Raw genomic sequence first — 72,089 nt, forward strand, 5'->3', positions numbered from 1 at the left:
AAAGACCAGTTGAAAGCTGACTTTGAAATGAAGGACCTATGAGGTGTCTAAAATATTTTAGATATAGAAATTATTCGTGAGAGGTAGTTTAGGGTCTTGCATTTTTCTCATAAAATTTACATTGAGAAATTCCTAAGACGCTCCAATATGCATAAAGAAAAACTTGTCAACACACCTTTTGCATCTTATTTCAAGTTATCATCCCGTTTGAGTTCTACTATTGAGATTGATATGGCTTACATGACACGCGTTCCAAACTCCAATGATGCTAGATATTTAATGTGTGTTATGATTTTCACGTGCCCTGGTTTAGCTTATGTTGTTATCCTGAGGAAAGAACATTGGAAACCAATGAAATGGATCTTTCGTTATTTGTGGGGTACGTATTCTATGTATCTACATTTGGTAAGTCTACCACTGGGGTGCTTGGATATGTTGATTCAAATCATGCTAAAGATACGGATAAACGAAGATCTATTACATGATATGTGTTTACTTAAAAGTATATGATGATTACAGAAGCAACTAAGGAAGATATCTAGTTGAAAGGTTTATTTAGTGAAGTCGATGATAGATTGAAGATTACCATTGTATTCTGTGACAATCAAAGTGCTATTTTCTTGAGTAAATATCAAATGTTCTATAACTGAACAAAGCACATTGATATCTGTTTCTATTTTGTGCAAGATATCATTCAGAAAGGTGATTGTGTCATGGACAAGATTATACATATTATAATCCTGTTGAGATGTTCACTAATAGTCTTCCTATAGGCAAGTTCGAACTATGTTTGGACTTGATGCGTGCTTCTGATCGCCATTGATCCTGAAGGGCTCGTTCGTGAAGGAAGTATTTTTTTCAGAAACAATTTTTCTCTAAATATTGATTGCAGGTTCTTATGGAGTTTTGGAGTTTGAGGAGCTATTGATGTTTTATGTTGTAGGATGTTTGTTGGGGCAAGTTGTAATTTTCATTGTCTATTTTGAAGTAAAGGCGGAGATTGTGGAAATATGCCTTCCAAAATTGACAAATTTTGCTGAGTTCAATGGCTATATTGTCTTTCCAGCAATGCATGTCTAATTTGATCGCATTGGGTCTAAAAAGGGAACCAGGTCTAAAATAGGTGTTTCAAGTGTAAAAATTGCACCATGTTTAAAATATGTGTTTGGGTCTAAAAATGACTTGTTCCTGAAATGCATTTGCTTTTGTTGAAGGGCTAATTTTGCCAAATTGGCAAAACCTTTACCCTTTTAGCCTCAATTGAATGCAAGATTTTTTTTTATATAAATAGAGTTTTAGACAATTAATCAAAACCTCTTCTTCTTCTTCCCTGTTTTAGGATCGACATTTTCTAGGGTTTAACCCTTTATTACCAAATCACTATAGTTCATTATAATTTTTTTGATCAAGCTCTGTAAACATTACAATATTTTAATGGATTGGTTATTGGCCTCCTCCGCCCATGCTTTTTTTCCCCGATTTGGGTTTTCCACGTAAATCTCTATCTCTTTGATTTACTATTTTGCTTGGTATTTTCATCGCATGTGATTGATTGTTGTTTAATATATTAGTCCTATTCCGCTCGAACTAATAGTGCTCTTGCTATTCAGATTTATGGGTTATTTGATGTATCAGGGCCTTTTCGTTTTATTGCATCCTTACCTTCTTTGTTTACTACAAGACGAAGCACCATTCTCTACGTATGATGATTTCATTAATCTTTTCACTACGTACGAAAAACAAGTTTTGCAAGGAGTGTAAGAGATTTTAGAATGAAATTGTGGGTTTTTGGGAGAGAAGAGAGTTGAAGGAGTGTAAAAGATGAAATTTCAATGAAATTAGTATCTAAAGGGTTGGAATATCCGAGTCAAATTAATTTTGAAATGATGAAAATTGATAAACCCTAAACGGTTGTCACAATGCATTTAATGCATTCTTTTGATTTAGACCGATTACAACAAAAATATGGTCTGTATATTCTGATACATTTCCTTTTCTAAAGAGTGGGATGATGTGACAGTTCCACTTATTTGAAATGCTGGTGCAATGAGATGGTTCCGCACGAAACCACTCATAATGAAAAAGAATATGTGAGATATAATTGGTTTGTTTGTATTTAACAAACACTCATTTGAGTCTAAAAAGAAATAAATGGATCAATTATAAGCACAACATTCAATTGCCATTTATTGGACTTCTATCTGAGAGATCGGTTTGAAAAGAACAAAGTCTTGGGTTAAGAGAAGATGAAAGCTTGGGTTGATACGTAGTGAGGCTTTAGTTTACATATCATCTTCTAAGATAAAAAATAGTTACGATTTCATAAAATATCTGAAAACTTGAACTAAGAAGAAAAAGACATACTACAAAACAAATAAATGATTATCGGTCAAAAAAGCTTTAGAAAAGGTTAACTAACCATTGTGCCATTTGGATGCACTAAGTTATCATTGTAAACTTCCCATTTAGCATAAGTCATGTTACTTGGAAGCAAAAAATACTAACAACACCAAGATTATTAAATACAAATAGACTGAGTTTATTAAATATGAAAGCACTGCGATGTTAAAATGTAAACTTGGATAAAACCAATAACCGGCTTCGGATTACATATCATCTTCTAAGATAAAAAATAGTTACGGTTTCATAAAATATCTGAAAACTTGAACTAAGAAGAAAAATACATACTACAAAACAAATAAGTGATCATCGGTCAAAAAAGCTTTAGAAAAGGTTAACTAACCATTGTGCCCTTTGGATGCACTAAGTTATCATTGTAAACTTCCCATTTAGCATAAGTCATGTTACTTGGAAGCGAAAAATACTAACAACAACAAGATTATTAAATACAAATAGACTTAGTTTGTTAAATATGAAAGCACTGCGATGTTAAAATGTAAACTCGGATAAAACCAATAACCACATTCACACCAACAATAAGCTCATGTTGTTGTTAGGTGGTTATTGAACTTTTTGCCAGTGTAACAACACTACTTCTGGAGCATAGTCACATAGTTTGCGGTACGGTCTAGTACGAGAATGAGGACCGGGAATGAGATTCGATAGTTAGAACGTATCGGATACGGTGGGGGTAGGTTCATTTCGGTACGTCCCAGTACGTTCCGATACGGTGTATCGTATATTTCAGTACGGTGTACCCATGGTTAATACAAAAGTTCCAACCATATTTTACTTCAAAACACATTAACAGAAAAAAAAATCAGAATTTTAATATTTCCCAACAAAATTACTTTAAAAAACAGTTAAGTAATAAACTAACACTTCAATACATCGAAATAGATTTCCAACAACACATCAAAACAGTTTTCCAGCAACGCATCAAAACAGATTCCAAGTTTCCAACACTAAAAAACAAAAAACAAAATTCCCCAAAAAAACAATTTAACAGAAAAGTTTTCTTCAATCCACGCGTTGTCTTTTTCCTTGCCCATTCTTCATGTCTTCATCTAAATTCTCCCAAAGCATTTCTTCTAATCGTGAACTTGAGCCTTCAATGTAAGTGTTTTCGGGATTCATGTCCCACTTTTTGTATGGGCCTGCTCTATATGAATACGAGAAACGAGATAGGAGTCAAATATTAGAGTGAATGAAAACCAATTTGTCGGCCCTTTTGCAATTTAAGCTATTTCTTTTCACATTGTGAATTTAAGAATAGGTACTCCAATTTCTTTCCGCCGAAGAGCTATTAATCGGTTGGGAAAGTACCTTCTTTGCTGTCACAGCTAATTTTGAGGTTTCGGCTCCATATGTGACCACCAATCTATTGTATCCATTGTCACATCATCCGTTTGTGTTGCCTCCATTAAATAGATTCCTTTTTTCATATGGAATGTTACAAATTGTTCTCGTAATGCTCGTTCCTCCGCTTTATTTTCGGACATTCTATGGAATGCTTTCATGACACCAATCACAACCTCTTTATCTAGATTTGGAGCTTTCCTTGGAATACCCCTTGGTGCTAACTTTTGAAGATATTGTCTATCATAAAATCTTGGAGTTAATGCAAACCCCAAACTATGTAATGGGATTGTCGTTTTCTCCTATCTAGCTAACACTATCTTCTCAACTTTTGGGTAATAGCTTGAATACGTATTTTCTTGGATAATGTCTTTAATCTCCCCCAACATGTTATCCATTTTCTCATAAATCTCACCCATTTGAGGACCTTCCCTATCACAAAACTTGATGAGTAGGAAAATTGGTTTTCTAATCGCTAAAACATTGTCTATATCTTCCCAAAACAAATCATCTTTGATTGTATCCACAACTTTTAAACCAAGAACTCTTTTGTTTTAATATCCATTTTTAAGCCACTCCCTCCAAGAATTAAGGGCTATAGTTGTGGCAAGAGCCTCTCTAAAATCCTTGATTCCTTTTAACAAAATATAGTGAGATGCAAACCTTGTTTTAGCCACCCTTAACAACTCTAATGTGGAATTTACTCGAAAAATTGACAAGACATGAGTGTGGTTTAGAAAGTACTTGATAATTGTTTTTCCTCTCTTATAGGTATTATTTAACTAAAAAAATCATTTGATAAATCTTTGAAAATCAAATTTAGAGTATGTACGCCACAAGGTGACCAAAATACATGTTTGTATACCTTCTCGACTTCTCTTCTGGCAGCTTTGCAATTAGCCTCATTATCTGTGACCACTTGCAAAACGTTGCTCAGTACGACCTCATCGATATCTCCAAGAAGATGCTTAGAGATTTCCACTCCTGTTTTTTTGACCCCCGAGAAATCTTCCACGTACATAAACATAGCATCACAGGCATTCACCGCAAGAACATTGATGAGTGGCTTATGTTTGACATTAGACCACCCATCGGAAACAATAGAAACCCCTTGTGTGTACCAAGTATCTTTGACTTGGGTTAGGTATTTCTCAACATCTCTCATGCACTCATATAACAATACGATTCTTGCTTTTTCACTAGACGGAGGTTTGTATCCCTTCGATGCCTTCTTGAGTGCATTGAGCATTTCAATAAATTGTGAATTCCATAAGACATTAAACGGGATACCATTAGCACACAATCCTATAATTATTTTCATGTCAACCACATTTCTCTCCATAAGACCAAAAGATTCCTCAATTCCTTTTCTTGATGTTGCTTTTTTCGAATGTATAGAATTCTTTGAAGATTTTGAAACACCTCCGCTCTCGACTTCTTTAACCTTGCTCAAAAGTCTTTGTAGCTTCTCCCGGTCCTTAATCATAACCGGACATCTTCTTATTTCTGCAGTCTTCCCAGGTTGAGCCCCAAAGAAATGTGTGTGAATTCTTGTATAGGAGCTTGTGTACTGGACTTTTGTAACGCCCGTAGATTCGGGCTAGCCAATTTAGAGACGATAAGCGTCAAAAATGACTTTTTAATAGAATATTATTTAGAATAAATAATCTTAACTAAGTTGTATTATATGTCACAAGGTTTCCGTACATATAAAGAACGCTAAAATTCGAGTTATAACGAAGAAGTTATGACCTATCGAAGTTTCGCGACAAAACCAGCACGACACAGCGCGACGTAAATAGTGAATTTATGATAGATCGATATGTAGCCTTAGCAATCTAAACGAAAGTTTTAGAATACGTTAAACCGAGAGCATGCATAAAAAGAACGTCTAAATCTGACTTCGTATGAGGAAGTTATGATTTTTCGAAGTTTCGACTTAACGGTATGCTGCCCAAAGTTCAAATATAAGATCGAGTGGTTTCTAGCCGAAACAATCTAAACGAGAATCGAAGATCTCGTTGATAGTAGTGCAACGATGAAAAGACAGTCGAAAACGGACGTCATATGAAGGAGTTATGAATTTTTAACGAAGTTTTCCTATCCCGGCCTACTAAAAATAATATATTAAAAATAAAGTCAAAATTAGCCAACGAAGTCTAAACAAGAGTTGTAGAGAAAAATCTCACCTACGCGTGGATATAAAGAACGTTGAAAACAGAGTTTGTATGCGAAATTTATGAATTTCTGAAGTTCAGGGCGCGAAACCCCAAAACTGTCAAAGACCACGACGTGAAAACAGTGTTCACGACGTGAACTCAGTGAACGATGCGTTTCGAGGCTAGAAGACACACGACAAGCCTAGGGGATGATCAGGATCAAAAGTCAAGACGTGAACAAGCGTGGTTCATGATGTGAATGTCGAATTTGCACCCTATAAATAGATGTTGTGGGCTGCTGAGTTTTAGTGCTCAAATTCTTCTCTCTCACTCATTATTGCCTCGTTTTGTGTGCAACTTATACCCCGAAGCCCCGGTATAAATCCCGACACCCGAAGCAAGCCCCGAATCCCCGAAGATCCCGAGAAGTAAAGTTTCTGAGCCGAAACTCTGCACGCGAGAGGCCCAGTTTTCAAGGAAGCATCCCGGTTTCACCGAATAATTATACATTTAGAGCCATAGTGTTGTCCGATCATCGTCTTATCAAGTGAGTGTGTAGTTACTTTCTTCTAGCACATATATATGAAGTATTTTCTATGAAATACGTGCTATGTGTTTATATATTGTTGTTTATTTGAAATGAGTGTGGAATGGATGTTTTATATAGTTTTTAAATGAGTTAAATTGTATATGTATTTTATATCTACAAATATGTTGGGTAGAACATGGGTAGATGGAATAGTTGGTGTGTGATGAGAGATGGTATAAGTAAACTCTAGTGACTATGGAGTTAGCACCTGTTAAGTGAACCTTGGTGACTATGGAGTTAGCGCTTGTGAAGTGAACCTTGGTGACTATGGAGTTAGCACCTGTTAAGTGAACCTTGGTGACTATGGAGTTAGCGCTTGTTAAGTGAACCTTGGTGACTGTGGAGTCAGCGCCTATTAAGTGAACCTTGGTGACTATGGAGTTAGCGCTTGATAGCTATGGATTTAGTACCTGATAGATAAACTTTGGCAGCAATGGACTTCGTGCCAAGTCCTTAGGTAAATCCTTAGGAATGAATGAATGAAGGATAGTTGATTCTTAGGGTAAAACCTTAAGAGTAAAGAAGATAATGTGGATAGGTAATTGGGTTGATTGTTTGATGATTAAATATAATAAATATAATATTGTGGGATGAAAACCCTATATGTTCACTAGGCTCCCAAACCTGACCCGCTCGAACTAATAGTGTTCTTGCTATTCAGATTTATGGGTTATTTGATGCATCAGGGTCTTTTCGTTTTATTGCATCCTTACCTTCTTTGTTTACTACAAGACGAAGCACCATTCTCTACGTATGATGATTTCATTAATCTTATCACTACGTAGGAAAAACAAGTTTTGCAAGGAGTGTAAGAGATTTTAGAATGAAATTGTGGGTTTTTGAGAGAGAAGAGAGTTGAAGGAGTGTAAAAGATGAAATTTCAATGAAATTAGTATCTAAAGGGTTGGAATATCCGAGTCAAATTAATTTTGAAATGATGAAAATTGATAAACCCTAAACGGTTGTCACAATGCATTTAATGCATTCTTTTGATTTAGACCGATTACAACAAAAATATGGTCTGTATATTCTGATACATTTCCTTTTCTAAAGAGTGGGATGATGTGACAGTTCCACTTATTTGAAATGCTGGTGCAATGAGATGGTTCCGCACGAAACCACTCATAATGAAAAAGAATATGTGAGATATAATTGGTTTGTTTGTATTTAACAAACACTCATTTGAGTCTAAAAAGAAATAAATGGATCAATTATAAGCACAACATTCAATTGCCATTTATTGGACTTCTATCTGAGAGATCGGTTTGAAAAGAACAAAGTCTTGGGTTAAGAGAAAATGAAAGCTTGGGTTGATACGTAGTGAGGCTTTAGTTTACATATCATCTTCTAAGATAAAAAATAGTTACGATTTCATAAAATACCTGAAAACTTGAACTTAGAAGAAAAAGACATACTACAAAACAAATAAATGATTATCAGTCAAAAAAGATTTAGAAAAGGTTAACTAACCATTGTGCCCTTTGGATGCACTAAGTTATCATTGTAAACTTCCCATTTAGCATAAGTCATGTTACTTGGAAGCAAAAATTACTAACAACACCAAGATTATTAAATACAAATAGACTGAGTTTATTAAATATGAAAGCACTGCGATGTTAAAATGTAAACTTGGATAAAACCAATAACTGGCTTCGGATTACATATCATCTTCTAAGATAAAAAATAGTTACGGTTTCATAAAATATCTGAAAACTTGAACTAAGAAGAAAAATACATACTACAAAACAAATAAATGATCATCGGTCAAAAAAGCTTTAGAAAAGGTTAACTAACCATTGTGCCCTTTGGATGCACTAAGTTATCATTGTAAACTTCCCATTTAGCATAAGTCATGTTACTTGGAAGCGAAAAATACTAACAACAACAAGATTATTAAATACAAATAGACTTAGTTTGTTAAATATGAAAGCACTGCGATGTTAAAATGTAAACTCGGATAAAACCAATAACCACATTCACACCAACAATAAGCTCATGTTGTTGTTAGGTGGTTATTGAACTTTTTGCCAGTGTAACAACACTACTTCTGGAGCATAGTCACATAGTTTGCGGTACGGTCTAGTACGAGAATGAGGACCGGGAATGAGATTCGACAGTTAGAACGTATCGGATACGGTGGGGGTAGGTTCATTTCGGTACGTCCCAGTACGTTCCGATACGGTGTATCGTATATTTCGGTACGGTGTACCCATGGTTAATAAAAAATTTCCAACCATATTTTACTTCAAAACACATTAACAGAAAAAAAAATCAGAATTTTAATATTTCCCAACAAAATTACTTTAAAAAACAGTTAAGTAATAGACTTACACTTCGATACATTAAAATAGATTTCCAACAACACATCAAAACAGTTTTCCAGCAACGCATCAAAACAGATTCCAAGTTTCCAACACTAGAAAACAAAAAAAAAATTCCCAAAAAAAAAAACAATTTAACAGAAAAGTTTTGTCTTTTTCCTTGCCCATTCTTCATGTCTTCATCTAAATTCTCCTAAAGTATTTCTTCTAATCGTGAACTTGAGCCTTCAATGTATGTGTTTTCGGGATTCATGTCCCATATTTTTGTATGGGCCCACTCTATATGAATACGAGAAACGAGATAGGAGTCAATTCATTTCTCAGTCATCTGAAATGCCGGGTTCCAACCTGACTACGGAGCCAAAGGATTCCCTGTTTAGTCGTCTCGCACGACTTCTGAACAAAATCCTTCTCTGGAACTAGTTTCCACTAGTTATCATGTCATTGAGGCTCTAACAACCTCCTGATCCAACCGATCGGGTCCATGCGTCGAATCCTGACGTCACCAAACCCAAGGCTAAAAGTGATTGCTACATGACCATTGGTAGCCTTATGTCATAAATGACCTTAAGCAATCCACTGCTTCCTTGCTCTCATAGCTGTAGTGGCACTTCTACAGTCTTATCTCTGGCTTCACCAGATCTAACCCGTCTAGGTAATTCCAAAAATCCAATCCGTGGATTTCCATCTCCTCACTGCTACACCCGAACTGGTGGGTACTACTTTCCTTCTCGCGTCCTAACAATGCACTCACGCTATCTATCAACCTAGTGAATGCTACTACTACACCCGAAGACTTACAACACTCTATCACTATCTGGTTACTAGTGAATGCTATGGCTACTCCCGCATACTTACAACACTCTAATGCTATCTGGCTTCTAGTGAATGCTACGGCTACACTCGCAGACTTACAACACTTTAACACTATCTGGCTGCTAGTGAATGCTACGGCTACACCCGCAGACTTACAACACTCTAATACTATCTCATTCGCTGGTTACTGATCCGAACACATCCGACGTCGAGCATGCACACAACCTAACATCCAAAACTGAACCCATGTCCTGACTGGAACCCCAAACTTATTCCATAAGGCTTGCTAGCAAACATTCCGAGAATGCAATCTCCTTATTGGCAAGTTTTTCCGAACTTCTAACTCACATTATTCTCAAACCATACAGCCACTTGGCTATCTTCCTTCAGGACAAGGATGTGAAACTTATCCCAGTTTCAAAACTACTTTTTCTTCTGAATACTTGGGTGATTCTCCCCCACTTTGATTTAACTAACGCCTTACGACATACAATATTGGAAGGATTCTCGATCCTTCTTACCATTCTATGCCCAATCTGCTGAAAGTCACGCTACCATTGCTAGTATTTCAATACGAGCTAGTCCAAAAGATCACACCACCTCCAAGAACCCGAATAAATCTCCGGTAATAACCCGCTAGACCCCCGGAAACTCCGAATCTCAATTGGCGACCTCGGAATCTCCCACTGCATCATGACCTCTATCTTGGCCGGATTGACTAGAATACCCTTCTAATTGACAAGGTGCCCAAGAAATTGCACCTCGCGCAACCAGAACTCACATTTATAGTAGCTTGCAAAAAGTCTCTCCCTCCTCAAAGTCTCTAGCACCTCCCTCAGGTGCTTCTCGTGCTACTTCTCAGTCTTGGAATAAACCAAGATGATGCTGTCCTCTCCCAATCCCGCGATTTGGGAAATGATCTTTCGCTATCCGGTAATAATTCTCGGTATGCAATTGGCATATGCCATTTTCTTGGAAGTATAATTCAAACACAAACGGAGGATAACCCAGAGTCACACTTACTCAACCCCTGGAATGAAAGACTCTATCATGCAGTTTCCCGCATGTGTTGTACTGAATCTAACCCTGTTGGTCTCTTAAAAGCTGGTCCAAAATCTAGGGTCTCTTCCCGAGACCCTTCAATATAAGCAACTGATCTGGTCCTCTCTTACCGATGTGTTCCAAGTTTATATCCCATTCTCAAGCTCTTGAAGCCATATCTTTCAGGGTCTTGCACCCCGAGATACTGACGATCTCCCTGCTACCATTCTACAATACATTGTAATAACTTACTTTCTTCCTTTCCTCATCTGATGCATACTGTGGTACCTTATAAGCTCTTTCCTAAGACTTGGCAGTAAGCTCTGCCACGGTCTCAGTCGTCTAGTGGAGGTCTAACAACCATTGTGCCAACTGCTGCACCTCAATCTCCTAGGCACACTTTGCCCAGAATCTGGTCTAAAAGTCATCCCGTGCTCACACAACTCACTACCGACCTCTTCCTATCCATATCGTGCTCTATCCCTCAGGATACAGGAAGTAAGTTAGATCTTTTCTCCTTTCGAGAAAACGTCTGGTACTAAAAGTATTGGTGACATCTACCAACCATCTGGTGCTAACAATGGGGGTCCCTAATCCCCATGACATTCTAAAGCCTCACTAACTCTGAATTCCCGAAACATCAATGTATGGGTCTCCATCATGACTGCTATCTCAGTGCATAATGCACTTGGCCTCTCATCACAAATCTCTATAATGTCCTCCTTAATCACACTGAGGATCACAAGAGCCTGGTCAATGATACTGCGTGAAATTCTCGAATGGAATGAACTCCCTCATCTGATCATCAATTTGCCCGGCTCCAGAGTCCGAGCCTGATCCCTCGTCGACACCAGAACTACCATCTGGTCTACCATGTAGCGTCACTATATCGATAATACACCATCGCTAACATCACAATAATTATAAAAAATCAAGGGATCTCACACACTACAAGTTCCTTGGTCTTATCTTAGCTCTCCTTGATTCGAGTGCGGATCCTCTGCTTTCAGTAGTATGGGCCCATACTACCTTCCACATCTATCCGTACTTTCCTCAAGTACTGCCTTGACTCCACCAGTCACTACTACTGCTATTGATCTCTGCTACTCTCATCCCAGGCTTGCCCTAGGGAAAATCTCTGACTCCACCCCCAACCAATCCTCAGCTGCTAAAGGCCTCCTTGTAATGCCAATTAGCCATCACCTGAATACTATCACATGTGACGAGGCTCAAATAATCCTTCGAGTAAAAGACTCGCCCCTAAAACGGTTAGACTCAAACGAGAGCTGCGCATTAGGGCTAAATCCAACACTCTGAGATTATTCAACCCTGATCACATGTGACGTGACGTATTCACCTGATGGCTAACTCCCATCACTTAGAGCCCTACAAAGCACAAAGAAAGCAGCATTCGAACACAACAAACTACTCAAGCAATTCTATCCTCATAACGAGAAACTATACTAGCATACAATGCTAAGCTCATACTATCAGGCATAACCTAAACAGGCTATCCTACTGCTATCTACTCAATACTAGCATGCAATTATCATAAAGTTGAAACACATATAGTAGGCACATAAGGCATCCTCCTAGATCCTTAGTCCTATTCTAGCATGTTGTTCTACTGAAACTGAAACTGAAAATCATAACATAAACTTGTATGGGTAATTTAGGAGTACGTACTTGAGCTCGGCTGATTGCATGCACCACACCCTTTTCTCTTTTCAAAACTCTTTTCACTTTTTCTAAAACTCTTTTCTTTATACTTTTTCTAAAATTGTTTTCTTTTCTCAAAATTCTTTTGTAACCATGGTTTTTCTTTTGAAAACTTTATACCACTTCCCTAGTTTGAGTTCAAACACACTCGGGAGTGCGCTTGAATCCCTCAAACCAAGGCTCTGATACCAACTTGTAACATCCCAAAAACACAGTCTGAAAATTTCGTTTAATTAAATAACAAAAACCATAATCGATAAACCTCATATAAAAATCATAAGCAATGTATCTCAAAAATATTATAACAACTATCAAGTATATCAGAGTATAAACATCCCAGGCTGAACAAATGGTGTAACGATCCAATTTTCACATCAAATTTTTTTTGTTTAAAAACGTTACTTTAGAGAATATTAATAACTAAAACATCATTCGATCAACCATAATATAAACTAAACCATGTCTGAAAACCAAAACATACAACTAATCAGAATATCAGAGTATGAATCCCAGAAAAGCTCGTAAATACGGAAACCGGAGAGTGTGTGTGTGACATGCTGCTACCGCGCCAACTCCTTTCCCCTAGTTAAGGAGGTACCTGAAACCAAAACTGAAACCGTAAGCACAAAGCTTAGTGAGTTCCCCCATAATACCCCATACCATGCAAGCATATAACAAACAACATTCAATTAGGAGATACGGGCCACGCCCACACTCGTGAAGATACGGTCCCCGCCCACACTTCGCTTTCTGGGAGATATGGGCCACGCCTACACTCGTGAAAATACGGGCCCTGCCCACACTTCGCTATCTGGGAGATACGGTCCTAGCCCACACTCCACTCTCGGAGAGATACGAGCCTTGCCCACACTCAACCGCCAACTCATATCATACAAGTATCACATAGACAACAAGTGTAGACAATTCTATCATACTGGCATATATCATAATCAACTCAACTAAGAGATACGGGCTCGACCCACACTCAAATACTAACGTCTCGTCTATACGGTCCGGCCTTGGTGCCTTAGACCCGTTACTACTGGAAGGAAACTCACCTCGAAATAGCTGCTGGTCTGTGTGGGAATTGATCACCTACTACTGCTGCTGCTGCTCCGGAAACTCCCCGGCTGTAATTCCCACAATATACTTAATCATACACTGCTAACTGTCCTTTGGGTAAAAAGACCATTTTACCCCTGGTCTAGCCCTAAGTCAACTCGGAGTCAACTTTTAGTTGACCCGACTCGCCGAGTGGATCTCCAACTCGCCGAGTCCCTGTCTAGACAATTGTCCTGGGTCCCTGATTCTACTCGTCGAGTTAGGCTATGACTCGACGAGTTCATCTTCTAAACTGTCATTCAACTCCTTCATCCTACTCGCCGAGTTGTATGAACAACTCGTCGAGTTCATCTTCATCCGAAGAACACTTATGCTAAGACTCGCCGAGTTGTATGAACAACTCGCCGAGTCTGTTCTTGATCTATGAAAATTGCCTTGAACTCGCCGAGTCAGGGCATTGACTCGCCGAGTCCCTACATGGGTGAGTTCAGCTCCCAACTCACCGAGTCACCCCCTGTGACTCACGGCTCAACTCGATACATCATAAAGGGACCAATTCGGTGACTCACGACCAGACTCACCGAGTCGCCTATATGACTCGCCGAGTCGCCGCCATGCATCCACCAAATACACTGATTTGCTCGATTTCAGTCCATACCATTCATAGATCTGGACTTCTAGGACACAAATCACACGTAAAGTTTCCAACTTTACGTGTGGATATTCACCAATATGGATTTTAGGGCTCAAAATGCCTTAAAAGGGTAGATCTAGGGTTAACAAGCAACATGGGGCCATAAAGCTAACAGATCTGAGCTCCTGGAGCTCAATCTTGCCTAGATCCAGAGGCCAAACATCTTATTACGACATATAATGCACATACAAGCTTGGGGATTTGACCAAGAAAGACACAAATGAAGTTTTAAGCATAGAATCATGGGGAAAACGGGTTATACCTCAAGGGAACTGCTGGAAGAACACAATAGTTGCTTGGATGGCTTTCCTTCTTCTGGATCTACTTCTTTCCTCCTTCAAAACCTTCAAAAACACCCACAAAAGTCTCAAACTCTCAAGGAACAGCTTAGGACGAGGGATACAGGGCTCTAAGGGTGAATGGGGGCTGGCTTGGGGCAGTTAAGTCGTTTAAATAGGGTGCAAACCCCTGAAACTTAGGGTTTCATCCAACAGCGGCGACTCGCCGAGTCGCCAACTTAAAACGTGACCTGGGTCGCGTCTCTACTCGGCGAGTCGGACCTATGACTCGCCGAGTCCAAGGCTAAAATAGAAAATATTCGAATAAGATTTACATACCAGAAACCAGGTGCTACAAATCTCCCCCACTTATTTTAGACTTCGTCCTTGAAGTCTGCTGCTCGATCCTGAAACAGCTCGGGGTAATGCTCCATCATCTCGTCCATTGCCTCCCAAGTCCATTCTGAACCCTTGCGGTGCTGCCATTGCACCTTCACTAATTCCACTCTCTTGTTCCTCAAATCCCTCGACTTCCAGTCGAGGATTGCGACTGGGCGCTCAATGTAATTCAGGCTGTCATCAACCTGAATATCCTCCAAAGACACTACTGCTGAATCGTCCACTAAGGACTTCCGCAACTGAGAAACATGGAAAGTGCTGTGGATCTGGCTGAGCTCGGCTGGCAGATCCAACCTGTACGCCACCCTACCCACCCGGGCTACGACCCTGAATGGTCCGATGAATCGCGGGCCCAACTTGCCCCGCTTCCTGAATCGAATGACGCCTTTCCAAGGCGACACCTTCAGGAGAACCATATCCCCGACTTGGAACTCCAAATCGGATCGACGCTTGTCGGCATAACTTTTCTGCCGACTCTGAGCAGTCTGAAGCCTGCTCCGGACCTGCTGGATCCTCTCGGTCGTCTTGAGCACCACTTCGGTGCTCCCCATGACCCTCTGGCCAACTTCACCCCAGCATATCGGGGTCCTACACCTCCGTCCGTACAACATCTCGAAGGGAGGGCAGTCGATACTCGCGTGGTAGCTGTTGTTGTAGGAGAACTCGGCCAGGGGAAGATAGGTATCCCAGCTACCACCGAAGTCTAGCACGCACGCCCGCAACATATCCTCCAGAGTCTGGATGGTCCGCTCGCTCTAGCCATCCGTCTGCGGGTGAAAGGCGGTGCTAAAATGCAGACGAGTTCCCAACTCGTCATGGAATTTCTTCCAAAATCTGGAAGTAAAACGCACATCCCTGTCCGAGATCACCGATACTGGCACCCCATGCCGTGCCACAATCTTCCTGATATAGATGTCGGCCAATTTTTCGGCCGATATGCTCTCCTGAATCGGAATAAAGTGAGCACTCTTGGTCAATCTATCCACGATGACCCAAATCGAATCCACTCCACATGTGGTCATGGGAAGCTTCGTGATAAAATCCATCGTGATATCTTCCCATTTCCACAGTGGAATATCCAACGGCTGCATCTTGCCATGCGGTCTCTAATGTTTGGCCTTGACCTTCCTGCGGGTCAAACACCGCTCGACGTACCATGCCACATCCCGCTTCATGCAGGGCCACCAATAATCCGGACGAAGATCCCTATACATCTTCGTCGCCCCGGGATGAATAGAGAATCGGGACTTGTGCGCCTCCTCCATCAAAATCTGGTGCACGCCTCCGTGATACGGCACCCACACCCTACGGTGTAGTGCCAAAAGTCCTCGGCCATCATAATCAAAGGAGGAAACCTGACCTACCACACGCTCGCTCTTCCGATGCTCCTCCTTGATAGCCTCCTGTTGAGCCTCCCTAATCTGCTCCAACAGGGGAGTCACCACGGTCATCCTCAAGCAGACGTCCCTGATCGGCGCCGCCTTGCGGCTAAGCGCATCGACCACCACATTAGCATTCCCCGGGTGGTAAAGGATCTCGCAATCATAATCCTTCACCACGTCCAACCACCGACGCTGCCTCATGTTCAGATTCGGCTGGTCCATGAGGTACCTCAAACTCTTGTGGTCCGTGTAGATGGTACACCGAACCCCGTAGAGGTAATGTCGCCAAATCTTGAGAGCAAAGACCACCACCCCCAACTCCAAATCGTGCGTCGGGTAGTTTGCCTCGTGAGGCTTGAGCTGCCTTGAAGTGTAGGCAATGACATGCCCCCTCTGCATCAGTACTGCGCCCAACCCAGAAACGGACGCATCACAATAGACCACAAAATCCTCTACGCCCTCTGGCAGGGCTAAGATCGGCGCCTCACACAATCTCCGTCTCAGCGTCTCAAATGCAACCTGCTGCTCGGGTCCCCACCGAAAGACCACAACTTTCTTCGTCAGCCGTGTTAGGGGTACGACTATCTTGGAAAAATCCTGGATAAATCTCCGATAGTAGCCCGCCAATCCCAGGAAGCTCCGAGTATCAGATGGAGACTTCGGGACCTCCCATCTCATCACGGCCTCGACCTTGGCCGGATCAACCAGAATCCCATTCTGGTTGACGAGGTGTCCAAGAAATTGCACCTCGCGCAACCAAAACTCACACTTGGAGAACTTGTCATACAAGCTCTCCCTCCTCAGGGTCTCCAATACCTCTCTCAGATGCTCCTCGTGTTCCTCCCGAGTCTTGGAATAAACCAAGATATCATCAATAAAGACTATCACAAACCGATCCAGCATCGGTCTGCATACGCGGTTCATGAGGTCCATGAACGCGGCAGGAGCATTGGTGAGCCCAAACGGCATCACCACGAACTCATAATGACCATAGCGCGTCTAAAACGCGGTCTTCTGCATATCCTCCTCCCTGACCCTCATCTGATGATAACCCGAACGCAAATCAATCTTGGAGAACCAAGATGCCCCCTGAAGCTGGTCAAATAGGTCATCAATTCTCGGAAGCGGGTAACGGTTCTTCACCGTTACCTTGTTCAGCTCCCGATAATCTATACACATCCGATGCGACCCGTCCTTCTTCTTTACAAACAGAATCGGGGCTCCCCAGGGTGAACTGCTCGGATGAATAAATCCCTTGTCTAGCAGCTCCTGTAGCTGTGTAGACAACTCCTGCATCTCGAGAGGGGCCAACCGATACGGCGCCTTGGCTATCGGAGCCGCGCTAGGGACAAGGTCAATCCTGAACTCCACCTGTCGCTCCGGAGGTATCCCAGGAAGATCCTCTGGGAAAACATCTGCAAAGTCTCGAACCACCGGAACCTCGCTCACTGTCACCTTACCCGCCTCTCGGGTATCCTTCACATATGCGACATATCCTGCGCATCCCTGCTGGAGGTAGCGCCTAGCCCTCGCAGCTAAACATACAGTGGGTCCACACTGAGTCCTCTCTCCATGAATCACTAGCTCTCCCCCGCTTGGGGTCCTGACCCGTACTAGCTGCTGTGCGCAATCTATCACCGCCCCATTAGGGCTCAGCCAATCCATGCCTATAATCACCTTGTTCCCACGCAACAGAATGGGAACCAAATCTACCAAATAGCGCTCCTCAAACAAACGCAGCACGCAATCCCGGAATATCATCGATGCTCGCACCGATCGATCGTCAGCGATCTCCACTTCCAAAGGGCAATCTAACTCGCCCGATGACTCATGAAACTTCTTGCTAAGTGCAAGGGAAACGAATGATCGGGATGCTCCTGAATAAAATAACACTTGAACTGGGAGGCCGTTCACATGGAACAATCCTAAAGCATACATATACATATAGAGCACATATCAATAACATAACATCACAAAAAAAGATAGAGGGAAAGAATCATACCCGTCACCACATCGGGTGCGGCGTGTGCCTCCTCGGCAGTCAACTGAAATGCCCGACTCCTCACCACTGGAGCCTCTGCCTTGCCCTGCCAACCATCCGTGATCCGCAGGGTCGCTGGAGCTGGTGCCTTCACTGGCGCTGCAACTGTCAACTGGGGGCAATTGGCCTTCTTGTGGCCCCTCTGGTTGCAGTGAAAACACAGCAACTCGGATGTCTGAATAGCTGAAACTGGAGTAGTACAATCCCTGCTAAAGTGCCCTGTCTTGCCGCACTTGTAGCAGCCTCCTGATCCCATCCTACATGCCCCCACGTGCGTCCTGCCGCATTTCCCGCAGCGGCTCGATCCTGACTGGCCTTTTGGCCTACCATCTGATCCCTTGGGCTTCTTCCCCGAAGTCCCTCCTGCCTGACCGTCCTCTAGTTTCCGTTTCCGGATGTGCTCCAAATCTATCTCCCTCTCCCTAGCGCTGGTAATCATGGAGTCCAGGGTAGGGCAAGCCGAAAAGCTAACATGCTCCCGTATGTCAGCTCGTAGCATATCATGGTAACGAGTCCTCCTCATGTCCTCGTCACCGGCATACTGGGGCACCAATAAAGCCCTCTCCCGGAACTTGGCGGTGATCTCCGCCACAGTCTCCGTCGTCTGCCTCATGTCTAGAAACTCCCTAGCCAGCTGCTGAAGCTCGACCGCCGGTGCAAACTCTGCCCTGAACCTGGTCACAAAGTCCGACCAGGTCATTGCCTCGATAGCTGAGGCTCCCAACGAGTCACCCACTGACTCCCACCAATCCCGGGCTCAGTCTCGTAAACACCCTGCTGCGTATCTCACCTTCGACCCCTCGGGGCAGAAGCTAGTCAACTGGGCAGACTCGATATCTACAATCCATCGCCTGGCGACAATGGGGTCCTTCACCCCATGGAAATCCGGCGCACCACTGCCCCTGAAGTCCTTGAAGGACAGTGTGCGAGATCCTGACTGGCTAGAGGCTAAATTGCTCCTGAATGCCCGTAGGCGATCCTCCATCAACTCCATGATCCCTTCCTTGATCGACCCAAAGAGAATGGGGGTCGACTCAAGGATGCCCCTGGTGATCTCTGACGTGATGAACTCACGTAGCCTCTCATCAATCGGCTCGGAGCCTGATCCTGAACCTGACCCCTCTCCTGAACCGCCATCTGCCGGTCTCGATCGAAGTACCACCATTCTGCAATACATCACAATAATCATTAGTGATACTGCTACTTTCTGAGGGATCTCAACTACTTACAGGTTCCCTGGTCTTATCTTGGCCTTCCTTGGTTCGGGTACGGATCCTCTGCTTTCAGTAGTACGAGCCCATACTACCTTCCACATCTATCCGTACCTTCTCCAATGAATGCCTCGACTCCACCAGATCCTCTTCACTACTGCTGATCACAGCTATACTCATCCTAGGCTTGCCCTAGGGAGATCTCTAATTCTACTCTAACCAGTCCTCAGCCGCTGCAGGCCTCATTATAATGCCAATTGGCCATTACCCGAATGCCATCACATGTGACGAGGCTCAGATAATCCTTCGAGTACCAGACTCGTCCCTACAACGGTTGGACTCAAACAAGAGCTGCGCAGTAGGATCAAATTCGGCACTCTAAGATTATCCAATCCTGATTACATGTGACGTGACGCATTCGACTAATGGCTAACTCCCATTATTCAGAGTCCCACGAAGCACGAAGCAAGCAGCATTCAGACAAGGGTAACAATCTCAATTAACTCTATCCACTTTCAGGAACTGAGCTAGCATATAGTGCTAAGCTCATACTACCAGGCATAACCTATTCAGGCTATCCTACTTACTATCTACTCAGTAACTAGCATGCAATTTCTCATACAACTGAAACACAAATAGTAGGCACATAAGGCATCACTCCTAGATCCTTAGTCCTATTCTAGCATGCGGTTCTACGAAAGCTGATAAACATAACATAAACTTGTATGGGTACTATGGGGAATACTTACTTGAGCTCGGCCGGTCGTGCACGTCACACACTTCGCTCTTTCTTAAGACTCTTTTCTAAATTTTAGAGAACATTTTCTTTTATAAAATCTTTCAATCCCTCGATTTGAGTTTAGACACTCTCGAAGACGTGTCCGAATCCCTCAAACCAGGGCTCTGATACCAACTTGTAACGACCCAATTTTCACATCAAAATTTTTTTGTTTAAAAACATTACTTTAGAGAATATTAATAACTAAAACATCATTCGATCAACCATAATATAACTGAACCATGTCTGAAAACCAAAACATACAACTAATCAGAATATCAGAGTATCAATCCCAGAAAAGCTCGTAAATGCGGAAACCGGAGAGTGTGTGTGTGACACGCTGCTACCGCGCCGGCTCCTTTCCCCTAGCTGAGGAGGTACCTGAAACCAAAACTGAAACCGTAAGCACAAAGCTTAGTGAGTTCCCCCATAATACCCCATACCATGCAAGCATATAACAAACAACATTCAATTAGGAGATACGGGCCACGCCCACACTCGTGAAGATACGGGCCCCGCCCACACTTCGCTTTCTGGGAGATACGGGCCACGCCTACACTCGTGAAGATACGGGCCCTGCCCACACTTCGCTATCTGGGAGATACGGGCCTAGCCCACACTCTACTCTCGGAGAGATACGGGCCTTGCCCACACTCAACCGCCAACTTATATCATACAAGTATCACACAGACAACAAGTGTAGACAATTCTATCATACTGGCATATATCATAATCAACTCAACTAAGAGATACGGGCTCGGCCCACACTTTAATACTAACGTCTCGTCTATATGGGCCGGCCTTGGTGCCTTAGACCCGTTACTACTGGAAGGAAACTCACCTCGAAATAGCTGCTGGTCTATGTGGGAATTGATCACCTACTACTGCTGCTGCTGCTCCGGAAACTCCCCGGCTGTAATTCCCACAATATACTTAATCATACACTGCTAACTGTCCTTTGGGTAAAAAGACCATTTTACCCCTGGTCTAGCCCTAAGTTAAATCGGAGTCAACTTTTAGTTGACCCGACTCGCCGAGTGGATCTCCAACTCGCCGAGTCCCTGTCTAGACAATTGTCCTGGGTCCCTGATTCTACTCGTCGAGTTAGGCTATGACTCAACGAGTTCATCTTCTAAACTGTCATTCAACTCCTTCATCCTACTCGCCGAGTTGTATGAACAACTCGTCGAGTTCATCTTCATGCGAAGAACACTTATGCTAAGACTCGCCGAGTTGTATGAACAACTCGCCGAGTCTGTTCTTGATCTATGAAGATTGCCTTAGACTCGCCGAGTCAGGGCATTGACTCGCCGAGTCCCTACATGGGTGAGTTCAGCTCCCAACTCACCGAGTCACCCCCTGTGACTCACGGCTCAACTCGATACATCATAAAGGGACCAATTCGGTGACTCGTGACCAGACTCGCCGAGTCGCCTATACGACGCACCGAGTCGCCGCCATGCATCCACCAAATACACCGATTTGCTCGATTTCAGTCCATTCCATGCATCCAACTTTACGTGTGGATATTCACCAATATGGATTTTAGGGCTCAAAATGCCTTAAAAGGGTAGATCTAGGGTTACAAGCAACATGGGGCCATCAAGCTAACAGATCTGAGCTCCTGGAGCTCAATCTTGCCTAGATCCAGAGGCCAAACATCTTATTACAACATATAATGCACATACAAGCTTGGGGATTTGACCAAGAAAGACCCAAATGAAGTTTTAAGCATAGAATCATGGGGAAAACGGGTTATACCTCAAGGGAACTGCTGGAAGAACACAATAGTTGCTTGGATGGCTTTCCTTCTTTTGAATCTACTTCTTTCCTCCTTCAAAACCTTCAAAAACACCCACAAAAGTCTCAAACTCTCAAGGAACGGCTTAGGACGAGGGATACAGGGCTCTAAGGGTGAATGGGGGCTGGCTTGGGGCAGTTAAGTCGTTTAAATAGGGTGCAAACCCCTGAAACTTAGGGTTTCATCCAACAGCGGCGACTCGCCGAGTCCAGGATATGGACTCACCGAGTCGCCAACTTAAAACGTGACCTGGGTCGCGACTCGCCGAGTCCAGGATATGGACACAATAGTCGGACCTATGACTCGCCGAGTCCAAGGCTAAAATAGGAAATATTCGAATAAGATTTACATACCAGAAACGAGGTGCTACAAATGGTGTATGCACTGCAATCTTCCCGAGCTCCTCTTTTGAAAACTGAGTACCTGAAACCAAAACTGAAAACTGTAAGCATGAAACTTAGTGAGTCTCCCTAAACTACCACATACCATACAATAACATATAAAGCACATATTGGGCCTTGCCCACTGCATTGGACCGAAGTCCGAAAAATGCATCGGACCGAAGTCCAGAACTAACCATGGCCATGCCCTCTGCATCAGACCGAAGTCCAGAACTGACTGGGACCTTGTCCCCTGCATCGAACCGAAGTCCGGAACTAACTGCATCGGATCGAAATCTAGAACTGACTGGGGCCTTGTCCCCTGCATCGGACCGAAGTCCGGAAACTGACTGAGCATAACATAGCATAGCATAAACATATCAACTAGCATAAACACATATACTGCATACTGCATTGGACCGAAGTCCGGAACACATAACACAAAGACATGCTTGAATCACAAAGACATCAAGTACACTGAACTACTGCATCGGACCAAAGTCCGGAACTACTACTAACTAGACGAGTCGACATTGTGGCCGTAGACCCGTTCCTATTGGAAGGAAAACTCACCTCACACTGCTGAAGTCCCGTAGACACAACCCCACACTACTGAAGTTCCGCAAACTCAACCCCAGCTGCTAGATGACAGATTCCCAAACTATCAACACCAAAATAACACCCAATTAATAATTGGGTTCTAACACATAACTATAAATACATACTTTGGATAATTACTACATTACCCCTAGCTTGGCTTACCCAAGCCCAAGGCCCAATCCATAAGCCCAAAGTCAACTAGGGATCAAAGCCCAACATATGGCCCAACTTTCCAAATTGGGCCCAAACCTCTACATGGACTTCCTTTAAGGCCTAATTTTTCAATCCAGTCAAACATGTCTCATTCTAAGTGCCCAATATCATACAACCATCTAGGCCCAAACTATGGCCCTTCTATGGCCTAATTTTCCAAATTGGGCCCAATCCTTCATATGGGCCGTACCCTAAAGCCCAACTAATTACTCTAGTCCATTTGATTATTCTTGGATGGCCCAACACAAATCCCAAGTGAAATTAGGGTTTCACATAATATGAGAATTAGGGTTAAGTGTTTCTTACTTAACCCATTAAGGGCTTAACCTACTAAGGACTTAATCTATTAAGGATTTAATTCATTAAGTCCATGATTGCTTAGATTAATTTCTGCCAATGATTATTATTTAATATTTCGCTTATTAAATAATTCTCATGTGTGTCCTGATAATTTCTCAAATATTAGTATTTTCTCAATTAGCACATTAAGGACTTAATCCATTAAGTCCTTTACTCTACTAGATAAGCTATATGAAATAGTTATCAACACACAATCCAATCCCAATGGCCTAAAAGTGGGTCCAATAAGTCTAAGGCCCAAATACTCATAATTAGGGTTTTCCACCCAAATATAGTCCATAAGCCCATTAGGGGTTTGCTAGGTCCATTAGGGCTTGCTTGAGGGGCACCACCCACTACCACCTCGGGTAGTGGTGGTCAATGGCGATTGACGGCGGCGGGCACCACCTCATGGTGGTGGTTATGGTTCTTTTCATTACATGCTTTACTAGTTACAACAAATAACACGCACACATACTAATTACTTTAACACACACACACACACAACCACCCTAGCGGTGGCCAGCGGCGGCTCGTGGTGGTGGCTTTCTTGGTCTTCCGGCTTGACAAAACACACCACAAAATACGTTTCTTACTCGGGAATGCACACGACCACCCACTTCATGGTGGCATACGGAGGTCCGATAGCAACAACAGTGGCAGCCACCATTTCCAATGGTGATGGTTCCTGTCCAAGAAAATCACACACACAATCTTGACAATTAATAAATACACACACAGCCACCTCCTACGGTGGCTGGTGGCGGAAGAAGGAGGCAGAAAACGGTGGCAACCACCACCTTGTGGTGGTGGCGATGGGTTTCTAGTCAAATAACTCCCATAGTCACACATTCGACTCATGGCAGCAACCTTATGCACAAAAACGACATGAGACCAAGCTCCTAACCATCGAATAGGAAGTCGTGGTCATCAGAATGAGTAGAAGCGGCGATTCAAGGGCGGCTGATACCCACAACCGGCAATCGCGACATCAAAACACGAAAATGACGAAGGGAATGGGAAGAAGAAGCGACAGATGGCCTTACCAGTGACTTTCTCGGTAGTTCACGACTCGAGCAGCGACAAACATGATGATTCCTTCCTCTTTGGTGGTCCTCCGGTTACTCCTCGACGTCTCAGGTAACAGTCGAGTGATGACGATGCTCGACGGCGCTGAAGTGACAACGATAGGGTTTGGTGATGCAACCGGCTTCTAAGGTGCTCTAAACGATGGTGGCGGCTAGAGAGTGGTGACCCTAGGGTTTTGGTTTGAACGATGCTCCAATACAAAGGAGGGATGGACGGTTCTTAGACTCCCGTCCTATTTTAAAAGTTCACCCAAATTGACATAATCGATCCCTCCTTTCCAAAACCACTTCAACTTTAATCCAAAACTTATCTTTTAAAATAATTCCATAATTTCCTTTCATAATAGATCCATAAATTACCAATAAACCCTTTAATCTTCAAATCTTTTTTTTTCTATTTAAATCCATAAATTACCAAACGCACCCTGACCTCCGAAATCCTTTTCAGTTTAGTCTCGAACTTTCATTTATTAATTTATTTAAATAAACGGGGCGTTACATATCTCCTCACCTTAAACCTTAAACCACATATATGTATCTCCTCACCTTAACCCTGAAACCACAACCCGCTGTCTCTCCATTGAATTTTCAATCACCACAACCCAATAGCAGGATTGTGGTATTGGTTCGCTAAAGTTGATGGATCGAAAAAAGAAGAGATTGTAAAGACGTCAATGTCATTAAAGATGGAAAGAAAATAAAAGTTGATGAGGATGAAAGATAGGATAGTGACTGGTGGGATCTAACTTAAAATTTTCAAATGTGGTTTCAGGTTTAAGGTGATGAGATACAAATATGTGGGGTTTATTAATTTTTTTAAATATATAAAAAATAAATACATAAATAAGAAAATTAATTATCCAAACCACAGGGACCATTCGTGTAATTTACTTTTACATTTTCGGTTTATTCACGTCTCGATAACTATATTTTTTTGTACAAATCTAGGTAATGAACTTTTTAGAAGTGTTCATATATGACCTATATGACCGGTTATGCCTGCTAAGTCATAATGGTCATAAGTGAACACTTCCAAAAAATTTGTTACTTAGATGTGTACAAAAAAAGATAATTACCCAGATGTGAACAAACCTAAAGTTTAATTACCTTAATAAATCCATTTCCGAAAAGTTAATAAACATATTAAACGTAGAATATTACCAAAAAAAAAAAGTACAAATGTTAAAAATCGATGCCAAGTAAGTTTTAAGGACAAGCATGTGATTCTTCAAAAGTTCAGGGGTTGATTTGGAATTTAATATGGTAGTTGGGGTTCCTATTTACACCATTCAAATGGCAAATGCGCATATGGTTCCCGATAAAGTGATGAGTTGAAAGAAGTAAAAAGCTTGCAAGCCAAAAAGCAGTTGATGCTCACAAGTGATCTATGAACTATGTCGGATGTTCCGATGCCGCCGGATCTACTCGCCCAAATCCTCTCATGGTTGCCGGTAGCTCCGCTTCTGCGATTCAGGTCTGTTTCCAAAACCTTTCGTGCCCTAATTGATAGCGACTATGTGATTAAGCTCCAACTCAATCACTCACTCCAAACCAACACTAATCTCAATATCATTTTCGGCGGTGATAGAACGCTTTGCTATCTTAACTTAGATTCATCTGCTAAAGTTGTTAACAAAATAGATAACCCTTTATACTTTGCAATTTTCGAAACTGTAATTCTGGGTTCCTGTAACGGCGTGGTGTGCCTGTGTACGACTGAACCGGATAATGAAATTGCGTTTTGGAATCCAATCGTCCGGAAATTTAAGAAAATACGGTTAGCCCCAGCGAAATGTTCAGAAGGTCTTGGTCGAGGAGTATGCATCAAGGGTTTTGGTTACGACCATGTGCACGATGACCACAAGGTGGTGAGATTGGTTCAGTATTGTAGCTTGCATAATGAACTTGTTCACTCGAAGATAGAGGTTTTCAGCTCAAAAACAGATGCATGGAGAGAAGTTGGGGATTTCCCTTACTACCTTTGTTACAGAAGAAACTTCAATACATTTACTACGGGTGCTTTGCATTGGTTGGTGAGTCAAAAACCTGGAAAGAGGGTTGATTTTCTGATTGCTGCTTTTGACCTCACAAATGATGAGTTGCGATTGGTTCCCCGACCTGAACTTTCAAACGAGCATTTCCATGTCAATTTGGCTATATTGGGAGGATGTCTGTCTATGGTCTGTCATTATCCCATGAAAAATGTAGACATATGGGTGATGAGAAGTTATGGAGTCAAAGATTCATGGACTAAGTTGATTTCAACCACAGATGTGAAGCTCATCAGGGAATTGGATTTCTTGAGGCCTGTTTCGTATTCCAAGAGTGGTGATGAAGTGCTCTTTGAAAAGAACTTTGACAGCCTTTACTGGTATCATCTTGAGAACAAGACAGTGAAAAGATTTAAGGTTGCTGGCATGCCAAGGCTATTTGTTACTGAAACCTTTACAGGAAGCCTTTTTCAGGTGAACATTGGTAACCCTTCTGGAAGTGGTGCAAAGAAGGAGAAAATCGAGAAAAAAGATGACAACAAAAGAGATGACTTTTTATCCAAGGGGTTCCGGCTTGTACTTTAAAGAAAGAAGTAAGTTAAGTGAATTTATCTTTCACATGTTATCTTTGTAGGTGGTAGTTATCTATATATCTTTATATCATTATTTAATGCAGTTAGCTCATGATACTGCTAGATTTTCAAAATGATTAATATATGTTTGAGCATGAAAATAAAATAGCAATTCCCGACCTGAAAAGAAAACTAGATGTGTATATGTTTTGTGGGAAATGATTAATCTATCTGATGCCCATTTTACTGAATCTTTTGTTGCAGGATCGATGAAGACCTCACCTCATGGGAAATCATATGGAAAGATGTTTGGGTTTTTCGTTAAAGATATATAACGTGTTATGAAATCCTGGTGTAAGAGTCTTAACTTAGAATAGGTGGGTATGGATTAGTGTTGTCTACAAAAATACATTTAATTAGGAGTTTTTGATGGTTGAATCCTGTTTAAATGACTTTGCTTGTGTGTATCCAAGGATTGTTTGTTGACTTAACAGCTTTCACCGAAGTATCTGCTTCGAGTATACAATAATAATACTCATCAACTGCCTTCTATATACATACTGAATCTTTGTAATATTCGGTTTGGATTATGTTCTATTTTTGTTGGTTGCCTTTATTTTGATGTTGGTGTATTCGTTTCATTTTGTTGTTTTTTTTTTCCTTTGGTGCTCGATTGATTTAATGAGGTTATATCTTGATGTGTTAAAGAAAGTCATGGAATTGCATTGAGGATTAACAATATTAGCTTATTGCACAGCTTTTTTGGGTCAAATAAGTTTTCAAAGTCAAACAAGCTAGATGACTTTTCTACAACATGGTTATTCACTTCGCTTGTAATTTTTATTTATTTATTTTTTATAATTATAATAATACTCAATTTAGTGACATGGTTTTTTAATTTGTAGATTCGTAAATAAGCTTTGTAAGAATGTTTTAACGTAATTGGGACACTTTAAGGTTTTTAAATTGTTGGGTTAGTACTTATGGGAGAAGTGTTCCAAGCAAAGTTTTAAAAACCGATTTTTTAGTTAAACCGGTATGGTGATCGGTTTCCGGTTTAACCGGTTCAACCGCCGACCGGCGGGTCAATCGGTTTCCATAAACTTTATCTTTTTTTCTATTTTCCTATACATATATAAATCATGAATTTGACGTTACTAATTCAAACATTAGAAATATACATAAAAATAAGTTGTAGATCTCAAAATACATTAAAATAACACATAACCATAAGTTTTAGTGTTTTTTACATCAATCAATATACATCGAAAAGAAAAGAAAATATAATATCGAAACAAAATATAATTTTAGATGAATACAAACACATCAAAAAATATTATAACATTTACCATATGTTTTTATTTAAAGAAAATAAATAAATTTGAAAAAAAATCACCAAAGTTTATTATGCAAATGGTTCTTTCCCATGTGTTTTTATTTAATTCGGTTTATTTCGACTGGTTTAACCGGTTAATTTTGACTGGTTCAACCGGATTTTTTCTAAAAATCGGTCAGTTCAGTCGGTTCAATCTGGTTAAAAAATTGACATAAAACCGGTGATAGTTGAGTCGCTCTCTCCCCCGATTTCCGATCCAACTGGTTCAAACACGTTTTTAAAACATTGTTTGCTCCTCCTATTGCTTCTTCAATCATATTTTCCTCCTCTAACACAATCACTTTTTCTATTTCTTTTCTCCATTTTTTCCTTTCTTTGCACATTCAATATCAAATCAATAATGCATTTATGATTTGCTTATCCTAATCTCAAAATTTCAAGAAGGAAATCTTTTTGATTTTGAATTTTATATTATAATTATCCATCCTTCACAACATACACATCTAATTACCACACAAAATTTGTTGATTGAATTTTGTTGTCATTAAATCAAGATATGGTTTTGCATCGATTATAAAATTACCATTGTTCAGTTTTACCTACTAGTTTTCTGGTAATTTTTGAACTACAAATAAGTGCTATACTATGTTGTTATTATTATCTATATATGTTATGTTAATTTGTATTCCATGCGTTTAAAGCTAGTATTAATATAATAACATAATTATACTAAACAACTATATATAATTTAAGATGCTACAGAACCATCAATGACTTGCAAATCTCCTTAATAAATGAAAATAAATGTATCACTTATCAACTTCTGACGTATTATGTCACATGACTTTTTCTTATTATTTTCATTTTATTTTTTTCCACATGTCATTTTATGGTTTCTCCATTTTATTAAATTTTATATAATATTTAAAAGTAATAATAAATCCATATCAATTTCATTAATGAACTTTCCTTTTAATTTCAAAATTACTAAATTAAAGCCTCACTAGTTTCTTTTGTTTATTTATCTAAATTATTTTTTAAAATTTTAAAAAAGAAAAAAACACTTTAATTTTAATACTTCAATATTTGTTGTCACTTTTATAAATTCAAACTTCAAATGTTTAAAATTACATATTTAATTTTTCTTTTAAATAAATTCAAAATAAATGAGTCTTACACATTATTATTATATAACTAATGTATTATTATATGTGTGAGTGGGACCATCAACCATCTTGCAAGTCTTTCCATTTTTGAAATAATATTTTCCTACACGCAGTTTTCAAAGTGAGTATGCAATTCTTTTGACATATCACAGAACCGACGCGGATGCTCTTATACCATTCAAGTAAACTTGATATCTGACTTTTCTCATTCCAACCTTCTTCTCAGATTTTACCACGTTGACCAACAACTATGCTATCTAGATTTCATTCATCTAATTCCATGGCTATTGCTTAACCTTGTTTTAGTTATGATGTTTCTTTTAAGTTTTCGAGGCGAAGACACTCGTAACGGTTTCACAGATCATCTCTATACAACCTTGAAGCAAGCAGGAATCTGCACTTTCCGGGACAATGATTCAATGGAGAGAGGAAAAATGTTGAAGCCAAAGAAAGCCATCCACGAGTCTGCAATTTCACTCATTGTTTAAAAAGCTGCAACCTTTATAGGATTGGTATATATAGATGGGTACGCATGCTTCCTTAAATGCTGTAAAGAAACAAATACACTAGCTAGTGTGTTATTTAGAATTGGATCTTGATCCTCATCTCACATGAGATCCATTTATATGTAAACAAACTAATCTGTTGATCCAGTTGTCAGTTGACTTGTGTCTATATGGATTGGATCTATAAACATATTCAAAATAAAATTATGAGTATTTTGGAAAATTAAATAGAAATAATTTTTTCTTCAACCTCTTTCTTAAATACAATAAATAAAAAATAATAAAAGTATTTTCGAAGACTTCTATTTTTAGTGCTATTTTTATCAAAAAAATTTCTGTATATATCAAAATTTATAATTTTATATTCTCTATAAATCGACATTAATATTGATATATTTTTTTTTTATATATTATATACTTTTTACATGAGATTTGCTCATGTATATTATTTACATGTGAATACACATTGCATTCAATTTTTAGTACAATTGGTCTTTTATTCATATGTGAATAATAATATTATTACATGTGAATAAAAATCATATACAGAGTTTATTCAGATATGAATAATACTTATGAGTTATAACTAGAGCTGATATAAGAAAATAAAAATTTTGTATCTATACTAAAAAGAACTACATCAAGATAAATGTTTATTTATAGAGAATGAAAATTCATGAATTTTGATATATTGGTTTTTTAATAAAATAAGTTGTCAAAAATTATTTGTTTATCATATTCTCAACAATTTTTTCCAAAACTTTGAACTTTAAAAGATAAAGATAGGATATAGGATTTTGAAGATTGTATTATTCAAATAAAGATGCATCTTTCATTCATACATATGGTATATATCATTTGTATAATAAACAAGTACATTACAAATCTAATTTCTTTAATTTGAACTCTCTAGGTACGAGTCCAAATTCATAATCACTATTCTAAATGTTGTTATAAAGAAAGTGGACAACAAGGCCCTACACATTGAGGAGAAACTAGTGGGAATAAAGGACCATCTTGCTGAGATCCAATCTTGGTTAAAAGATTGGTCACTTGATGCAGTAGTCCTTGTCATTGATGGGATGGGAGGCATTGGGAAATCAACTATAGCCAAATGCATATTTAACTTAAACTTTCGTAACTATGATGACAGTTGCTTTCTGGCAGATATTAATAAGGAGACGTCGAATAAAAATAGTACACTCAATCGCTTCGAGAGTCAGCTTCTTTCCACTATTTTAAGGAGTGAAAAAGAAGAAACTATATGGAATATTGATGAAGGAATCAATAAGGTGACAAATGTCATATCCAACAAAAAGGTACTTCTTATCCTTGATGATGTTGCAACAATGGAACAGTTAGATGCCTTACTAGGACCGAAAAGGTTTTATCCTGGAAGTAAAGTGATCATAACAACTAGGCACACATGGTTGTTGACTGCTTTCAAAGATCATGGTAAGGTCCACTCCCTTGGAACATTATCCATAGGTGACGCTACTGAGCTCCTTAGTTTGCATGCCTTTGGTCAACACCTGTTAGTACAACGTCTTCAATTTCCGTCCTTGAAAGGTTCCTGTAAAGAAAGATTAGATGCAAACGATGTGGCTGAGGCTCGAGTTGGACTCAATTCCCTTAAACAGATTCGCTGTCTGTTCCCAGGGTACAACAACCTAAACAGTATTGTGTACTGATAGAGATAACCACTTGCCTGAAAGAATCATCGGAAGTTGAGAAGGAAGAAGAAGAAGAGTAAATTCATTCGTGTGTCTAAATGAGAAGGCAAGGTCTTCTTTTACAGTCGAATCGTGAAACGGAAACAAATCATTAATTGATTGAGCGTTTAATGGCAATTAATTACACAATTAATGCATCCGTTACAGAATTCAAAAAAATAGGGACCAAAACTATCAAGTTTAGCAAAAATAGGGTAGCACGCACCCGAGTTTTCGGAGCTGCATTCGTGTCCATGCACGAGTTTGGTGTTTTTGGTCTACGGAACCAAGATTTGCACCCCCGTGCACACGGGTAGGAATTGTAGCATAACCATAGACACAAGCTTGTAAACCTTCCATGCAATGAAGCTTATAAACTTTGTTGAGTTTGGTCTCTCTACCAATGTGGGACGCATTCCCACATTCCTCTCTTTTGCTAAACTTATTCTCAAATACCTATCTTTGAGTATCGATATCTCATTCACTTATACTCTATTTTGGACATATAATATATCGTTTCGAAGAGAACACAAACCAACTTAGAGTTCATTATATATACAACGCATTCCCACATTACTCTATGGAGGAGAACACAAACCCACTTAGAGTTCGTTATATATACAACATATGTATATATTTATATATGTCCAAAGTTAGTAAAAAATATAAATATTTTTACTAAATTTCCAACAACACCAACCCGTTGAACCCTATATTGTCCACTTAGAATTAGTTGTTCAGCGCTGCAAGGGCCTTCCTTTGGCTCTTAAAGTATTGGGATCTTCCCTACGTGAAAAGAAAAATGATGAATGGGAAGATGCAATTCAAAAACTGGCTGCAATTCCTCATCGTGAGATTCAAGAAGTTCTACAAATAAGCTATGAAACTTTGGCAGATGACAAGGATAAAGGTTTATTCTTGCATATTGCTTTCTTCCTCGAGGGTGAGGAAACAGACTACATTGTGAAATTATTGACTGAATGTAATCTACACCCTGTTGTTGGGATCAAGAATCTAATGGATAGATGTCTAGTTTACGTTGAATATGGGAGAGTGATGATGCATCAATTAATCAAGAAGTTGTTCGCCAGGAATCAGAAAAGGAACCTGGGAAAAGAAGTAGATTGTGGGACCACCAGGAATGTATTGATGTGTTGCAAGACCATACCGTATGTTTACACACCCCTTTTGTATATTACTACTTAAGTAATCATGCATGTTGAGCCATAGTTTACCTTTTTGAATTTCTTAACTAGGGTACAGAAACTGTAGGACTCACACTTGATATACAAAGATCATGGAAGCCAAATCAAGAGATGATGATGCATATTTCCAAATTGGTGCCCTGGAGAAGATGAAGAGTCTAATTCTACTTCAACTTAAAAATGTAGTATTTTATGGGAAATACAAGAATTTTCCCAGAAAGTTATGATTGTTGAGTTGGCACGGATTTTCTCTTAAAGCTATACCTGGTGACATTTCATTGGAGAAGTTATTGGTGATACTTGACATGAGTTACAGCAAATTAATACGTGTTTGGGATGACTTCATGGTACGTCTTCTTGCATCACCATTTCAGTTTTGGAGTGTTTGTTAGTTATCAAATTATTATTTTATAAGATGTTTATGTAGAAAGTTCTTTATATAATTCTAGTTTTTCGTGTTACAGTACATTGGATCCTTAAAAATCCTTAATCTTAGTTATTCATTTGACCTAATTGAAACCCCTGATTTTGGCGGACTCCCTTATCTGAAGAGCTTGATCCTGAGACATTGTTGGAGTTTAATCAAGGTTGGTGAATTGATTCCATACCTTAAAAAACTAAATTCGTTAGATCTAACCAATTTTAGAAGCTTGAGGGATCTTCCATGCTTACCTAGATCCGTTGAATTGCTTCAAATATCTGGTTGCAAAAACCTTGAAGTTCTTGGATCGATTGCAGACCTTAAAAAACTACGCTCATTGGATCTAAGCGATTGTGAAAGCTTGAGGAATCTTTGGTGCTTGCCTAGTTCCATTGAATTGCTCTATATGAATGGATGCAAAAAGCTTGAAGTTCTTGGATCGTTTTCAAACCATACACAACTATACTCATTAGATCTAACCAATTGTGAAAGCTTGAGAGATCTTCCACACTTACGTAGATCCCTTAATTATCTTAAATTGTATGGTTGCAAAAAGCTTGAAGTTCTTGGATCGTTTGCAAACCTTACAGAACTATACTCATTAGATCTAAGCTATTGTATAAGCTTGAGGGATCTTCCGTGCTTACCTAGATCCCTTGACTCGCTTCAAATGTCTGGTTGTGGAGTTCTTGGAAGAGTTGATCATGGTTTGGGTTCATTTTCATCACTTTTCTTTTTAACGGAAGTGAATTTGTCACACTCCTATCTCTTTGACAATTCTTTCCCAGATGAATGGAGTAGCATGGTCTCACTCGTGAAGTTGAATATAGATGGAAACAATATAACCTTCCTACCAAAATGTGTTCAAACCCTACCGAGAATTGAAGTGCTCAGAGTCTCACAAACTCCAATCAGTTTTAGGTCTCCCAAATTCTATCAATGAACTGTTTGTCAATGACAATGAATCTTTGGAAAAAGTACAACCTGCAGAAAATTCAAGGACTGTAGTGCACCACATGAACTGCCCAAAACTGTGTGAGATCGAGGGTCATAAAATTCAGTCAATAGATAAAGTTGAGAGGAAAATTATACGATATCTAGGATTAGAATCAAATGCATGTGAAGGAATGGAATTGGATCTTGAGGTGCTTTTTCTTTCTCTATCTCTTCTTTGGATATTTGTTTTATAAGCTAATGCCAAGAATCAAAATTAATAACTAATAAGATGTATGTGTGAGTGTGTCACAGGTGTTTCATGAGTTTGGCATATTCAGCACATTTGTTTCAGAAAAACAAACCCCTTCTTATTCCTGCTTCATGTATAAAGAAATGGGCTCAGAAATTTTGTTTAAAGTTCCTTCGTATGGTAATAGTTTGAGAATAATTGGCTTTATTATGTGTGTCGTTCTTTCTCTTTCATTCTTGCAAATGGGTCTTGATCTGGAGATTGGAGTACAAAACAAGACCAAAGATTTGCTTTGGAGTTACTTTAAAAGAGATCAAAATATCCGTAAGAATGCAGGAAAGTTCGCAATGTTAAGCCTTTGGAGGTGTGGCAATTTGTTGGAGGGTGGAGATGAAATCATCATACGTGTCTTTTCGCATATAATACGTGTAGAGGAATGTTGTATAAACCTTATATACGAAGATTACGAAGAACTACTTGATGAAGAAAGAAAGGAGGCTCATGATGTCGATGCCTTAGATCAAATGTCGTGGACTGATAGAATGGATAAAGATATATCGAATTATGTTTTCCTGGGGAAGAAACATGTGTTCCGAGATGACCATCTGGAATATAATGCAAGAAAAGAAAAATGGGAGAGACCAACAATCTCTTATCCCATTAATATACCCCCAAGACAGGAGCCCAGTAGTTAACACACGCTATTTCATAAAGGGTATTCAAGGTTCAAAAATTTCACGTTGTTATTTTTCTTGTTTCTCTCTATCAAATGAAGGCATTGTCGACAAATTAAGCGAAAAGTGAAAGATTATGTTTCCTGTTTCCTCTTGGATGTGGATGTGGAAAATTAATCTTCTTCATGGATGTCATATCAGTGCTGCTGGGAAACTCCTACTGTCTTATTGGATACACCTTTCGTTTGATCAAGCATGATAATGGTCAGCCAAAAAATGCGTGGAATGGTGGGTCACTATAAGCTTTAATCAATAGACAAAGTTGAGAGCAAAATTCAGGTGATTTCTCAATCTCTCTCGGGTTTAATTTGCATATATGTTTTTAGGCTAATTGTCACGGGATGACTCTTTTAGACTAGTCAATACCGTGTGCCACTTAGTGCTTCTTCGACTAAGTCAGGCTTGGAACGCTTCCTTACGATGTACTAACGACTAGGATAGCAAGAGATGTGATAAGGAATGTTACGAAGTAAGAAACGAAACTTATATATAAGACTCGACTACTTTACAAGGAAAATTTTCCAATGATTCCTACAAATGAGACATCCTTCCTATTTATAGGCACCTTACACCTCCTCAAATGGAAGTTTCTAGGTCCCGATCTTTCTTGACTAATCTAGATTCTTCTTATTATTTACATGGCCTTTACATGACTCTAGAAAATGGTATACTTGTCTACGATGCTCTAGAAGGTTCTAGGTTGTTCCGATATTATCCATATTGCTCTTGTATGATCTAGCATATTCTAGATCATTCCAAAGTCTTCCAGGTCGTTCTAGCTTCGTCTAGCGTCCTCTTGATTATTCCGGATCGTTCTCCTTTGTTCCACGGATATCTACAATATTCTATCATCTTCCAGGGTCTCGTAGAGCATTCATGATCTCTCCGGAGACTTCTCGAATATACTTGATCGTTCCGGAGTTCTCTAGACGATTGTGGAATTTTCTAGAAACCTGGTCCGTGACACCCTCCCCCACTTAAACCCTTGACGTCCTCGTCAAGTCTTCTATACATATGTCTCGATGTTTTAACGGGGCTACTTCGCGTCTTTTCGTTTTCTCCAAAGTATCTCTTCGAGTAAGGCGTGCTTTTATTTCTCAATGTACTTTGAATCCTATTTCTTCTTTCAGCCTCGTAACACCTTGAGTAGCTCTTCATGTGGGATATGGATCCCTGTTCCTTCAAACGTGCCTCGCTTATTCGAACTTCCCCTTTTGGCTTCATATTCTTCTTGATTATATTGCTCTGGTCATAACACATCTTCATAGTTGAAAGGGATCGAGCTTTTGTCTTTCTTCATTCCAAGGGAATTATATGGATAGTTGATCCCTTGGTTATACGCAGGGTGTTGTCTCTTTCGAACGACCAAGGACATACCATATCCAGCAAATCCATTCCTAGTATCATGCGATAGTCGTCCATCGGAACCACTATTAAGTCGATGACCCCTTCCCATTCTGCAATCTTCATGGGTATTCCACGAGAAACTCCGAGGATCGGATTAGATGGAGAGTTGACAACCTTCAACCGACCTAACTCCTTTGTATAATGAATACCCAACTTCATTGCTTCTTCCTCTGCGATGAAACTATGTGTTGCTCTAGAATCTACTAGCGCCTTAGTGTTCCTTGCATTCACTTTAACTTTGACGAACATGAGACTCCCTCTTTTATCTTCTTCCTTCTTAGAATATTTTATCTCATCTTTCGATATTGAGTTCAGAAAACGCATTGAGCTTATTTGTGCTTCATCTTCTTCTTCTTGCAAAACCATCGCATAGAAAGTCTTTTTCTTCGGACAATCTCGGATCAAGTGAGGACCATCACACAAGTAGCACTTGATCTCCTTTCGCGCTTCTCTTCGGCTTCTTCCTTCGATTTCTTTTCCTTTCGTATTTAAAGGTTGGGGTGTCTTTTGTTTTGGTTCAGGTTCCATCATAGTTTGTTCTCCCCCACTATTCTTCTTAACCGTGCTTTCTTTTCGAAATTCCATTAGATCTTCTGCCACGGCAATAGCTTCGTCAATGTCTTTGACATTTCACCTCTTGAGCTCGTTGTAGGCCCAAGATTGTAGTCCATCCATGAAATAGAAAAGTTTGTCCTTCTTCTGCATGTCGGGTAACTCTAGCATCAAGCTCGTGAACTCGACTATATAGTCTCGGATGGATCCCGTATGCTTTAGCCCACGAAGTTTCTTTATCGCTATGTCTTCAGCATTATGTGGGCAGAATTGTCTCTGGAGTTGCCTCTTGAATTCTTCCCATGTGTCTATGCTATATAATCCTTTTTCAATATCACCATGCTTCCTTCGCCACCATAGAGCTGCACTCTCGCATAGATAAAGTATGGTTGTATCTACCTTCGTCTTGTCGTCCTTCACTTGACTAGCATTGAAGTAGCATTCCATCGACCAAAAGAATTCGTCAAGTTCTTTGGGATCGCGTTTACCTCCATACTTCAATGGTTTGGGTGCTTCCGTGTGCGGAAACGTTCTTGCAATGGTCCCTCCGGTGATTGCTACCTTGCACAGGTTTACTTCGGCTTGTAATGCGTCTACCTTCTCACAGAACTCACTCCGCAAGGTGTTGATAAGTCCAAGGACTTCTTCCTTGATGAAACCGATGGTCTCCTTCAATCCATTGCTCGTGTCACTTATCTCAACAACGAATTGATCGACGGTATCCTTCCATTCAAGGATCTCACCGATGTTAATCTCTGTCCTTGTAAGCTTGTTTTCTAAGCTTTCCAAGGCATCTACCGATTGATCCCTCTTCTTGGACTTCCTTCCTTTCTCCTCGATGACAGGGAGAATGTTGAATACTTCACTTGCTCCCTCCATCGTAATGGTCTCTTGCTTGCTCGAACCTGGCTCTGATACCACTTGTCACGGGATGACTCTTTTAGACTAGTCAATACCGTGTGCCACTTAGTGCTTCTTTGACTAAGTCAGGCTTGGAACGCTTCCTTACGATGTACTAACGACTAGGATAGTAAGAGATGTGATAAGGAATGTTACGAAGTAAGAAATGAAGCTTATATATAAGACTCGACTACTTTACAAGGCAAATTTTCCAATGATTCCTACAAATGAGACATCCTTCCTATTTATAGGCACCTTACACCTCCTCAAATGGAAGTTTCTAGGTCCCGATCTTTCTTGACTAATCTAGATTCTTCTTATTATTTACATGGCCTTTACATGACTCTAGAAAATGGTATACTTGTCTATGATGCTCTAGAAGGTTCTAGGTTGTTCCGACATTATCCATATTGCTCTTGTATGATCTAGCATATTCTAGATCATTCCAAAGTCTTCCAAGTCGTTCTAGCTTCGTCTAGCGTCCTCTTGATTATTCCAGATCGTTCTCCTTTGTTCCACGGACATCTACAATATTCTAGCATCTTCCAGGGTCTCGTAGAGCATTCATGATCTCTCCGGAGACTTCTCGAATATACTTGATCGTTCCGGAGTTCTCTAGAAGATCGTGGAATTTTCCAGAAACCTGATCCGTGACATAATGCTGACAATCAAACTAGATAACAAATAGAATGTGTGTCACAGGTATCACATGAGCTTGGTTTTTTTAGCACATATGTTTCAGAACATCTATTTGGAGGTGAGTCAATCAATTGGTGTCTGATCCACTTGTAACTTCTATTTGTGGCTACAGTGGAATCATTTACCATCTTGAGGTGGATATGTATTTTGGATTCATTTATTGGAAAACGTATCTTCCTAGATTTTATTTATATGGTCATGTCCATGAAAATAGGAGAGAAACTTGTTATAAAATCACAAATTGTGGTAGTAGCTTGAATATATTTTTATATTGGTTATACGAGATCTAAAGCTTGTTTTATATTAAAGTTCCTTATGTTTTTAAAAAGAATTTTATTCGCTGGTCTCTTTTTATTTGATCATTTTTGTTTCTCTTTTCAGTTTTGTTCTTTTTTAGCGAAAGACATCCACATGTACTTTGATTAAACTGAGTATTGCATTGCTGTTTCATCCAAAAAACTTTTTTATTACTAGACTTTTGTTACAGTTTCATGGATAGTTTTAAGGGGAATTGTCTTTTAATCACTTTTAGTTGGTGCACAAATGTTGATAGAGGCTTGATGTGGAGATTGAAAGATAAAGAACCTGGTGAAACTAATAAACCGTAGTTTTTGGTGTTTATTCACTTATGTTTGTTGTTTCTTACAGATTATGGGATTCAAGCAGAATGGGATAAAGGAACGTTGATGTTACTACTTATTCCCCAAGTATGATCATTGACTATTTACCGATGTCCACAATTACAAATGAAGGGTTTCTATACAAGTGAAGAGTCATGTTGTTTCTGTGGAAATTATGTCTTCTAAAACGACAAGTTCTCAATACTAGAAGGACCAAAATTGTAAATTTTGGTTAATGAACTCTTTTGTCAAATTTGTTGTCACATGATAGTGTTGAAAAATCAAAAGATGGGTTGGTGGCTTAAATTTAATGCAAGGTCTATATGCATTTGAAGAAAGTTGCATGTGAGACGCAAGAAGAAAACGTATACTTTAGGCACATAAAAGTGGACGTATTTAACATGCTTTTACATTACTTATGCATATATAAAAAGGATCGAAGGTTATTAAATATTTTATAAATATTATAACATCAGCCTAAATACATCACAGTAAAACCACTCTAGCTCATAGTATTCTGCAAAACTATAGTGAATTGTATATCGGCTTCCTCCTTCCGTGGTTTTTCCTATTTTGGGTTTTCCACGTAAATCCTTGTGTCTCTTTTATTTACCGTTTTCATTTGTATTTTATTGGTGGTTGATTACGTTTGATATTTTAATTTCATTCCACATCGAACTAATATTAGTCTAAATTACTCGATCGGATTCCTGGGGCGTGTTTTCACACACGTTTTACTACACTTTCCATAATTATTAGATTGATTTGTTTCAAACATCATTGAAATCTTTCTTGTTAGAAAAAACTAAATTAGCTTTTAGAAAGAAAATAGAGGATATGAACACTACTAGAAAACTAGTCCAATAGCTACAGCACAATCCGTAGCTATTCCGTAGCTATAAGCAAATCGCTACAGAATTGCTACGGAAAAATGGTTGTAGCATAATGGCCCGTGGCTAAATTATAGCTACGGATTAGCTACGGAATTGCTACGGAATAGCTACGGAATTTTCCGTAGCTACCATAGCTACGGAATAGCTACGGAAATAAATAGCTACGGATTTGCTACAGAATAGTTACGGAAATGGATAGCTACGGAATAGCTACGAAACTAAATAGCTACGGAATAACTACGGAAATAAATAGCTACGGAAGTAAATAGCTACGGATTTTCTGTAGGTAATCCGTAACTAATTACTTTTTATTTTAAAAAAAAAACAGCACAGAATTATTAAAAAATCTAGTTTTTTTCTGTCCAAAATATTGAAAAAACCATTTACATTAAACTTATAATAAAATTGAAATTCAACTACAAAACAAATAATATTATAATAAAACTAATAAACCTAAAAAAAGTATCAAATACAAAATACATATTACTAATGAATATTGTCTAATAATACACATTAAAAGTGTCAACTACAAATGTTTAACTAAGTGCTTACAAACATAAAATTGAGAATTACTTGGTGGATTACTTGGCAAATTATCGGGTATGTTGAATCGTTAAAGGCTCACAAGTGTTCTTCAATTTGAGTTTTGAATCAAAGGCTTCCAATTGTTCCTGTTTCAACACATCATAATCAATGATCACGAAAAATACAAATATAGCAATGTACTTTATTTATTTGTTTATTATAGCCATAATTAGGAACATTGAGCAAAGGTGAAACAATATATATTGAGCAAATGGGAACAGTTTGTCAAACTTTTCCATATATCTTGCAACAATTTTGTATCATGCTTATGTAATAGTTTAGGTTCCATATACCGAATTTAAAGTAGTTCATGGTAATTGAAGAAATCATAAAATAATAGCATGACCAAAGGCTATTGAGCAATATATTAGTGAAAATCTAACTCATAGATGCATAGTAGTTACACAAAAGTTTACTTAATCTTACCCAAATGCAAATAGAGTCCTTGGATTATGCTTTTCTTTCCAACCACTTAAGCAAATTTAGTTGCAAGATACCCATAAACATGAGTTGGATTTAAAAGCAATCATTTTCTAGAATTTATGCAACCTACAAACGACATGGTGGTGTGTTGATGCTTGATTCAAAATAAGCATTTTATGCAACCTACAACTTGAACAGCCCTAAGAACAGAAAATTCCTCTCTTTTCACATCTAATATTCGAATTTAGTGCTTCTAAACATAAACTCATAGCTCAATAACTCGATTAATTATCTCCACTACAAAGAAAGTAAAAAAGGTACCAGAGTCTTTTAAATCAACATGTACAGGTCTCAAGCGACTATTGTAGCATCTTCTCCCTTTTCAACCTGTAACAGAAGAAACAAATAGATATAAACAATATATCTAATCCCAACAAAAGAAACAGATATAAGTTAATTTGTAACTCAACCAAAAATATAGGTTCACTTGACTATAACCAATGTATGCTCTTCAAAATAAGTTACACAACAATTATTTAGCTCAACCCTAACACTTATCCTATGAAAATCATTTAAATCATCTTCTATGTTTGGAAAAGTTTGACAAAACTGAAATGGAATACAATAACATACTAATAAATACAAAGATTTCCAATGAGGATTTAATATATACTATCGATCATATATATATATATATATATATATATATATATATATATATATATATATATATATATATATATATCTTTACTACTTATAAAAGAAATCTAACTATTTCTATAAATAGATTGAATATAATAATATTATTTTTTTAAGACGTACAAACGATTAAGCTAATATTACAAACAACCATTAATAAAATAATATTAAATTTGAAATCGTCTAAATTTTTAAACTTAGTGTACAATCACCTATGCATGAATTTTGACTAAGCTATTTAATCCCCAAGTTAAAATCCTTATTTATCTCAAGGAAGCCGATCTGGCCTTCTTTCAGCCAGTTTAATCGGTCAACAACCATAACCGGCTTTTCAATCTCTTTATACATTATCTCCTTCATTCAATGGAAAAACCCTAGCTGTTGGTTTTCTTTAATAGTTTCCGATTTTAGTTTTCATTTAGAACTGATTCTTAATTAAACCCAAAAAATTACAGATGGGTTAATCTGAATCTGTGTTTGAAGGTAAGATATTGTTTGTTTTTTCTTGGGGATTGGGTTTGGGGTTTTTACTCCATCATTTGAATATCGGATATTGGTGTGGGATTTGCAGGTCAGATGTTAGTTTTGTAGATTTTGATCTCATTGTAGCTAATCATGAAATGTTGGTTTCAAGTTCTCTCATTTAAGTCCTTCCGGTAGATGAAATTGCATTAGAACTAGAAAATTAACACAAATGCCAGATAGTTGTTACTCTCTTTATGACTATATCATCGTTTTTTTATATTGTATTCTTTGCAATTGATAATAGAGGTTCTTATTATATTTGAAAATTTCATAGTTAGTTTGATGTTCTTAAAGAAATAAGCAACTAGAGAGCTTGTTAATTTGTTTAGTTCAAGGTATTACTTTCTTTCCTTATCGTTTCTCAATTTGGTTGTGTGTGTTTGTATGAGTCTATGTTTATCTTGCAAATCACCAAGAGTCAATTAGTTGTTTATAAAAATTCCTAGATCATTGTTGTTGCGAGACACTACCTTTTTTCTCCTTCCATGGCTATCTTTGCTTGCTAAACCCACCACCTTTGTTATCGTTCTTTGCACTTCCCCTTTCTGTCTCTCTATCAAAAAGCTACCTCATAGCTTCCACATATTAGTTTCCTCTATGCATCCTTCTAAAATTCCGGTGCTGCTGACCATCGTCCTGTATCTATGCGTATGTCTAACTTTGTGTTTATGTGTGTTTTACAGGACTTGAAATGGATTGATATAAACCAACATCTCAAAGAAATCGTGGGTAAGCTTCTTAAGATCTGAATATGATCTTCTTGTTGGGTTTTTAGAGCTCTTGTAGTTGAATGTTTAGTTTTTTCTTTAAAGTTGCAATATGTAAGTTTTTGTTATTGTTTGGGGTAAACCCATTTGTAAGTTTTGTTTTTGAAAATTGCAATGCATAAGTTTTTGGTTTCATTTATTGTCAGACAACAAAAAAAAAATTTAACTGACAAAATTTTGTGAATTTGGATTGATTTGTTTCAAATTTTATCATATACATATTTGACTATTGTATCATTCTTATATTTGAAGGTACCATATGAATAATAGTTTCTTCTTTGTTTTGTATGTATCATGTACAAGAACATGGGAGTGTTTTGTTCTTAATATTTTCTATGTAAATGAAAAAAATAAGCTTTATTTATGCATTATACCATTTGTGAATGAAAGTTTTTTTTTTTTTTTTTTTTTTTGTTAATTCTCATGTGTCTTTCTTTGACATTCGTAATTGGTTTGGTGGGTTCACGTTATGTGGTTATATTTTGGTTTTCGATTTTGTTTTCGGGTTAAGTATTTTGTTAATTAATTTATTAGGAAACTATGATTTCATTTAAGATTAAAAACTTTCTTCCGTCTTTGAGTTCATTCGCATTTATACATTAAAAACTTCGCATTTTCATTCAAATTCTTCGCATCTTGCATCCATCCGTCTTTGAGTTCATTCGCATTTCATCGCATTAACTGAGAAATTAATCAGTTGTCTCATATTCGCATTTCAGTTGTTTGAGAAACCCAGATACGAACCCAAATGCGAAACCCACTGATTTCAAATGGGAACCAACCAAAAATCATCAACCACGTACTTGTGTCACCAAATGCGAACTGAATATCACCATTAAATTCTCCTCGCATTCTATAGATGCGAACACAATCCAGATCTCCGACTCCAAGCTTGCGAAATCAAAATCAATTAACCTCAAACAAATCGTGAACTTCTTATGCGAACTGTTTTGACCCACAAAACCAAATGCGAACTCAATTGATGTCATATGTGAACTGATTTCATATATGCGAACACAATTGATTTCATATGCGAATCCACATCCATCGATATGAAACCAATACCAGTTACAAGCAATTAGTAGCAACCATCGATCCTCTAATTTTCAATTACTCAGCCTTCGCTTTTCATACAACCCGTCGACCCTGAAAAATCGATAAACACCAAATGTCTCATTTTTAGATCGATTTTCTGATTAAATGTCATATTTGAAGAATGATCGATTTTCTGATTAAATGTCATATGTGTGACATTTAATCAGATTACAAAACATGTTTGTTATTAATGGATGAGATAGATTTAATGTATATCATCAGTTTTTTTTTTAAATGACAATTTAAAAAATCCTAATCAGTTTGGATAGAATTTGAAGTGCTTATCTGATAAGCACTATGATAATTTCGAAGTTAGTGTTATCTTTTTCTAATTAATAATGATATAAACTGTAAAGATAATTTCGAAATTAATATGTTGACTAACATTGATCCTTAAAATTTGGGATATGAATGGTTTTGAGCGGGAAAATATTGACACCTGGGTAACCCTCTACAATAAATACCTATGGATTGTGTGACATTGGTTGCCTTTTAAAAGACATAAAAACAAGGCATGCATTTATACCCCAGAAAATAATAATGTAATAGCAAAGGAAAAACAACACCATAAAAACATGTTACTTATTTGAAACAATCCAAAAAAAAGACAACCATAAAAATTCCAACATCAAATAAATCTACTAAAAAAACTTAGGTGTTAACAACTGCATCTTCATCATCCTGAGATGGCTGGTTTTCAGCTGCAACAGTAATCAAACCACTCCTGACAAAAAAATAAAATTTAAGGCATTCATAAGTTTCTTGATCCTTGAAATATATAAAAAAAACAGTTTTTCATGATCGTTTGTAAAACAAAGTACAAATGATCTTACCCGACATCAACAGGAAATTCACCATCTTCTTCATCACGAAGCCTATAACATCTGTTTTGGCTTTGAACTTTGACACGGGGTCTCTTCAGTGGTGGTGACAAAGTTTTTGGTTTTGTTGAATCTAATGTGTCAGACTTTTCCACAGCTTCATCATCCAGCTTTTCATCTTCAGAACTTAGAATATCAATAACCTCATCCCAATTCCAATTTAGCAATGCCCATTCCCTTTTCTTTTCTTTCTCATGTTTCTCATGCATACAAAGTTGAAGGATGATTTGATCACATTCCTGCTTATTTACAATGCTACTTGAGTTCGACATTATGGCCGTTTTTCTATGTCAAAAGTAGTATTAGTTACAACGTAACAATTAAATCAAAAGAGAAAACAAAAAATATGTGAACATACCTTCTTCCCAGGTGGAAGAATCAAGTCATTATCGAATTTCAGAGAAGCAAACATAGGTATTTATTGTAGAGGGTTACCCAGGTGTCAATATTTTCCCGCTCAAAACCATTCATATCCCAAATTTTAAGGATCAATGTTAGTCAACATATTAATTTCGAAATTATCTTTACAGTTTATATCATTATTAATTAGAAAAAGATAACACTAACTTCGAAATTATCATAGTGCTTATCAGATAAGCACTTCAAATTCTATCCAAACTGATTAGGATTTTTTAAATTGTCATTTAAAAAAAAACTGATGATATACATTAAATCTATCTCATCCATTAATAACAAACATGTTTTGTAATCTGTACATATATACGTATTTAAGATTACGAATCTTGCTTCCATACTTTACCATCAAACCATTTGTTCCATTGATTTCATAAAACCATCTGTTCTATATGCTATATCAGAATCAAACAGGTATTGAACTTTTACTTTATTTCATAGTACAAGCAATATGTATTAGAAAAACCATCAAGTATAGCAATTATTAACTGAAGTGTTTTTCAGTTGAAATGGATATTTATCATACTACTGTTAATGAATTTTCTGCTTTGGGGCAAATATATGAATGGTGGAACATTACAAGTGTTAGAGTATTGTATGTTTGGGAGGACATGGAAAACAACAGGATGCTCTTGTGGATGATAGATCGCCAGGTAAGGTTTTTTTCCAATTAAAATATTCAACTTCTATTAAAAGTTTAATTTTGTAAATAATACCATTACCATTTTGTTATTTACACCAGAGAGAAAAAATATTAGCAATCATACCTCGCCATTTAGTGCCCGGATATCGAAACATGAATCTGAAAGGAAATGTATTCTCTGTGCAACATTTCCAAGTTGATGAATACCATTTGGACAATCCAATGTACCAACAGTACAAAATCTGCACCAGTGATAAGGCGATAATGATAAACCATGCCACAACTTTTACTCGGTTAGCAAGCGATTTTGCCAGTGGATATCCACTTTATCCAATTGTGTCTACTGTCACAACTGTTGCACAAGATCATACAAATAAAAGAAGGCTTGTTGGTATATTTATATCTTTTCTTTAATCATTTTTATATCATCTACTATAAATTTAACAAGAAAATATGTTTTTTAGATGTGGTTGGAAGAATAGTATGGGGAAATCGAATCAGACAGCTGCGATCATTTGAGTTAATTCTCCAAGATGAGACGTAAGTATATATGTATTCAAAAAACACTTAAAACAACATAGTTTTTTATTAAATTTATTATCATTCATTATAAGAGTTTAAACAGCATTACCTTTTAATAGGGGGAACGTAACAAAGTTATTGTTGTATAACGTACCAGCAAACCTTATGATTAAGGTTATTGTTGCAACATACAACAAATCCATACTCTATGTTTCTTGCATGAAGCTGGTCCACAACAATTTGGGTCAGTTAAAAAATATGATCAGTATATAATTTATATTAATATCAACATATTCCAAATTGTAAATACATATTATTAAATTTTATGCCACATGTTTCATGTTTTTGCAGGTAATTTATTGGTTTCTACTGTTTTAACCGACTTTGATGTTGAACCACAAATGTATGAAGCTGATAGGATTAGAGCTAGATATTGATGAGAGTATTAGAAAAAGATTTTCTTGAAAACTTTTTTAATTCCCGTGTTTTCAATTCAGTTGTGGAACTTTTAACACATATGGTTTTACCACATTATATCTTTTATCAGTTTTAAGTTTTATTATTGGTTTTGTTAATTTGTTAACTTTTCATTCGTGAATGTGGTGTTTTTATTTTCTTTTTGACTTACTATATATATATATATATATATATATATATATATATATATATATAATTGCTTGTAACTGGTATTGGTTTCATATCGATGGATGTGGATTCGCATATGAAATCAATTGTGTTCGCATATATGAAATCAGTTCGCATATGACATCAATTGAGTTCGCATTTGGTTTTGTGGGTCAAAACAGTTCGCATAAGAAGTTCACGATTTGTTTGAGGTTAATTGATTTTGATTTCGCAAGCTTGGAGTCGGAGATCTGGATTGTGTTCGCATCTATGGAATGCGAGGAGAATTTAATGGTGATATTCAGTTCGCATTTGGTGACACAAGTACGTGGTTGATGATTTTTGGTTGGTTCGCATTTGAAATCAGTGGGTTTCGCATTTGGGTTCGTATCTGGGTTTCTCAAACAACTGAAATGCGAATATGAGACAACTGATTAATTTCTCAGTTAATGCGATGAAATGCGAATGAACTCAAAGACGGATGGATGCAAGATGCGAAGAATTTGAATGAAAATGCGAAGTTTTTAATGTATAAATGCGAATTGGGGAAGAAAGTTAGAGTTTCGCATTTGGCACCTGATCTTTTCAAGAAATAATATAAGTGGTCCAACTTCGCAAAATGGGGTCATAAAAAGACAAGTGCAGAATTTTCATTTCGCATCCCTGTAGTTGGACCACTTATATTATTTCTTGAAAAGATCAGGGGCCAAATGCGAAACTCTTAGCTTTCTTCCCCAATTCGCATTTATACATTAAAAACTTCGCATTTTCATTCAAGTTCTTCGCATCTTGCATCCATCCGTCTTTGAGTTCATTCGCATTTCATCGCATTAACTGAGAAATTAATCAGTTGTCTCATATTCGCATTTCAGTTGTTTGAGAAACCCAGATACGAACCCAAATGCGAAACCCACTGATTTCAAATGCGAACCAACCAAAAATCATCAACCACGTACTTGTGTCACCAAATGCGAACTGAATATCACCATTAAATTCTCCTCGCATTCCATAGATGCGAACACAATCCAGATCTCCGACTCCAAGCTTGCGAAATCAAAATCAATTAACCTCAAACAAATCGTGAACTTCTTATGCGAACTGTTTTGACCCACAAAACCAAATGCGAACTCAATTCATGCAATTCCTATTTTTTTTTTTTTTAAGAATCTACAAAAATAATAATTAAAATTGAATTACATGTAAAACCAATTCAAAACAAAAAATCTTATTTTGTTTCCCGGTATAATTTTGAATACTTTTCAACTAATAAGATAAAAGTAAATCAAAATGGATTACGAATTTTCAAATTTTATTATAAATATACACATAAGTATGAACTATATGTAATCCTTTCATAACAAACTTTTAACCTATATATATATATATATATATATATATATATATATATATATATATATAGAGAGAGAGAGAGAGAGAGAGAGATTTGCGTAGTAGATGAACCATAGGCGCCAATTGCAAACATATTCTATAATTATAATTTAACATATAAGAAGGCTTCATCGGTTCTACAGTCTGCTACTGCGTATGTTTACTATTTACGATTTTTACTTTCTCGATTATACACCATTCACACTCACTTTGTGTTCCTTTGTACATGCATAAACTACATATATTCTATCGGCTTCACAAAAACCATCTGCTCTATCGGATTCATCAAAATCAAACAGGTATGTGTATTTAACTTTAAATTATCTCTTATTCAAGTACTATATGATGAAAAAGTCTACTATTTATAGTATTTTTTTAGTTAGATGCAACGTGTTTCAAAGTAACTAGCTTCACCTAAGAAAAGAAGTATCATCAAACCAATATATGTCGGCAACTCAAGCATCATCTCCTTATAGACCATTCACATTACCAGAAACACATAAATAAAATCTGGTTTTGATCTAAACTATTATAACAAAAACAAATGGTAATAAATTTCGTATTTGAATAATCATACTTTTTGATTTGTTATGTATAAAATAAAGTATACATTTTTTTGTGTGTTTTACAGTTTGCAATGAGGTTTGACGGTAAAGAAAATAAACATAATAATGTTATCCAAATTGATGCAGAAAATACAAAAGGTATATCACATATTTACAATCATTATTAGTATATCATCGTTATACATTATTCATTTAAAAAAATATTGCAGAAAAACGAAAAGCATATAATAAGGCATGTTACGAACGACGAAAGGAGAAAAACAAAATGAGACGAATAGCTAATGGGGAAGGAAATAGTCAAAACGCAACATTTTTGTCAAATGTGCCAACAGTAAATAGGAATCTGGTGGATATTACCAATGCATCTCCTACATGTGTAATGGATTTTGGTCAAAAAAAGTTGATTTATAATAGAAACCCTTATCAACGTCAGACGGAACCAACCATAACAAAACCAGGTAACTATGTCTGAAGTTATCATATTACAATCTAAGTAGTACAACATTACATTTAACCATAATCTTTCATAATTTACATTCTTAATGAGAAATTTTTGTTTATACGTAGGTATTCAAAGTCAGCCTGACGTAATACTACCTCCACGCGATGAATTGATAACTCAAATTTCAACATCAATAGGTCAGTATTTGATTTTTACCGAAAAATATCATATATATTGGCTTATAATTATGTGTAATTATTTTAATTTTATTTATATTACATTTAACTAATGAATAAAATGTCTACAGATCCACAAGGTTGTATCCATGGCAATGTCACTCCATCAGTACAAAATGGTAGCATCTCGGATGATCCATATAGTTTTGTTTTCGCCGGTATCCGTAAAAAACATCGTGTGGTGAAGTTCAATGATATATGTAGTTATTGTGGGGCAAAACGACTACAATTTGAATCTGCTGGCTTTTGTTGCATGAGTGGAAAGACAAAGTTGGCAGACTCATCTATTCCTGACGAATTACACAATCTTTTCACCTCAGAAACAAAATTAGGCAAATTGTTTAGAAAGAATATACGTGCATACAACACCAACTATTCATTTGCATCAATGGGCGTAGAAGTGGATGAATCGATGGCCAATATGACATCTGGGGTATACACTTTTTGTGTGAATGGAGGGATATACCATAGAATCGATCAGTTAGTTCCAAGGAAAAAGGATGAACCTAAGTTCTTACAATTGTATTTTTACGATGTTGAAGCTGAGATGTCAAATAGACTCGAATGGAAGAATCTTGCTAAACCAATTGTTGAAATTTTGACTCGCGTTCTTGCTACAAACCCATACGTTGCAATATTTCGTAGCCTTGCTGATCTAGGACCGCTCGACAATTACAGAGTCACTTTAAATGCATCAGTAGAACTAGACCAAAGGGTGTACAACCGGCCAACCACATCCGAGGTTTGAAATTAATTATGTACATATGTTTTTGAGAAAAAAGATGTTTCATGTATTAAATATAACTATGCAAATTACGTACCAGTTTTAATCATATTTTTTCTATTGTATAATTTCACAGGTTGCTGGTATTTGGATTGAAGGCAATGACAACATAACCGCATATAAAAGAAGTATTATAGTATATGGAAGGTCCGACAAACCAAAAACAATTCAATCTTATTGGGGATGTTATGACCCATTGTGTTATCCTTTATTCTTTCCAAATGGTGAGCCTGGATGGCATTCTAACATACTAAGGCAAGGGGTTTCATTCAATGAGATGGTTAATGACGACCAAATCTTCGATGAAGATCTAGAAGGTACGCATAGCCACAATTTTAATATTGTTAAATTTTACAAATGTAAAAATTGATATAATTTATTCAATTTAATCATTATGTAGAGACTGATATAAGAACGGGTAGGAAAACTGTAACTATGCGGAAGTACTACTGTTACAAGTTGCAGATTCGATCAAACTTGAACGTAATTATGTTAGGAGGGAGATTATTACAACAATTTGTGGTAGATATCTACATCAAGATTGAGACTTCGCGTTTGGAATTTTGTAGAAAAAACCAATCTACAATAAGAGCGGAGTTATACCAAGGTGTTGTGGATTGTGTCAATGCCGGTGAGGTACAAGCAAGTATGATTGGGCAACGTGTTGTTTTGCCAGCAAGTTTCATCGGAGGTCCTCGTGACATGCGACGACGATTTCTCGATGCTATGGCTTTAGTTCAAGATGGAGGGAAACCTGATATATTCCTTACAATAACGTGCAATCCGAATTGGCCTGAAATCCAAAATGAGTTACTTCATTTTCAAACAGCACAAGATAGACCAGATCTGGTTGCAAGAGTTTTTCGTGCTAAGTTACATGACCTTAAGGAACAACTCTTGAAGAGGCACGTCCTTGGTGTGGTGAGTGCATATGTTTATGTAATAGAGTTCCAGAAACGTGGTTTACCACATGCTCATTTTCTCTTAATAATGAAACCTGAATGGAAGCTCACCAATACAGACCATTATGACAAGTATGTGTGTGCCAAAATTCCAAACCCGACAAAGTATCCTATACTACACGATCTGGTCAAATCACACATGATACATGGTCCTTGTGGTACATTAAACAAAAAATGTTCTTGTATGCAAGGTGATCCACCAACCTGTCGTTTTAGATACCCTCGACAATTCAACGAAGCCACAACACAAGGAAAGGACACATATCCGGTTTATCGAAGGAGAGATAATGGAATTGCTGTGAATAAACAAGGTATTATGATGGATAATAGATGGGTTGTCCCATATAACCCAAAGTTGTTGATGATGTTCAACTGCCATCTAAATGTTGAGGTTTGCTCGAGTATAACATCAGTGAAATACATCTTTAAGTATATTTACAAGGGTCATGACAAGCAAGTTATCCATATTGATCCAGATGCACAACCTGTTGTTATCAATGAGATAAAACGTTTTCAGGATGCACGATACGTCTCCGCTCCAGAAGCAGTATGGCGAATTTTTAGATTTTCTCTTAATCAAATCCACCCTAATGTGATCACTTTGCAATTGCATCTTCCAAACCAACAGTTGGTTAGGTTCACTGATGATGATGCAATGAAATCAGTTGTTGAGAGGGAGAAAGATAAGAGATCAATGTTGACTGCATTTTTCAAGATGAATAAAGATAACGTTAATGCAAGAGAATATTTATACAAAGATTTTCCCAAACACTTCACATGGAATAAAGAATCGCATCTATGGAATCCTCGAAAAGTATCACGAGCAGTTGGTCGTTTGGTTTCTGCAAATCCTGCTGAAGGTGAGCGATACTATCTACGTGTGTTATTATGTCATGTTAGGGGTCCTACATGTTTTGAAGATCTGTACACAGTCAATAACGTAAGACATCCCACATTTCGAAAAGCGGCTCTTGAAAGAGGGTTAATAGAGACAGATGATAGTTTATCGCAGTGTCTTGTAGAGGCCTCCTTGTTTCAGTTTCCAAATGCTCTCAGAAGGTTGTTTGCAACGATATTAGTTTTTTGTGATCCTGGAGATGTTCGCAAGATATGGAATTCCCACTACAATTCTCTCTCCGAAGATTATAGTAGACAATACGATAATGTCAATCGAGTACAAAATATGGTCCTTACAGACATAAGCGTATTCCTACAGTCTATGGGTAACAAGCTTGATAACTTTGATCTCCCGACTGTAAACACCGATTTGAATTTTCAGTCTGGAGTTTTTCGAGAGGTACAAGAAGAATGCTCTATAATTGTGGAAGATGACCATTTGCGTGCCAAAGAGTTTCTCAATCCTGAACAAAAATATGCATATGATGAGATCATGAGGCATGTGTGTACTGATTGTACAGGAGTGTTCTTCATAGATGGTCCTGGCGGAACAGGAAAAACATATCTGTACAAAGCTTTACTTGCTAATATACGCAAACTTGGTCATATTGCACTCGCCACAGCTTCATCGGGTGTTGCGGCTAATAACATGCCTGGGGGAGAACAGCTCACTCGCGTTTCAAACTTCCTCTAACTCCAGATAATAACTCATTCTGTAGAATCCAAAAACAAAGCGGTACCGCTCAACTACTTCGGCTTGCAAAAATAATCATATGGGATGAGGCATCGATGGCAAAGCGACAGGTGGTGGAGGCGTTTGATCGGACAATGCAAGATATCACTGGGGTGGCACTCCCTTTTGGTGGAAAGATAATGGTCCTGGGAGGCGATTTTAGACAAGTATTGCCAGTCGTAAGACGTGGGACACGAGCACAAATTGTAGACTCTAGCCTACGAATGTCGCCTCTTTGGTCTTCGATTATAAAGTTGCGGTTAACAATAAATATGAGAGCACTTACTGATCCATGGTTCTCAAACTTTCTATTACGGGTTGGTGATGGAGTTGAAGAAACAGTGGACGGAAGTTTTATTCGCATCCCTGATGATATGGTCATTCCATACACTGATAAAGAAAAATCATTAGATTCTTTGATTGATGCAGTGTTTCCCTCATTGGAATTTAATAGGTCTGAATCAGATTATATCATATCGCGGGCAATATTATCTACAAAAAATGATAGTGTCGATGCGATTAACGATTACATGATCGATCGATTTCAAGGAGAAGAGAGAATTTACTATAGTGTCGATGAAGCCATAGATGATAAAAATGGCTTCTATCCGTTGGAATTCTTAAACTCGATCAGTGTTAGTGGTTTACCTCCGCATTACCTTCGATTAAAAGTTGGATGTCCGATAATACTGTTACGGAATATTGACCCAGCAAATGGGTTGTGTAATGGCACCCGATTGATATGTAGAAGCTTTCAGCAAAATGTTATTGATGCAGAAATAGCTGTTGGTCAACATGCAGGAACAAGGATATTTTTGCCTAAGATTCCTTTATGTCCATCTGATGATGATATGTTCCCATTCAAGCTAAAGAGGAAACAGTTTCCTATTCGATTGTGCTTTGCAATGACAATCAATAAAGCTCAGGGACAAACAATTCCATATGTAGGTATCTATCTTCCAGAACCAGTATTCTCGCATGGACAACTTTATGTTGCATTGTCCAGAGGGGTTTCACGTTGCAATACAAAAGTATTAGTACAGCCTAACGAAAATTCAAAAGGTGATGGGGTTTATACAGCAAATGTGGTGTATAAAGAAGTATTGCACGATTAATATTTTGTATTGTCTTGACTGGTTGCTTTTTATTGGTTATTTGATGCATGATGTAACAAATAACACCATAGTTTGATTATATTGTCTTCAACATGTACTTTTTTTTAACATAACAATTTTGTAATGGAAACATATCACCGAAAGAACTCACGTGCCCCGCCGCTTTGCGCGGGTAGACGGCTAGTATATATATATATATATATATATATATATATATATATATATATAATGCCTAGTTTATTCAATTCAATCTCTTTTATTTGAAAACAGGAAGAAAGGTGGGTGGTGTGTAGGGTTTTCAAGAAACGACTACCCGCTATGATCAGGAGAGCAAGCGAGCATGAACCAATCTGGTACGATGATCATCAAGTCTCATTCATGCCTGAAATCGACTCACCATCACAAAACAACACCTGATCCAACTTGGGTAACACTGGTTACCAATACCCGTATGGTTCTTGCAAGAAAGAACTAGATTCACAGTTGCAAAATTACCAGATTACCCCAGGCCGCCGTCTCCAACTCCCTCATCTAGAGAGTCCAAAACTTCTCCCAACCTGCAATTCTTCAATGCCCATTAACTATGGTATCGACATAAACCAACGAAGCATCAATCTACAGCCTACCTTGTTCACTCAACACCATAAGGGAATGAACGCCTGAAAAGAGGTTTACGATGATCATCAGGACTAGGTTTTCCTTTGTGGGAGAAGAAATCGAGCAAAGAGGGTTAATGACGGAGGACTATGCTACCGGAGAGGGAAGGAACGCCTGAAAAAAAGGTGAATGCGCCGGAGAAGGGACGAGCTACGAGGGGTTTTTGGGTACCGTTCAAAGAAGACAGAAGGGAGGAAGACAGAAGCGAGAAGAAGTGTAGGAGTCGATATGGAGCCTGCTAAAATGGAGGCGGAGACGGTCAATAAAAAATAAGAAACCCTAAATTGAAGAAGGACAGGAAAAAATAAAAAAATGGGGGTGCTAAGACTCGATCTCGGGTGAATTATTTACATAACAAACAACTTAACCACTTGGCTGGGAATGCCACATCCTTACTAATGTCTTCCACTAACACTTTTATTCACTTATCTACCGTTTATTATTATTATTATTATTATTATTATTATTATTATTATTGTTATTATTTTATTATAATTATAATTATAATTATTATTTTATTATAATTACTATTATTATTGTTATTATTTTATTATTATTATTATTATTATTATTATTATTATTATTATTATTATTATTATTATTGTTATTATTATTATTATTATTATTATTATTATTATTATTATTATTATTATTATGAGAAGGGAGAACCGTTTATATATTAAACGGGATTAGGATTTCATTAGGGTTGGGTCGTCATTAGTTGCTTTGGAAACAAGTCAGGGTAATCTGGATCTAATGAGGATTTAGGGTTACCAAAACTAACAAATTTCTTTAGTTTACCATAATCACCCTTAATAAATTGAATTTTCCACTATGTTCTCATATGTAAAATTCAGTGAGGTTTTGGGGCGCTGCCCCTTGACCCCGCCCGCTGACCTGGCAGCGGGACCCCAGCTAGGGGCGCTGCCCCTAGACCCGCCAAAGGAGCGTCGCCCCTTTGGAAACCTCGGACCTAGGGGCTCTGCCCCCGGACCCCCGACTGGTCGTCAAACCGGCTTCAAAGTCTCTTGTCAAACCTTTAGTCAAGTGATCTGCCAAATTTTGCTTTTTGGAAGCCCAAGAAATGGCACCTCCCCCAAGATGATGATGATGTTGATGATGATGATGGTGATGGTGGTGGTGGTTGTGGTGGTGGTGGTGGTGATGGTGACGGTGATGGTGATGATGATTGTAATGATGATAATGAGGATGATGATGATGATGATGATGATGATGACGATGATGATGGTGATGACAGCGATGATGACGATGATGATGATGGTGATGGTGATGGTGATGGTGGCGATGATGGTGATGATGGTGAAGATGGTGGTGGTGATGATGATGATGGTGGTAGTGGTGAAGATGATGACGGTGGTGGTGGTGGTGGTGATGATGATGATCATGATGATGATGATGGTGATGATGATGATCATGGTGATGGTGATGTTGTGATGGTGATGGTGATGGTGATGGTGATGGTGACGGTGACGGTGATGGTGATGGTGATGGTGGTAGTGGTGGTGATGGTGATGGTGATGGTGATAGGGTGATGGTGATGTTGATGGTGATGGTGATAGTGATGGTGATTGTGATGGTGGTGGTGGTGGTGATAGTGATGGTGATGGTGGTGGTAGTGGTGGTGGTGATGATGATGATGGTGATGGTGATGGTGGTGGTGGTGATGATGGTGATGATGATGATGGTGATGATGATGATGATGATGATGGTGATGGTGATGGTGATGGTGATGATGGTGATGGTGATGGTGATGACGATGATGGTGATGGTGATGGTAATGGTGATGGTGATAGTGATGGTGATAATGATGGTGATGGTAATGGTGATGATGGTGATGGGGATGGTGATGGGGATGGCGATGGTTATGGTGATGGTGATGGTGATGGTGATGGTGATGGTGATGGTTATGGTGATGGTGATGTTGGTGATGGTGATGGTGATAGTGATGGTGATGGTGATGGTGGTGGTGGTAGTGGTGGTGATGGTGATGGGGATGATGGGGATGGCAATGGCGATGGTTATGATGATGGTGATGATCGTGGTGGTGGTGATGATGATGATGATAATGATGGTGGTGGTGGTGGTGATGATGTTGGTGATAGTGATGGTGATGGTGATGATGATGGTGATGATGGTGATGGTGATGGTGATGATGGTGATGGTGATGACGATGGTGGTGGTGGTGATGATGATGATGGTCATGATGGTCATGATGGTGATGATGATGATGATGATGGTGATGGTGATGGTGATGGTGATGGTGATGGTGATGGTGATGATGATAATGATGGTGATGGTGATGATGGTGGTGATGGTTATGGGGATGGTGATGGGGATGGCGATGGTGATGGTTATGGTGATGGTGATGGTGATGGTGATGGTGATGGGGATGGTGATGGTGATGGTGATGGTGATGGTGATGGTGACGTTGATGATGGTGATGGTGATGGTGATGGTGATGATGATGGTGATGGTGATGGTGATGGTGAAGGTGATGTTGATGATGGTGATGGTGATGGTGATGGTGATGGTGATTATGATGGTGATGATCGTGGTGGTGATGATGATGATGATGGTGGTGGTGGTGGTGGTGATGATGGTGATGGTGATGATGTTGATGGTGATGATGGTGATGATGATAATGATGGTGGTGGTGGTGATGATGATGATAGTGGTGATGATGATGATGGTGGTGGTGGTGGTGGTGGTGATGATGATGATAGTGGTGTGGTTGTGATGATGATGATGATGGTTGTGGTGATGATGATGATGGTGGTGGTGATGATGATGATGATGATGGTGATGGTGATGGTGATGATGATGGTGATGTTGGTGATGATGGTGATGATGATGATGATGGTGGTGATCATGATGCTTATGATGATGATGATGATGATGATGATGATGATGTAGGTATACGTGTTTATGAGATGTATGTGTACGTATTCATAAGCATTATAGTGTTAAATCATTAAACGAGAAAATGGATCCCATATGTGCACACGACTTTATAAATAATATTAATAACTATAAATTTGTGAAAATATAGATAATCATGTATAATAGAAGTGTGAAAAAAAACGGAGCGAAAAAAACGAAGTTTGGTACCCGAAAAATCGAAAATAAGAAAAATTTGTAGCTAATCCGTAGCTATTTTGCTACAGATTAGCTACTGAATTCTAACGGAAAGCAAATTCCGTAGCTAATCCGTAGCTAAATCGCTACGGATTAGCTACGGAATATGCTTTCCGTTAGAATTCCGTAGCTAATCCGTAGCAAAGTAGCTACGGATTAGCTACTGATTTTTCTTATTTTCAATTTTTCGGGCACCAAACTTCGTTTTTTTCGCTCCTTTTTTTTCACACCTCTATTATACATGATTATCTATATTTTCATCAATTTATAGCTATTAATACCATTTATAAAGTCGTGTGCACATACGGGATCCATTTGCTCGTTTAATGATTTAACACTATAATGCTTATGAATACGTACACATACATCTCATAAACACGTATACATGTACACATATACCACAACTCATTCATGTATATAAATATACATATACAAACATAATCCATCACAAGTTCATGAAAACTATAGCCATTACAATGTTAAACTGTGAAACGAGTACTGGATCCCGAAGGGGCACACAACTTTATGAACGATATTAATAGATACAAGTTGATGAAAGTATAGATAATCATGTGTAGTAGAGGTGTGAAAAAACAAAACAAAAAAAACGACGTTTGGTGCCCAAAAAATCAAAAATAAGAAACATCCGTAGCTAATCCGTAGCTAATTAGCTACGGATTAGCTACGGAATTTTCTTATTTTTGATTTTTCGGGCATCAAACTTAGTTTTTTTTCGCTCCATTGTTCACACCTCTATTGTACATGATTATCTATATTTTTTCACCAACTTATAGCTATTAATAGCATTCATAAAATTGTGTGCACATACGGGATCCATTACTCGTATAGTGGTTTAACACTATAATGCTTATGAATACGTTCACATACATCTCACAAACACGTATACATACACATATACACGTACACATATACCACAACTCATTCATGTGTATAAATATACATATACGAACATAATCCATCACAAGTTGGTGAAAAGTACAATGTTAAACTGTGAAACGAGTACCTGATCCCGAAGGGGTACACAACCTTATGAATGATATTAATAGCTACAAGTTGATGAAAATATATATAATTATATATAGTAGAGGTGTGAAAATAACGAAGCGAAAAAAAAAAACGACGTTTGGTGCTCGTAAAATCGAAAATAAGATAAATTCGTAGCAAATCCGTAGCTACTTAGCTACGGATTAGCTACAGAAATCTAACGGAAAACATACTCCGTAGTTAATCCGTAGGTAATTAGAATTCGTAGGTATTCCGTAGCCATTCCGTAGTTAATTAGCTACGGAATAGCTACGGATTTTGCATCTGTAGCTATTCCGTTGCTATTCTGTAGCTAATTAGCTACGGAATAGCTACGAACGTGAGTCCGTAGCTATTCCGTTACTAAACTAGGTCATCCCATTTTGTAGCTAATTGGTAGCGATTCCGTAGCTAATTAGCTACGGAAAATTTCCGTAGCTATTTTCCGTAGGAAAATGCCATGTTTTCTAGTAGTGGAACAGGGGAAGAGTGGACGAGCCTGACTTTCCTTGTTTCCATTGAACATATGTAGTTGATTTTATTCATTATTTATAGTTGATTCAATCCTTTAAATGGAAACCTGCTTCAAAGAGTTGACTCATCCACTTTTGTGCATGTAACTAGTTTTAAACTATTTATATTCTGGGAAGACCATTTTGAATGCTAAACTAGAGATGAACGGACATAAAGGCTAAAAAATTCTTCCGAAAGGCTTATAACAAGTGTAATATTAGCATATTCCCATGAATTTTGGTTCCAGCTGCACATGAATATGATGCTAGGGGTTGATGCTATAGTTGTGTAAGATTATAGGTACTATTTCTAGTGCTATTGCATGTTTTAGGTTTTATTCATTTATTCAACTTTCTCCCTGCTGTGAGCGACTTCAATACCAAAGAATTGTAACAACCTAAGTTCAGTGATCAAATTGTCTAAAAGATAACTTGTTAGTTGGGTCTTTCACTCTTCCGTGTTATCCTAAGAGTTTATTGATTTTTTTTCTTACATCAAATATTTCAAATCCTCTTAAATAAATCAGTTTGATTATAAAAAACCTCGATTTTCAGATTGAGGTCAAGGTTGAATATAAATACCAAATAGTCATGATCATACTGGGAGTAACAATAACATAGTTTTATCTCGTTACACTTGCATTACCGTTGAAACTTGTAAGTATCATGGAGGTCGTGACATGGGACACCACGTTCATGTTGAGCACTGTGACACTTGAGGTTTTGACATTTATTAGCCAACTTTGAAAGACGCCAAATATGGTAAAAACATGTCGTTTTCGGCTCAAATAAGTTCTTTGAGATTTCCTTAATACTTCATCAGTTCCTTCCATTTTTGGGTGAGTTTAGATCAAAAGTTTTAAGGTATACCAGTTGCTTACCTTAATCTTGAACTTCGACATGATTAGGGTTTATAAAGTTGGGGATTATTGGTGAATCTTGATGCATGTTGTATCTTTTGTTCTAAAAGAAGTTATAATTGTCAGGTAAAAACAAATACACAAAAGATTTCAGCAATTACTAACCTATATTCTTGAAGTTTATGATTTATTGCAACACCCGTAAATTGACAAGGTAAGCTGTTGAACACTTGGAATGTTGATATTGACTGAAGGTATTGTAAATATGTTATTATGGTAGTATGATTATGATAAATACCATGTAGGTAATGCTAACAAAAATTTTAAAGTAGGATACGATGCTATAACGTTCTGAAGTTTCCTAAGCTGTGATGTGTATTGAATGGTGGCTTTAGAAGCATTCCCTCTGTACAAAAAACCTCACATCAATTGTCTCCAATTCCCTAATTGAGGTTGTGATGCCTTTTTTGTTTATTTGGAATCGATAATCTTAGTTTTGATCTAAAAGGTTAGTTTTAAATGGCCATTCAGCCCTCTTCCACTTGCTTCATTGGTAGGCAGCAGTTTTTCCTTCGTTTTCCAGTCATCCCTTTCTAGATTTTTAACTCTTAAAATTTAATAGTATGTGTAGCCACAGGGAAAACAAGTATTTATTTATTTGTTCTAGTATTTGTAGAATTGTAGTTAGCAAGAGTTTCGGTTAAGCGCCATTAACATTACTGTAATTACACATGACACTGAGTTCAATCACTTAAGCAGCATTTTCTACTGCAAAAAAGCCTTGCATAGTCAAATTAATACATCATTCTTTATTATTACAACACCGGGGCACATTGCGTGAGTAGAACAACACAAGTGGCAGGAAAAGATGCTGAAGAATTTGTGCCCGATTTTGAGCTTGTTCTGGTGATTAGCATATCCCACAAAGTTTTTTGGTTAGTGAACCTTGTGGGATTGTTTTCTCTATTAATTTATACCGTATAATCTAATTGTTTCTTTTTACCCAACATATGTTTTCCCTCAATTTAATTGCAACCTCGTTTTTTTTGTATTTATCAGCAATGGAAGTTGGGCTCACTGTGGAACATTGAGTTCAGGGTGAACTGCCAACTGTGGAAGTAAGAGGAATAAAAAAATGCGAGAACATCCATATTTTCCAATATTAATGCAATGGGCCCTAGTACCTAAAGATATTTCTTTCCATGTGAATGATAGAAATTAATATGTGGGGTTGGTACCAGTTATTCCTGAAGGTTCAAGTGGACTTAATATCGACTTTTCCATTCCAACATTCTTGTCTCTGTTTTGATCAATGGCTTCTTCTTCATCTTCTCCTATGGCTACTGCTCAACCTTGTTTTAGTTATGATGTTATTTTCAGTTTTCGAGGTGAAGACACCCGTAAGAGTTTTACAGATCATCTCTATACAGCCTTGAAGCAAGCAGGACTCTGCACTTTCCGGGATGATGATGCAATGGAGAGATGATAACTGCTAGAGCCAGAGCTAAATAAAGCCATCCATGAGTCAGCACTTCCACTCATTGTCTTCTCCAACGACTATATATCCTCTGAGTGGTGTCTCAATGAGGTTATGATGATTATTAAAGAACAAGAGACTTCATCCACTAAACACGAAGTTGTACCTGTGTTCTATAAAGTGGAACCATCTGATGTTTGAAATCAAAGAGGAAGCTTTGAAGATGCATTTGATGTGTATAATGATAAAGTCAATGCAGAGACATATCTTGAAAAGAAGAAAAAATTGTTGGAGAATGTGGGGGCATGGAGATATTCTCTTAAAGAAGCTGCAAACTTCACAGGAATGGTATTTAAATATTGGTATGCATGCTTCCTCTTATCCTGTATAGGAAAAGTCACTAGTTTGCTACATAGGATTGGTTATTGATCTAGATATGACATGACGTCCTCTATATGGAAACAAGGTAATCCATTGATCCAGTAAGCCCATCCTTTGAATTGATTTGTGATCTACATAGATCGGATACCTGAAAATATGTATCGAAAATAAATTTATATAAGTTTTTTGAGAAAAAATAGAAATAAGTATTTCTTCAACCTCTTTCTTGAATTCAATAAATGTAAATATTTTGAGAAGAAAATTTTATACGGAAAAAAGGAAAGAACGGGTATTGGATTGGATTGTTCAAATAAAGATGCATCTCTACTCATATGGTAACATTTATAAAGTAAAAGAATGCTATATATGGAATATATTTAGATATTATGCTTTCTAGGCTTAGTCGGTACAAAGAGAGATATTTCTATGTGTATTGTAAAATGAATGTAGTAAAAAATATAAATTATAAACTAATTGTTTTATCTTTATCTTTAATTGATGTAGGTACGAGTCCGAATTCATAATCGACATTGTGAATGTTATAAGAAAGAAACTGGACTACAAGGCCCTATACATTAAGGAGAAACTAGTGGGAATAAAGGACAACATTGATGTGATCGAATCATGGGTACAATATCCTTCACCTGATGCAATAGTCCTTCTCATTGTGGGGAGGGAAGGGGGCATTAGCCAAATGCATATTTAACACAAACTCTAGTTTCTATCATGGCAGTTGTTTTATCGCACATATTAATAAGATGGCGTCAAATAAATATAGTGAAATGTGCCACTTGCAGAGTCAGCTTCTTTTCACAATTTTAAAGAGTGATAAGGAAGAAGCAAACAGGTACTTGTTATCCTTGATGATGTTGCAACAAGCAAACAGTTAGATGTCTTACTAGGACCAAAAAGATTCTATCATGGAAGTAAAGTGATTATAACAACCAGGCACAAGGACTTGTTAACTTCCTTCAGAGTTCATCCTCAGGTCCACTCTGTTGAAACATTTTCTGCGGATGACGAATTGAGCTCTTTAGTTTGTATGCCTTTCATCAACATTAACCCATTGAACCCTACATTAGCCGATCACAAGTATTTGTTCAACACTGCAAGCATCTTCCTTTGGCACTTAAAGTATTGGAGTCGTCTTTATGTGGTAAGACAGTTGATGGATGGGAAGATACAATGCGCCAGGTGGCAGGCAATCCTGATCTTGAGATTCAGGAAGTTCTAGAAATAAGTTATACAAATTTGAAATGGGACACGGATAAATCAATATTCTTGCATATTTCTTGTTTCTTTGAGGGTGAGGAAAAAGACTACTTTGTAAAATTACTGGCCCAATGTGATCTATACCCTGTTGTTGGGATCAGGAATCTGATGGATATATGTCTAGTGTATGTTGAATATGGGAGATTGATGATGCATCAATTAATCAAGGAGTTGCGATGAGAAGTTGTTCGCAAGAAATAAAAAAAGGAGCCTGGGAAAAGAAGTAGATTATGACACCATCAGGATTGTATTTATGTGTTGCAAGACCCATCCATATGTTTTCACAACACCCCTTTTTTGTATAATATTATTAGTTTATTTATCATGCTTGTAGAGCCATCATAGTTTACCTTTTTTGTATTTCTCAATCAGGGTACAGGAATAGTTGAAGGACTCATGATTGATATGCAAAAGACCGAGGAAGCTGAATCAACTTCAACTATAACTATAAATAATCCAAGAAAACATAGCTTATAAGGCAAAAGAATGCATGGAAATGATGCAAATTTCGAAATTGGTGAGCTGGAAAAGATGAAAACTTAATGCTACTTCAAATCAACTATGTAATGTTTTCTGGGACATGCATGACGTTGCCCAGAAAGCTACGATTGCTGAGGTGGCATGGATGTCCTCTAGAAGCTATACCAAGTGACAGCTGTTTGAAGAAGTTTGAAGAAGTTGATGGTTCTTGACACGAGTCACAGCAAACTAAAACGTGTTTGGGATGACTTAGAGGTATGTATGTCTTCTTGCATCACCTTTTATTTTCTTACTATTGGTTGGCTATAAACTTATTATTTTGTGATATCATGCATGTTTATATGGAAAGTTGTTGATTTAATTGTGGTTTTACACGATGTCACAGTTTAATATTAGATCCCTAAAAATCCTTAATCTTAGCTATTCTGTTGAGCTGATCAAAACCCCTGATTTTTTGTAGACTCCCCGGTCTGGAGAGTTTGATCCTTGAAGGTTGTTAAAGTTTGATCAAGGTCAATGAATCGATTACATACCTAAAGGAACTAGTCTTGTTGGATCTATGTGATTGTAGAAGCTTAAGAGAGTTTCCATGCTTACCTACATCCATTGTATCACTTCGAACATCTGGTTGTGTAGTTCTTGGATAGGTTTAAAGCTTGGATTTGGTACCATCATTGTCTGATTTGGTGGAAATGAATATCTCGTATTGCAATCTCTCTGACACTTTTTTCCCAAATAACTGGAGTAGTCTGGTTTTATTGGAGAGACTGAATATAAGTGGCAACAATATAACTTTCTAACCAAATTGTATTCAAACCCTACCTATACTTGAATTCCTTGGTGTTAAAAATTGTTCAAATATCCAATCAGTTCTAGGTCTGCCAGAATCCCTCGAATTCTTGTATGCCGAGAGCATTAACTCCTTGGAAAAAGTACAACTTCCAGATAGTCAGACCCCAATGAACTATAGGAACTACCCAAAGTTGTGTGAGATCAAGGGTCATTGGAAGGTTAGATCAATAGACAAAGTTGATAGGAAAATCATATGCTTTTTGGGCTTAGAAGTAAATGCGAAAGCGGGTGAAGGAATAGAGTCGGGTCTTCAGGTGCTTTCTCTTTCCTTGTCTCTGTCCTAGCTTGCATATTTGTTTAATAAGCTAATGTTTAAAATCAAACTCAATCATGAATGGTGTGTGTGTGTGTGTGGCACATGCTTTACATGAGTTTGGTATATTCGGCACATATGTTTCTAGAGAAGAAATCCCTTTCGACTTTATGTATAAAGAAAGGGGCCCATAAATTTCATTCCAAGTTTCTTTGCATAAGAGCATCCACAATCCATTGAACTCTATAGAGTTCAATGGATTGCTACATATAGAGTTCAATAGATTGCCTAATCATCCATTAAACACATATACAACATCACCCACAACCCATTAAACACCTATTCAATCCTAATCACCACTTTATTCCTTCTATTGAACCATTCAATAATCATTGAACTTCTCAATTCAACTTTACTCCATGTCATCACCCACACTCCATTCAACTCTTATTCAATACTAATAACCACCCTATTCAACATTTATACTACTTGCATTGTGGATGCTCTAATGATAGATCAAGAATAAGTGGCTTCAATATGTGCTTTTTTCATCAAGAAAATATGAAAATTTTATTTTGTGGATAAATATACATAAGATTACCAAGGATTGTTTGTGGGATACAGATAGGTCTTTAGAAAATCCCTAAGAATGTGGGAAATTATGCATGGTTGAGCCTGTGGAGGTGTGGTAATCTATTAGAGGTTGGAGATCAAATTCTCATAAACATCTATGATCTGGAAGCATACAATAGAAATTGGAAAATAGTGGGTGAACATCTTCATCCAGATGTAGAGGAATGTGTTATAAACCTTATATATAAAGATGATGATGAACAACAATTACTTGATGGGGAAACAAAAGAGGTTCATAACGTTGATCATATTTCATGGACCGACAAAATGGATAACGATATATCGGATTATTTTTGTAGTGGGGGCATGCATAGGTTCGATAATGAACACGATATACGAATAGTTTTCGATTTATTTGAAGATGATGTCATTGGCGTAGCTAGTGTATGGACCCTCAATTGAATGTTGGTCCCACAACATATACATATACATATTTTTTGTTTTAAGATGTTGGTACAGTAAGATAACCAAGTAGTGCTCATGGGTGAAACGCAAGCAACATCGTCATCTAACCATTCCATAACAATTTCACTAGGTTGTGGAAATGGTGTTCACTAGTGAGCATATATATATATATATATATATATATATATATATATATATATATATATATATATATATATAGAGAGAGAGAGAGAGAGAGAGAGAGAGAGAGAGATCCGGTAAAAAAAATTGGTAGGAAGGTAAGAAGTTTTTTTTTCTACATAGTTTTTTCACGAACAAAAAAAAAATGAATCACTAGATGATTCATTTGTAAAAATGATTCACAATAAAAAATTCTCAAAAAAACATCTTTACGATTCATTTTTAAGTAAATTATGAAAAAATTCACTTTTATGACAATTTTAGTGAATAACAACAAAATCATTATATAAATGAATCATCGAGATGTTTTTTTGAGAATTTTTTCTTGTGAATCATCTTACAAATGAATCATCTAATGATTCATTTTGTTTGTTCGCGAAAAAAATATGTAGAAAAAAAACTTCTTACCTTCCTACCAAAAATTTCCTTCTTATTTGATCTTGATTCTCTCTCTCTCTCTCTCTCTCTCTCTCTCTCTCTATATATATATATATATATATATATATATATATATATAGTGAGAGAGAGAGAGAAGGAGGTTTGTGAAGCTCCGTGACAACCACCACTCCACCCCACATCAGCCTCCATGTTGGTTCCTACAGGTGAATTTGCTACCATATTGGGTAGCCTTAATCTATTTGAAAACCAATGATACCCACTCTCCTCTATCTCTTTTAACATGCCCAAAACACCCAATTTGACTCCATGTTCTTTTCATTTCTAACGTAGTCGCCTGCCACAAGTAGAATCGTCGGAGATAACACCATCCAACCATCACGGAGACCCTTGTTTTCTGTCTTCTCCTCTTTTTTAACTTGCTGGAACTATTCTTGATTCTACATGTATGCATGTTCTATTTAAAGTTTGTTAGTTTACTTTTTTTCTAAATGGTTTTGGATGCAAATCTTTAATTAGTTAGTGTTTTGCCTTTTGATTAAGTTTTTAATTAGTTTTATGAGTTGAGAGAGTGCTAATATAGTTCATTTGTATTAGCTTTTACTTTCATGTTGGTGGATGTTTGTATTAAAAAAACTAATAACATGTTATTTGTTTTTATGTCTTATAAATATATCAACAGGTTCTTTAACAATTTTTATTAATCTATATATATATATATATATATATATATATATATATATATATATATATATATATATATATATATATTGTGAATATTGTTTTTGGAGATTATAAACAAATTCATTTTAGGGTAAACTACATGAATGGTCCTTGTGTTTGGGTAGTCTGTGCATTTGGTCTGTAATTTTTTTAACTCTGACCATCCTTATTATTTGGTTTGTTTCGATTATGGTCCCTGATTGACCTAAAATGATTATAATACCCATGTATATATTTTTCTAAGTAATTTGTTATTTTTTTATTTGCCTATTAAAATAAAGTAGGTGGGTCCAACATCCACCCCAACCCCACAATAACAAATTATTCCTTACTTTGTCGACAAGTAAATCTTGATTCCACCCTACTTGCTTCCACCGCTGCTCCTATTGCCCGTGTGTGTCATACTCATGTTGTCCCTCTGGTGAAAGAGAATGAAATCAAACGACACCACAACATCATTTCTTCGTTGTTTCTCCTCACCCATTGGTTTCGACGGAATCTATTGAACCCATAAATGGATTCGGGGCTTTCGGGGGATTTCGTCATTTGCTCGAATGTTTCTCCTTCCCCTACCGACTTGTTGGAAGAAATGGAAGCCAGTGACGATTTCCTCTCTGTAACGCCCAAAATTTTCACACTAGGTACACCTTAATAACAAAAATTATTAATAACTTTATAAAATATTTCGGTGTACACTAGCATACTGGAATACAGAAAGTACAGAAAGTTATCACCATGAATCGTACTGGCATCAAGTACATGATTCATGATTTGAGTCGGGTGCTACATCAACCTAACTTGCAACACAATAATAACAAACATCATAGGCCATAATGATTAGTAAATAACAACTACAATAACATAACATCACGAACATCATTTAATAATTTAACTTATCAACTAACATATACATCACAATCGATATGCTAATTAACTTTTATACTAATTACCTATGTTCTCACTTACTATAAAAGTAATCCCAAAACAATATTGTTAAACTAACCAATGTTTTATTTTCATAACCACACATTTGGGAATTCTCCATCCAAAGTAAGTGTCTCACATTCATTTTTCATTCTATAAACCAACTATCACCTGAATTCATTTCATCAGACTATAACATTCTATCACTTCAACAATCTATCAATATCATAGTATATTAAATCCTCATATTCGTGTAACAATATACATCAATAAACATCCGGTGTTAGAGTAGAGTTACTCACCCGGAAGACTAACTATGATTTCGACCCCAAGTTATTTACCTCTTTCCAATCCATCACTTGTCCAAACTTATTTGGACAATGTATCAAGTTCATTAGAACTTGTCTAAGCTTACCATTATATTAACCATAATGATCAATTACCTGATCACTAACTAAATCCGGTAGACCATTTGTTACCAAGCTAATCAAGTTTCCAATTATAACCACCTAACGACTTAACCCCATAAGTTGTTAGCCCAATCGACAAATCCCGACAAACTAGGGTATATAACCATTACCATTCACATTAAATATTCAATTACTCACCAGGGTTCGTAATATCACTATATCACGAAATTTCATAACACATACTCGTGTATACAACCCTCTACAAAATATTATAATAATGTATTTACATAAAACGCGATAAAATATATCTTCGTTGATCCCATAAATTAACTCACGTATTCTTGTACATCGGTATAACTCCTCCGATATAATCTCCCGAGAATGACTCCTAAGCAGCATCTCTGATCATGTGTGCCAAAATCCCTCAAATTGACACGAAACTCACATATTTATACTCAGGTCATCACCACGCCGTGGTGACCGACTAGACTCGGTTTCACCTTGTTTCACCCTTTATGTCACATGTCTCTCAACGTTCGACTCGTGTGTTGATGATTCACCACTCACGACGTCGTGGTAAGCATACAACCATGTCGTGGTGGTTAAAGGTTGACCTTTAACTTGACTTTTGTTGACTTTCTCAAAATAACAACCTACTTTCATCTCAACTTCAAACGGCCATAACTTTCTCATACAAACTTTGTTTTCAGCGATCTTTATATCCACGAAATCATCTCGGAGTAATCAATTACTTCCTTCCACTAACTCCTATCCATTATTACACAATAATACCTGCTATTAAGGTGATTCTTCTCACTATACAATGTAAGATGCTAGTTGTCTTTGTGATCCTTGCATGTAAGACCTGGGGGGTAGCCTGTGGAATTTGTATGGAAGACCATTGGGGCAGCTCATGGCAATTACATGAAATACCATGGGGGTAGCCCATGACACTTGGATGTTAGACCATGGGGGTAACCCATGACATTTCAAGGAAAGACCATGTGGGTAGCCCATGACACTTCGTTGTAAGACCTTCGGGGTAGCCCACGACATTCTAGGGAAAAGACCATAAGGGTAACCCATGACACATGTATGCAGGACCATGAGGGTAGTCCATTATCAATTTAGTTCTTATTTCTTTGGAATATTTGTTTAAAACATCTCTAATAAAATGAATTCTCCAACTAAAACCTTGAAAAATAAAAAAAAAAATGAAATCGTCCATAGTGCCTCTAGAAAGAGTTCTATAAAAAAATTGAAAAATGAAAGAAGAACAAAAAATTACGTTTTTATACCCCTGAAAAAGAGGAAATCACATATGGACGCAAAATCACAGATGGACAAATAAAATCACAGATGGATCTGCGATTTTGATGACTATTTTTATAATTTGGGTTTTCTTTGGTTATTTTCCACAAAGTAATTAAGGAATTTGGTTATATTTGCAATTTTCTCTATTTTTTTCATTTCTCAATAATGTCTTATTTAATTATTTTACCGTATTTAGCGGAGAGGTTTAATGACAATTTATTGTATTTTAGATAAAAGAAATCTTTCTAACTTTCAAACAAACTTGGTTCCAAAAGAATTTAATTAAGGTCAATAGAGCGTACCTTTTACATGATATTTAAGAACATTTAATCCATAGAGCTTTTTTATAGAGAAATTTACAAAAATAGCCATTTACACTAATGACATTGCAAAAATAGCCAAAAAAATCGAAATTACAAAAATGGCCACCCATTTCGCAGATGAGAAGGTCCCATCTGCGAAATGGGCTTCTCATCTATGAAAGTACAAGTGCCTAAAGCACAACTGTGCTTTAGGTGCTTGTACTTTCACAGGTGGTTTTTTTTTTTTTTTAATTTTTTGCTGTATATATAGGGGTAATTTCGCAGATGGAATAGGTCCATCTGCGAAATCCTCTGACTGTATCTGCGAAATCGTTGTTCTTTTTGTATTTTTTTTAGGTTGACTATGAAATTGTTTGTTTGGACTACGAAATCAGGTTGCTATATAAATAGTTTTGTAGAAAAAATATCATTTTGGTTGTTATTTGTTTTGGAACTCTCTCTATAATTTGCTCAAAAAATGATTGAATATATGATTTGTCTTGTAACCGGTGGGAGATAGCAAGTTAATGGAACTAATCTGGAATACATATGTCCACAGGGAGGTATTTCTGAACTTGCTTTGATATTTTCTGAGTATATTAGTTATAGTGATTTTGTATCTTTGGTAAGAAGCAAAATTGGTTTGTTAGAAAAATATAGAATTAGTCTTCATTTCCACCATCCTGAATTAAATTATTATATAGCTATAGTTGAAGACATGGATGTTAGAATGTTGATAAACGTAATCAAATGTAGTGGAGGAAGGGCTGTGAAAGTGTTTGTGGTGGTTGATGAAGTTGAGGAGGTTAATGGGGATGGTGAAATTGGAAACCAGCTTGTTGGTAATTTATGCAGTTATAAAGGGAGCAACGATCCGATAGGTACTTTCAATACTCCTAGTGTACCTCAGTTTCACAGTGTTGCTGAAAATGTTAATGTTAGTTATTCACCTATTCACTATGTGGAACCTGAGAATTACAAGTCTG

General features: G+C 37.5%; 4 protein-coding genes, 3 long non-coding RNA genes and 1 pseudogene across 24 annotated transcripts in view; 6 read left to right on the forward strand and 2 right to left on the reverse strand.

Moving 5' to 3' along the window:
- Positions 1-12,746: 12,746 nt before the first annotated feature.
- Positions 12,747-24,871, reverse strand: LOC145047631 (uncharacterized). 18 transcript variants are annotated; one of them, XM_078995943.1, is made up of 12 exons: positions 24,629-24,871; positions 24,179-24,270; positions 23,004-23,091; positions 22,628-22,780; positions 22,404-22,473; positions 22,011-22,092; positions 20,221-20,630; positions 18,222-19,426; positions 14,778-18,144; positions 14,423-14,504; positions 13,463-13,534; positions 12,747-13,002 (listed from the first exon to the last, which is right to left on the reverse strand). In XM_078995943.1, exons 8-9 carry the CDS (start codon positions 18,958-18,960, stop codon positions 17,219-17,221), a joined length of 1,665 nt encoding a protein of 554 aa, XP_078852069.1. In that variant the 5' UTR covers positions 18,961-19,426; positions 20,221-20,630; positions 22,011-22,092; positions 22,404-22,473; positions 22,628-22,780; positions 23,004-23,091; positions 24,179-24,270; positions 24,629-24,871; the 3' UTR covers positions 12,747-13,002; positions 13,463-13,534; positions 14,423-14,504; positions 14,778-17,218. The 18 variants fall into 18 exon arrangements, 16 of the variants coding, with proteins under 16 accessions (XP_078852069.1, XP_078852072.1, XP_078852075.1 ...); XM_078995946.1 differs by lacking the exon at positions 13,463-13,534 and adding an exon at positions 21,091-21,162; XM_078995949.1 differs by lacking the exon at positions 13,463-13,534 and adding an exon at positions 21,091-21,162 and having other exon boundaries at positions 20,221-20,642.
- A 1,097-nt stretch (positions 24,872-25,968) lies between these two features.
- Positions 25,969-27,789, forward strand: LOC145047633 (F-box protein CPR1-like). Its single transcript, XM_078995957.1, has 2 exons — positions 25,969-27,254; positions 27,498-27,789. The coding sequence occupies exon 1, from the start codon at positions 26,065-26,067 to the stop codon at positions 27,244-27,246; it is 1,182 nt and encodes a 393-aa protein (XP_078852083.1). The 5' UTR covers positions 25,969-26,064; the 3' UTR covers positions 27,247-27,254; positions 27,498-27,789.
- Positions 27,790-30,046: 2,257 nt separating this feature from the next.
- On the forward strand, positions 30,047-35,460 carry LOC145046599 (disease resistance protein RUN1-like; annotated as a pseudogene).
- Positions 35,461-41,019: 5,559 nt separating this feature from the next.
- LOC144998009 (uncharacterized) lies at positions 41,020-55,277 on the reverse strand. Its single transcript, XR_013660054.1, has 3 exons — positions 55,186-55,277; positions 41,900-41,965; positions 41,020-41,241 (listed from the first exon to the last, which is right to left on the reverse strand). It is a non-coding gene; the product is annotated as an uncharacterized LOC144998009 (long non-coding RNA).
- LOC144998553 (uncharacterized) lies at positions 42,742-43,704 on the forward strand. Its single transcript, XR_013660363.1, has 2 exons — positions 42,742-42,848; positions 43,486-43,704. It is a non-coding gene; the product is annotated as an uncharacterized LOC144998553 (long non-coding RNA).
- LOC144997627 (uncharacterized) lies at positions 46,214-47,664 on the forward strand. Its single transcript, XM_078957511.1, has 5 exons — positions 46,214-46,612; positions 46,702-46,993; positions 47,067-47,142; positions 47,244-47,368; positions 47,476-47,664. Exons 1-5 carry the CDS (start codon positions 46,469-46,471, stop codon positions 47,559-47,561), a joined length of 723 nt encoding a protein of 240 aa, XP_078813637.1. The 5' UTR covers positions 46,214-46,468; the 3' UTR covers positions 47,562-47,664.
- A 7,096-nt stretch (positions 55,278-62,373) lies between the features above and the next one.
- Positions 62,374-65,425, forward strand: LOC145047634 (uncharacterized). The gene is made up of 3 exons (XR_013682300.1): positions 62,374-62,940; positions 63,464-64,966; positions 65,172-65,425. It is a non-coding gene; the product is annotated as an uncharacterized LOC145047634 (long non-coding RNA).
- A 3,588-nt stretch (positions 65,426-69,013) lies between these two features.
- Positions 69,014-72,089, forward strand: part of LOC145047637 (uncharacterized) — a 5,483-nt gene continuing 2,407 nt past the window's right edge. Inside the window, exon 1 of the mRNA XM_078995960.1 lies at positions 69,014-72,089. This exon is cut by the window's right edge and continues 914 nt beyond it. Within this exon, the coding sequence (XP_078852086.1) occupies positions 71,822-72,089 (268 nt within the window). The 5' untranslated portion in view covers positions 69,014-71,821.

This window comes from Lactuca saligna, chromosome 5, assembly GCF_052625555.1.
Source record: "Lactuca saligna cultivar CGN05327 chromosome 5, ASM5262555v1, whole genome shotgun sequence".
Lineage (NCBI taxonomy): Eukaryota > Viridiplantae > Streptophyta > Magnoliopsida > Asterales > Asteraceae > Lactuca > Lactuca saligna.

Bases quoted from the DNA above. Each gene is read 5' to 3' on its own strand.
- LOC145047633 (XM_078995957.1), top strand. From the start codon at position 26,065: ATGTCGGATGTTCCGATGCCGCCGGATCTACTCGCCCAAATCCTCTCA.
- LOC145047631 (XM_078995956.1), bottom strand. From the start codon at position 18,960: ATGACCTGGTCGGACTTTGTGACCAGGTTCAGGGCAGAGTTTGCACCG. The intron at 18,145-18,221 runs GTATGATTCTTT...TGTATGCTTTAG, and splicing joins CGCACCCGATGTGGTGACGG to GATTGTTCCATGTGAACGGC.
- LOC144997627 (XM_078957511.1), top strand. From the start codon at position 46,469: ATGGATATTTATCATACTACTGTTAATGAATTTTCTGCTTTGGGGCAA. The intron at 46,613-46,701 runs GTAAGGTTTTTT...TATTTACACCAG, and splicing joins TGTGGATGATAGATCGCCAG to AGAGAAAAAATATTAGCAAT. The intron at 46,994-47,066 runs GTATATTTATAT...TATGTTTTTTAG, and splicing joins AAATAAAAGAAGGCTTGTTG to ATGTGGTTGGAAGAATAGTA.